This window comes from Lycium barbarum, chromosome 7, assembly GCF_019175385.1.
Source record: "Lycium barbarum isolate Lr01 chromosome 7, ASM1917538v2, whole genome shotgun sequence".
Lineage (NCBI taxonomy): Eukaryota > Viridiplantae > Streptophyta > Magnoliopsida > Solanales > Solanaceae > Lycium > Lycium barbarum.
Genome location: NC_083343.1, coordinates 95,731,191 through 95,803,279, shown reverse-complemented (window position 1 = coordinate 95,803,279; position 72,089 = coordinate 95,731,191). Strand labels below are relative to the sequence as shown.

Below are 72,089 nucleotides of genomic sequence, written 5' to 3'. Positions count from 1 at the left end.
ATTGAGACTTAACCACATATCTTATACCCACTCACAAATTTAATTGATTATCCAAATTCGGGGTAAACAAAGCTATTTTAAAGTTCTAATTATAAGTATTTAGGGTACTTACACTTATTTACAAAATATAACAATATTTTACTATTTATAGAAAAATAGCAAAATAATAGGAATAGTAAAGGATTAGGCTCGAAATCTTCTCCATTTTAGGCTCTTTTCTTTCCATTCTCTCTCTCTCTATCTATCTATCTATATATCTATCTATCTCTCTCTCTCTCTCTCACACACACACACACACCCAAAGTGGTAAATTCCATTAAAAGTTCCATTGACAGCCATTATGCAGCTTCAAAACTTTGAATTCGAAAATTATGTTTGCGAAATTGTTATTTGTTTGGATTTGGTGTTGTTGCAGACGATTTAAATTATTCATTGGAGCTTATGTATAGCAATTTTAAGGTAGATTGGCAAAGATTAGAGTTGGTTTTGATTTGAAATTCATCTCGAAACTTGACAAGGAGGAAGAATAATAAATTATACTGTGTTGTGCTGCACGACCTACTTCTATCCTAATCAATATTCGATTTTTGCGTATGGGATTACTCTATCTATTCTACGCTAGCGTTTGCAAAATAGTAAAGAACAGTAAAGTAAATGACACAACAATTTTACGTGAAAACCACCCCGCTCACAAGGGTTAAAAAAATACGACCTACACCTCTGTAGGATTTTTCCTAAACTCTACTACAACTGTGAGCTTTTGCAAATTCAAGTTACAAACTCTGTAACTTAGGAACTAACCTTTAATTCCTATCTGACTAATCTCCCTAGACTAGCAAGCACCCTTCAAGTTATTCCAACTTGAAGTTGAATTTGCCTAACTAATCTATGAAAGAGGATAAAGATACAACTCGATAAACAAACCTAATACACAAATCTAGACTCAAGAACTGTAAAACATAAATCTGTAGAAAAACTTCTTTAATCATCTTCTTAGTATCAGGTGGCACTTCTAGAATCAGAACACTCAATCTAGCATTGACTGATTTCGCTCAATATTTTGATTTCTCTCTTTGTGAATGTGTAAACATTCTTCTTGGTAAGACTCGATATATATAGCATTGAGTGCGCAGAAAGTCGGCAAAAGCTAAACCCTTCGTGAATCGGCCTATTAATTAGTTGTAATAGGGTTTGAGTTGACTTAGGATTCTTGCCTTTCCAAGCGGCTTCATTGTCCTTGTGGGAGTCTGAAGTATCTTCATAAATATGGCAAGAAATCTTGCAAGATTGACCGCCAAGTCTTTAACACAAATCCTACTCACAGAGGACTGTGATCTAGAACATGCTCTTGGACCTGGTCCAAGCGCCTAGTTCTTTTGCCTTTGAATCTTCTCACTTGTCTGAGATGAAACATGACCATAAACATGTTTCATTCCCCATTGTCCGTAAACAATCTCTTATTTAATCTCTACATGCACTCAGCTCTATGAAACAAGTGTGCAGACATGATTTACTTGCCTTGTTCATTTACTTTGTCAATCATCAAAAGTCTCATCTTATATTCTAACATACTGTGCTTTGTATATCAGGTATATGTTATTTGTATGTCCAATTGATCAGTAGTGGAGATACATATGACATACAAAACACATACAAACGACATAGAAAATACATGCAACATAATTATATGTTTTTTGTATGCCAACCGTTTTGCCCAGATTTATGTTTTTATTGAATTGTATATATTTTAGAGCAAAACTACTACATTACTTTTTCGAAAATAATTTTTTTTCGCCAGGTTGAATAATTAAGCCCCTAATTGAACCACGAGCTTAGGTCAAGGTTCAATTTCTAGCAGAGACAAACACTAGGTAATTCTTCTCATCTGTTCTAACCTTAGTGGATAGAGTTATTCAGTATCTGTTGCTGGTGGAAGGTGATAGATATACCATGAAATTAGTCGAGGAGCGCGTAAACTGATCCGGACACCACGATTTTCAAGAAAAAAAATTGTATCTCTAGGTAAAATTCTCTATTTTCATTGAATGCTTCCTCAGAGATTTAGTTGACTCAATTAGCAAGGACGAATAGAAAGCCAAACCCGGCAGCCCCATATTATTCAACCAATTAGTGCTACTGCTTAGAGAAAATAGCTTGCACCAAGCAAAACGAATATTGCATAACCACATTTTTATCTTCTTTTTGAAGTAGACAGGCAATCAGATATTTCCCAACTATATTTTTTTTCCTCTACACTCGAGTTACTTAAATATTTCAACTTAGAAGCATGTAAACCATTTCTATAGTACTTTAAAATTTTAAACTCGTTCATTCTTTGTAACTATTTGAACTACGCGAATTAGAGTAGCTTGAAATCCACTTTACCCTCCGAATTAATATGTTGTTTCAGAAGTTAACTATATCTTAACTTTTGAATCTAAAACCGCCAGATGATAGAAACTTTATCTTATTTTTCTCTAAATAATTGCGCTCAGAGAAAAGCGCGATTATATTAAAATAGAGGAAATATTTAGAACAGGAATTTCATATTGATTCTTCTTAATTTTACTATATTTAGTTAAACATTTAGTATCCTCACACTTCACAACACTTTAGAATTTGAGTTCAACGGCTAAGGCTCCTTATTCTCCCTCAGTTTTAATTGATATGCGTTAAAGTATCAAATCCACATAGCTTACTTTTACGTTCTAATTTAACTTGATTTACCGATGGTTTATTCTATTTCATTTGTTCTAATTTATGTGATGTTGCTTGACTGAGCACGAAATTTAAGAAAGAGAAATATATTTGAAAATTGTAGTCTAAATAAGTCATGGATATTTTTGAGTGGCAATAAATTTATGTCATAAGGATAAAATAAAAAAATTAGTTAAATTGATTATAAATATAGAAAGATATCATTTTTTTTAGTATAAACTAAAAAAATATCACATAAATTGAAATGAATAATTTACCATCCTCATTGAAATTTACGCATTTTATCAAGCATCGTAATTAGTCCACATTCAAAACCACGTTTTTACGAAAATTCAAACATGAGTCGGGCAGGAGGGAGATTTCGAAATCTTAAGCTTGCAATATAACTTGTCTTGTCCTGATTATGCTTAAGGTCTGTCAAATCAAAGTACAATTCGCCATATATCCACGTTTTAAAGGGGGAGCTTGAGGCGGAGCGTTTTATTTAGTACGGGGCGAGGCATAAGCCCCGAGGCATGGGGCATAAGCCCCACGGATCTTTAAATTTTTAATTTATACGGTAGTAAAATAGTATAATAACACAAAAATTGTAAAAAAAAAATATTAATAGTTTAAAAATATTTAAAACATAATTAAAGAAACTCATAGAAAACAAAACTTCTAACATGATTTTACAAAGTACAAATAATGCAATAATTTAAAAGTTAATATGAGAGCAAACCTACTCTAACATCTTAGCTTTCAAACAATAAAAGAATCACAATTTGTTAAAGCATACTACTATCAAACTATGCAATTTATCTCCCTAAAAGAAAATAATCAATAAACTTTATCATATTATAATCAAAACATCACTGCTTCATGAATTAAAAAAAAATACTTTCAAATAGCAAATTAATAAACTATGAATTTTAGACATAGGAAAAAAACGTGAAGACCAATGACAGTTAAAGATTTAAAATTCGGCTACATATTTTTTTTAAAAAAAAAAATGTTAAGTGATATTCATCCTCACAGTGTCCCCAGATACTCCCTCTGTCCCAATTTATGTGATATAATTTGACTGGGTACTTAGTTTAAGAAATAAAAGAAGACTTTTGAATCTAGTGATTTAAAATAAGCCAAAGATATATGTGTGGTTGTAGACCATCTCGTTAAGCGTAAAAGGTAAAGTTTAAATTTAAATTGTTGCCAAATAAGGAAATGTATCATTCTTTTTGGGACAGATTAAATGAAAGTGTATCACATAAATTGGGACAGAGGGAGTAGTAAATATGCAATACTACGGTTTGTTGTTCTCAATCGTCTTATTTCAATAGATGAAGAAAGCTATTAAGCATCATTCATTTAACAAAGAACTATGAGGGTCAATAATGTTAACTCAAGAATTTAACACATAATTTTGTAAGAACTCTTAGGCGGACCCGGAGCGTGGAGCGTTGGGCGTTAGGCATGTTCACGGCGTACAGTCGGGCACTTCCTTTTAATATATATATATATATATATATATATATATATAATTTTGTAAGAACTCTTAGGCGGACCCCGAGCGTTGGGCGTTAGGCATGTTCACGGCGTACAGTCGGACACTTAGAGTGTAAGCCTCACAGAACTAAGCCCCACATGTAAGCCCCGAGGCGTGTGCGAGAACTTCCTTTTAATATATATATATATATATATATATATATATATATATATATATATAATTTTGTAAGATCTCTTAGGCGGACCCCGAGCGTTGGGCGTTAGGCATGTTCACGGCGTACAGTCGGGCACTTAGAGTGTAAGCCTCACAGAACTAAGCCCCACATGTAAGCCCCGAGGCGTGTGCGAGAACTTCCTTTTAATCTATACTATATTAAAAGTACGAAGGGCTTTAGAAATATTGTTTGAACTTTTTGCCCTTCATTAAAAGACTTTACAATAGACAAAACCGTCATTAACTATTTTTCTCAAATTATTATTTAATCATCTTTATAATAGTTCACCTATTTTGTTTCTTGAAAAGTAAAAAAACTCACTTTTATTTTTGGAATCCTTTTTTGCTTTGGCATTGAAAACCCACTTATTTTTGGACTCGTTTTTCACTTTGACAATTTTTATTTTTGGAACCATAATAACGCCATATAATTTTATTTTAGTGGAGTCCAAATAAAAAAAAAACATTAACTATCATCACAATTAATACCAGTAACAATCTACTTCATCAAAATACAAAAAGAAAGAGTCCGGAGCCTAAAGGGTATAAAAATACACGGTATAAACTAAAAGGGGATGGCCAAAAATTTATATACCAAAAGGGATATAACGTGGACTGATCCACGTTATACCCCAATGTTTTTTTTCATCTGTCAGAGATTGCACCGAAAAATTAAAAGAAAAAATAAAATGTATAACATGGACTGATCCACGTTATACAATATATTTTGTATAATGTGGATCAGTCCACGTTTTACAAAATATAACGTGGAATGATCTACGTTATACAAAATATATTGTATAACGTGGATCAGTCCACGGTATACATTCATATATTTGTAAAGTGGACTGTCCACGACTCACTCACAATTTAATTGCTTGTTTATTTTGCAATTGATTGTATTTACTCAGGCTCAGCTCATAGTAGATAGATGTGATCACGTATGGCTTGGGAAAAGTAACAAACGTATTTAGCAACCACAGACTTGCAAGTGCTAACGTATTTAGGTTTACTGCTTGAAAGAAGCAGTCAATATCCCCGAGTGTAAAAGACGCAGGGTCAGGAATATGTCATCTATCCTCACACTGGAGGTACGATGTTTGTTAGACTTGTTTTTCTGAATAATTAAAGTGGACAGTCCACTTTACAAATATATTGTATAACGTGGATCAGTCCACGTTATACATTTTATTTTTTATTTTTTAATTTTTCGGTGCAATCTCTGACAGATGAAAAAAAACATTTTGGGGTATAACGTGGATCAGTCCACGTTATACCCGTATTGGTATATAAATTTTTGACCATCCCCTTTTGATTTATACCGTGTATTTTTATACCCTTTAGGCTCCGGACTCCAAAAAGAAATTTGCTTTGTACGTCCAAAGATTCATGGAGAGACTTGAATGAGTCCCTATATTCCCTAATATTTAGGACTATTAAATCAACTAAAAGTTTGGTTATTGATTTTATTTATTATTAAAAATTATTTAGTACTTTGCGATCCTTTTAGGTTTAGGAGTCTTTTTATTTGTCATTAAATTAGTTAGCCATCACTAACCCTAATCGGCCGAACGTTCACAGTATTATGTCGTATCTTGGTTATAAAATTGTTGAAGTCCTAAAGCTAGAACAATCTCACATGAATAAGAATTCCTATAACCACCTCTTTGTTGTTTTATCTTTGACTTTATATCGATTTGTAATTCGATTCATAGTCTTTTACTCTTTTTTGGCAGAAAAAAATGTTAAGAAGGATTTTTCTACGGCGATTCTAGAGTGGAAGAAAGCAACAAATAGGCTCATCGTAGACGAGTGGCTCGACAATGATAACTCCATTACGTCTTACACCCTGAAATGATGGAGAAATTCAACTTTTCCGTGCATTCAATTCTCATCAAGGTTTTCAATTTAATCTTCTAACTGAAACTCCTATATTGTACTTATTGCAGTTTTTTTTTTTTTTGCTAAATATTTACAGAATTTATGATCATTATTTAGTAATGTTTGATATGACTTTTTAGGCTTTGGATTTTGAACTATCTAATCCCGAAGCGTTTGAATTATTTAATGGTGTAGCATTAGAACTATTTAATGGCTTATTTGTTTTTTGTTTAGGGTCTCGGTAACTGTTTTATTGTTTTTAGGTGTGTAAAACCGCATAAATCTCTTGCCGAGCAAGTTTCAAACGGACAAGTAGTTTACACAATCATAATTGATTGTATACTTATCGTATATTTTACAGTTTATTGTAGCTATAAGCATGTTTAAAGCTTTTCTTCTTTGTACCTTATATAAAATCTCCTTATTTGAATTGCACAACTATTTTCCTTAAACCTAATCCTTTCACATTTTGAAGGTTTTATTCACGTTTTCTATACCCAATTCTCTCTTCAGGTTACCTAGTGATAGTTGGACTCAAACGTTACCTACAATGTTAGGTTTATTTTTAGTTCCTTTACAGTTATGTAAAACTTACTATCTTTTTATTGATAGGTATAAAATCTTGATTATCCTGTTTTACTGTGTCGCTTGCATTATTTCATTGCAATATCGTTTTAAATCTTTTAACCTTATCTGACCCCCTTTTTATGCTTCTATTGAGCCGAGGGTCTCTCGGAAACAGTCATCCTACCTTGGTAGGAGTAAGGTCTGCGTACATTATACCCTCCCCAGACCCCAAGATTTGGGATTTCACTGGGCTGTTGTTGTTTGTTGTTGTATAAAATCTTAGGTTTATATTTTTCTTGTAGGAGAGGGACGGTTTGAGGCTATCAAATTTTGCTTTGGAACAGCAAGTACATACTGCAAGGCAAGAGCTAAGTCATACTCTACATCAGGTAATATAGAGCACTTTCAAAGCATTGGGACAAGTTTAAGGAATTAAAATAGTGTGCAGTAGAAAAATAAGGTGTGATGCTATTGAAAAAAGTGACAAACATGGTGTTTTTTTTATTTTTTATTTTATTTCAATCTTTCCTTATCATCTTTTATGTATGTAATTGACATGATTTCAATTTTACTCTGTTTTAGTATTCTTCACAAATAAAAGTATTTGTAGTAGATGACTGATAAGACGGGCTCATAGTAAAGAACTTAAATTCCGTCTTAACTATGAAGATTTTTGCATTGAAGTTATTGGATTTTATTTTGTAATCTCGTGTCATAACAATTACGATATTTAGTTATACTGGGTGAGGAGGCACCGGCAATCGACAATTATGAAAAAAGTTCAATATATACATGTAAATATCTTCAACAAGAAGTCATGAATTACCAACATTTTCTTTTTTTCCTTTTTACGCCCATCTTCTGTTTTTTGCCTCTTTTAGTTGATAAATTACACAAAATATGGGAGCAAACACGTGCCTTTTGCTCTTTAAATTGAATTAATTTTGCCTAATAAAATTGTTAAAAAGGCCAACTAAATGTTCGTACAGCGGAAGTATATAGGATGTGTTTGGCAGGAACTACTTACTATATCTGGAAAGAAAGAAACGCCAGGGTCTTTCAGAAGAAGCAAAGAAGTGTTGATAGCATTGTGAAGCAAATCGTCCAGGATGTTCACTGTCGAGGAGTAGTAAGTGCAAAGTTGAAGAGGCAGCTAGATAGCATGAATTTATACCCTTAGACTATGAGGAACTTGATGTTATAGATGTGGAGTTGTGGGAAATGGGCTGAAGCTTATACTTAGCCATTCCCTGTAGCTGTTTTTTTTTTTTTTTTTTTTTTTTTAAGTGCTGAGCTGCAACTTATACTTGGTGAATAAAGTCGTCCAGTTTATTTGCCAAAAAAAATAAAAATGTTTGTACAAAATTCGTATACATTCTGTGAAGTGGTATGGCAATTGGCAAGTGACATCCTAATGGTACTCCAATTGTATTCTTGATGAATAACATTTTTGAACAACAATTTTTTCTTACGTTCATTACTATTTTATATAATTTATTCTTTTTGTATACGATTATCGAAATGCCGTTCGCTTTTTGTACCATTTGAAAATAGAGTTCACACTACACAAATAGTCATTTAATTATTTTCATAATATGTAGAACTTGAAAATCTATTGAAAATTGGTTATTAAACATTTTCTTATTTGGATTATGTACCTAAAATATAGGAGTTAAGAATCAATTAAAATTTTGCCTTAAATAAATTGTTAGAAAAGCCAATTAAACTTTAAATAAAAAAAATCATATACATTCTTCGAAGCATTATGGCAATTGGCAAGTGACATCCTAATGGGACTCCAATCGTATTCTTGATGGATAACATTTTCGAAGAACATTTTTTTCTTACGTTCATTACTATTTTACATAATTTATTCTTTTTGTATAATTTTTTTGATTTATTGAAATGGTGCAACGCACACGTACGTGTGTATATATATATGTGTGTACTAGTTACATGCGAGGTCCGTACTAAGCCCGGAACCAAACCTGAGATATAAAAATAGTTATATTTAATTAAAAAAATATAATCTGTATTGTATTTTCTTTGTCGCATAATTAATATCATTCAGTGACACACTGAATATATATTGTTGATATGTCTTCATAATTATCAAGGTTTATTAGTTGCCTAATTAGATAATCTTTAGACAAAAGTTTATTTATGAAAGAGAAAGTTTGTAGGAGAATTAGTAAATCCCGAAGATGCATAACTGACTCGACATTCTATAATGTAACATGAGTAAAATTATGTAAAATAATTACAACTCGGTGAAAATTATAAATTGAGAAATATTGATTTCTTTTATGAATTTGTGAGCATATAATATCTTTATTTAGAATGGATTTTCTTTTGGTACTTCTTAAATTTTAACTTCACTCATGATATTTCATGTGGCAAGAGTATATTAGTCCAAATAAATGTTATGGTTTAATATAATTGGATTAATTATTTAGGTCTAATAAATATGGATTTAATTAATGATCCCATTTAATTGGGCTACAAATGATGGGCCCATTTTGCCAAGCCCAAGATATCATCTTATTCTAGAGGCCCACTTTAGTGCCATGTGACAAATGATGTGGCACGCCAAGTCAAACAAAGGAGTCAATAGGATCACGCCATGTGTCAGAATGATGCAGCATGCCTAGTCAAATCAAAGGCAAATGAAGATGTGCCGCGTGTACAAGTGACATGTTCCGACCAATCAAATATCGCCATGTCAACTTAAATCCGATTGGCCGAAATGATTCTGTCCTTATCACAACTCCTCCATCCTACAACTATAAATATGGGCCTCATAATTCAGAAAAGGGACTAGAATTCATAACAAGAAGCCAGAGGGAGTTCGTGGATCAAACACTACAAGTTTTCTATAAGCTGCAAGCGTTCAAGCACTCCTGTACAAGTTTCAATTACCCGAAGATCAAGAACGAAGGAAAATCAAATAGCAAGGCATTCAAGATCAAAGTCAACGAAGGAAAATTAAATACTAAGGCGTTCAAGATCAAATTCGCCTGTTCGGCTGAGAATTATTGTTCGTGGCGGTCATCAAAGTGTTCGTGACGAATTAATTCAAGTCAAAACCAAATCCATATTCAAGATCATGCTTCAGGCCCTTGAATTCAAATACAAGTTCAAGATCAAGACTAACAAATGCAAGACCAAGCTCAAAGGCCCTTGAATTCAAGTACAAGTCAAAATCAAATCCATCAAATTCAAGATCAAGCTCAAAAGCCCTTGAATTTATATTTCTAAAGAAGAATCAGAGGAATCATAGAGATTGTAACACTCATTTTCTGAAATCAAATACAACGATTGTTGCGATATTTTCCTGTCTTGATTATTATTTTCTCAATGCAAATTTTATTGTCTATAAATTCTGACACGCTCAGTGGGACAATCTTTACCTCTCATCTCTTCCATTAGAAGTTGAAGAACAACAAAATGACTCAAACGAAGACCAACCCCAAATCTTAGTCTATTGCGACTGCTTAACCTAAAAGGGGATTGAAAGTTTCCATAGAGATCATTGGACAAATCAAAATGAATAAAACCGGAATGCAAGGACAACAAGTGCTTCAAGTACCGTCCAAGCCAACTCATGTTTCTGGTTCATCTTCTCCAAAAGGAATGATATCCTCATCCTGCATGCTAGAAGAAGGGAATAATACTGCTGAGGTGCCTGAAAGAACTTTGGCTTAACTTAATCTACCGCAAGAACACCATTGCAAGTCGAACAACCCCTTCCAGCAAGAAGATGATGATGCCCTAAACGATGGATATGCTCTAACTTCCTATCAAGTCACTCCCCAGTTTAAGCTGTATTCGAGTAGTGATCAATATCACTATTCATCCTCTATGATGGTCGTGCAAACAATGATGATTGACGCATCCACTATAGAAGAACAACTTGTAAATTTGACTAAGGCAGTTGAAGGCTTGACGAAGCACGTGCAAGAACAAGATGCTAAGCTTTCCAAGCTGACAAATAAGATGGAAAGTATGGTTGAGAGACAATCGAGTCAAACACCTATAAACCTTCCTGAAATTAAAGAGAAAGGAGAGTCTTCCATAAAGCAAACAACAACGATCAAACAGATCTAAGTTTCCGCTGAAAGTTTGATTCTTGTTGACCAATAAAATAACTTCATCCTGGGGGCCATCAAAGATAAATCTGAGTCCTCATCTAAATCACCTCTCACATATGTAAAGCCCTATACATGAATGATTGATAACTTGAAGATGCATGCTGGCTATTAACCTCCTAAGTTGCAACAATTTGATGGTAAAGGAAATCCCTAACAACATATCACACACTTCATCGAGACTTGCAATAATTGACTTATGGTGACTATCTCATCAAGAAGTTCATTCAATCTCTCAAAGAAAATGCATTTGATTGGTACACTGATCTTGAACCTAGTTCTATAGATAGTTGGGAGCAGCTGGAGTAAGAATTCCTCAATCGTTTTTATAACACAAGACGTATCGTTAGTATGATTGAACTTACAAGAGCCTGCCAACATGAAGGTGAGCCAGTTATTGACTTCATCAATCGCTGCATAAGTTTGAGCCTCAACTGCAAAGATCTCCTTAGTGAAACTTCTTGCATTGAACTGTGCATTCAAGGCATGAATTGGGGTCTTCGCTAAATCTTGCAAAGAATAAAGCCCAATACATTTGAAGAGTTGGCGACCCGTGCACATGATATGGAATTGAGCATGGCTACTAGTGGAGATCAATGTTTGGCAGTCTTTGAACCTCGCAAAGATGAAGATATAGAACAACTCCATAGTGGGGGCAAGTATGAATCTGAAGATGAAACTTAAGAGTTTTGTATGTTACCATGCTCCTCATCGCATAAGCCTAAACTGCAAGTTAAAATGATCCTCATCGCACGAGCATAAACTGCAAGTTAAAATGCTCCTCATCGCACGAGCCTAAACTGCAAGTTAAAATGCTCCTTATCGCACGAGCCTAAACTGCAAGTTGCAATGCTACTCATCTCACGAGCCTAAACTGCAAGGTACGATACTCCTCAACGCACGAGCCTAAACTGCAAGTTATAATGCTCCTTGATACACGAGTTGAAACTGCATGTCACGAAGCTCTTCAAATTTGAGCTAAATATTTAAGTCACAAAGCTCATCAAATTACGAGCTAAATCTTGAAATTGTGAAGCTCCTCAAATTCGAGCTAAATCTCAAGTGGCAAAGCTTCTCAAATTTGAGCTAAATCTTGAAATAGCGAAGCTCCTCAAATTCGAGCTAAATCTCACGTTGCAAAGCTCCTCAAGTACGAGTTAAATCTTCAAGTCACAAAGCTCATCAAATTAGGAGCCAAATTTTCAAATCACGAAGCTTATCAAATTCGAGCTAAATCTTGAAATTGCGAAGCTTCTTGAGCTAAATCTTCAAGTTGCAAAGCTTTTCAAGTCGAGCTAAACCTTCAAGTTAAAACACTCCTTGACTTATGAGTATAAACTTCATGTTACTCATGGCTGGAAAGGTTATAAACTATGCATGGCCCCAAACAGAAAAATATACGCTAGGTTGAAAATCTTGCAAGAGGCCGTCTTCACCGAGGCACATGCATATCATATATACAAGCGCTCTTTTGTTGAAATTTGAACCTTCACCAAATATTGATGGTTCAATGGGGGAAAGAATCCATGGCTAATGGATTTCTTCGATGGGATGACTGTAATCTCTTAGCAGGTTGCCAAATCAGCAAGTTGAAGTCCTCAAATCAGCAAGTTCGAGTCCTCAAATCCACCAAGTCTTCAAGTTGAAGTCCAAAGCCACTATATCTGCCAATTGAAGTCTTCAAATCTGTCCGCCTTCAAGTGGAAGTCCAAAGCCACTACATCTACAAGTTGAATTCTTCAAATCCAACAGACTTCAAGTTGAAGTTTCAAATCCACAATGTCCGCAAGTTGAAGTTTCAAATCCACCATGTCTGCAAGATGAAGTCTTTAAATATATGAAGTATTCAATTTGAAGTTTCAAATCCACCACAAGTTGAAGTATTCAAAGTTCCTCAAGTATAGTCTTCAAGCTGAGGCCTTCTGAATTTTCAGTCTTAAGGTGGATAATTATATCCCTTTGCACCTTAAGCTGGACTTTTTGTGGATTCATCAATAAAAGGAGCCAAACTTGTCAGTCTCAAGGTGTCGGAGGCAATGTTAATCTCTCGCACCCTAAGCTAATTATTTTGTGGATTTGTCTTTTGATACTCCGTTGATATGGAGATTTGGCATCGTGAATTTATCTTTTTGATATTACTTCGATATGGATATTTGGCATCGTGGATTTATCTTTTGTTGTTATGTTGATATGGATATTTGGCTCCGTGGATTTGTTCTTTATATTTCATTGATAAGGGTATTCCGTGGATACGAGCATTCCGTCGATATGGTGATCCCGTCCATAATAAATATTCTGTTGTTATAGGCTTTCTGTCAATAATGGATATTCCGCTGTTATGGATATTACATCCTGATTGTTCAATAACATGTCTTTCCGATCTACAATTTACAAAAAGAGAAAAGAAAAGCAAAGATACAAGGAAGACGCAGAAGAAAAAAATGGGAGTTACCTCGGCACCATGCTTTTTTGTGACTGCAAACTGAGCTTGATGCTAATAGATGAAAGAGTTGGGTTTATATAGATGTGAAAGGGGCAGTGACAATTTGCTTTGCTCGATGTGGGATCATGTTTAAGGGCAGTTGGAGGCTTCCGTGTCAACTCGATGCTATTTGTATTGAAGTAGGATTTGGAAATTAACAAATCCCACAACGTTCAAGTTACCTAGAATTCTAGAACTCCTGATTTATTATATCTGAGTCACATGGTAATCTATAAAGCTGATCCTATCTTTCATGTTGGATTGTTGTAAAGATATGTCATGAAAATGGAATCAAGATGCTTGGTATATGATGCTAATGTTAGATAAATCAAGCATCAAATCAAGATTACTCCATGTGTTGTAAACACCATACCAGAATAAGCTTCGAAGAGTATTCATGACCCCAAAAAAATGTTTTGCTGATACTTCAAGTCTAGTCTTCAAAAGATTAAATATCTCGACAAGTCTTGAAGTAGGGGGCATTTGTGGACGATGAAATTTTAATAAATTTAAATCCACAAGAAATTCGGATTATATTAAATTCAAGATATATTAGTCCAAATAAATATTATGGTTTAATATAATTGGATTAATTATTTAGGTCTAATAAATATGAATTTAATTAATGATCCCATTTAATTGGGCTACAAAAGATGAGCCCACTTTGTCAAGCCAAAGATATCATCTTATTCTAGAGGCCCACTTTGGTGCCACGTGACAAATGATGTGGCATGCCAAGTCAAACGAAGTAGCCAATAGGATCACGCCACGTGTCAGAATGATGAGCACGCCTAGTCAAATCAAAGGAAAATGAAGATGTGCCGCATGTACAAGTGACATGTTCGACCAATCAAATATCGCAATGTCACCTTAAATCTGATTCGCCAAATGGAGTTTGTCCTTATCACAACTCCTCCATCTTACAACTATAAATAGCGGCCTCATAATTCAAAAAAGGGACCAGAATTCAGAACAAGAAGCCAGAGGGGGCTCGTGGCTCAAACGCTACAAGTTTTCTACAAGCTGCAAGCATTCAAGCACTCCTCTAGAAGTTTCAATTACCCGAAGATCATGAACGAAGGCAAATCAAATAGCAAGGCGTTCAAGATCAAAGTCAATGAAGGCAAATTAAATATCAAGGCGTTCAAGATCAAATTCACCTGTTCGGCTGAGAATTATTGTTCGTGGCGGTCATCTAAGTGTTCGTGACAAATTAATTCAAGTCAAAGTCAAATTCATATCCAAGATCAAGCTTCAGGCCCTTGAATTCAAATACAAGTTCAAGATCAAGCTCAAAGGCCCTTGAATTTAAGTACATGTCAAAATCAAATCCAGCAAATTCAAGATCAAGCTCAAAAGCCCTTGAATTTATATTTGTAAAGAATTATCAGAGGAATTATAGAGATTGTAACACTCATATTCTGAAATCAAGTACAACGATTGTTGCGATATTTTCCTTTCTTGATTATTATTTTCTTGACGTGAATTTTATTGTCTATAGCGATAAAATTTCATAAAAAGTTACTGACAATGTCCAACGATCACCAAGCATGACTGGACTTAAGAAAAGAGTCATGCCAATGGCAATAGGAAATAACATAGCCATGTGTGTAGGAGCAACATAAGGAATATTACTTGTAGTTGTATGACCCTGCGAGGACAACAAAACACTGTCCTCCTCACTTATATATAGTACTAATATTGCTATGTAATCTTTGTGAACTAATGAATTAGTTTGCGCTCTGCATGATTATAATACTATTATTGTATTTATAATTTTTTTTAATAACTGAATATTGAAAATATTTAAATATTTTTGGTCTTCAAATTCTAATGAATTATATTATTGTCACTTATATTCTTCTTTTTCACAAGACATCTAACTGTACGAATCTGTCTATGAGCCTCTACATAGAGTGCATAGCATAATAAGGACGGGGCAGGACCCCGCCATGCCCATATATACACAAAAGGATTGTACCAAATGAATTGCAGCTCCGGAACAAGTGGAGTGCCCTTGTACAAGCGCCGAGGAAGTAGCCTAAGGGTCTGATCCGTCTCCCTATCTACCTGCGGGCATGAACGCAATATCCACAAACAAAAAAGACATCGGTACGAATAATTTACTGAGTATGTAAAGTAGGAATAACAACATAATAAAGATATGAAAGAAATATCAGATAAAGGCTTGGTGTCATCCGTACCCAACTACAGTGGTGTGCACAATAGGTGTCGTACCCGGCCGACTATAGTGCGGCTCGGTGTGAGAAAATAGCTATATATATATAAGCATGTGAGGATCCACAGTGCCATTAACCATGGCTTGACCGTGGGTTGCCCTCTATGACATGCATGCTTGACATACTTGGGCATTGTATGACTTGGGCCGCAGACGGATCGCACAACTATGCCATCTTCACTCTGCAGAGCTACGGGTATCGAACCCGCGACCTCAAGCCCTTTGTCTTCCACAGAGGGAAGCGGCTCTTACCAATTGAGATGGCATAGTTGTGCGATCCGTCTGCGACCCAAGTCATACAATGCCCAAGTATGTCAAACATGCATGTCATAGAGGGCAACCCACGGTCAAGCCATGGTTAATGGCACTGTGGATTCTCACAAAGCATGCTTGAGAGCCCAAAGAAAAGCTATGACTTTATCGGACTGATGTAAGGTCGGTAAACCTACGATTATCATTATAGAACTATCATCATCATCATATCTCATCAAGAAGTAGCAATAACCATAAGATGAGAATATCGTCAATGAGTAATATAAATAACCATAAGATAAAGATCCATAATCATGAGATAATATCAACAATATCACAAGAACATCGAGAACCATAAGCTTCTAGCATTTCTAGCAATAAGGACATTATGTGTCATTCGTATAGGTTTGTATTAAAGAGATCATGCCATAAGAAAGAAAGCGACAGCCTTAACATACCTTGTCATCTCCTTAACTACTTAGTGCCCCCGATCTCGTAAATCTACATTCAAAATGATTTATACTAAGGCTAAGTCGTTAAAACGCTTATAAGGTCAAACTAGACTAATAAATGAGCTAACGAAATTAGGGCAGCATTACCCCTATATCACTTACTTGCTCCAAATCTCAAAACACCTCCCAAACAACAACAAAAACATCAAAAATACCATAGCCAATAGATTACATTCAAATTAAACTTATATCAATCAAAAACTCCTTTTCAAAATCAACCCACAGTCATCAACTTCAATTTAATACCTCATGACTTATCTACCATCATTCTCTTGACTTTAAGACTTACTAAACCTCTAAATCAACTCAACATAAGCAATAAGATGAATAACATACCTTATACTTGAAGAACTTTAGCCACATACAACTTTCCTCAAGATCAAATTCGCCACAACTCCAAGTAGAAGCAAGAACAACCACTTTCTATCAATTAGTTTAGGGTTTTAATGATTGATCTCCTATTGAAATAGTATAAGATGTTTATGGGTGTTTAGAAGAGCTTAGAGGGTCTAAATAATATTTGGGTGAAAAGTATGAGCCCCAAGTCGTGGCCTTTAATTTATAAAAGGGGAAATTTTTTTCACTGCCCCAACTTCTACGGTCAACTCGACGGACCAACGAGCTGCTCTATGACCATCAAGTGGCGGCGTCAAACTGCACCCATTAGAACTAACTCTCTGATGGCAGTTCCACGGTGGAGATTAACGGACTGTCGACCATTCTACGGTTCGTCAAGATAGGGCGTCAAACTGCCCTGCCATTACACTCAGTTTCTTTTGATTCTTTCAACCTCCAATCTTTCCGACAGTTGTTAGAAATAACTTATACACATCGAATAAACATGTAAAATATCTTACGACCTTGACGAAAACTTCACTTTCTAAATCCACGTCATCTAACTCACGGCGAAACTCAATATATAAAGTATGGGGTATAACATCTTCCCCTCCTTAGGAACATTCGTCCTCGAATGTTAGACTCTTAGGGGTCCTACAAAAATTTCGGTAGAGTTTCTCCAGTAATTGTATCACTACCAACCTGTAACACAGTAACCCAAAATATACAATGCCACACAGGGCCACCATAAGCAATAACAGTAATGGCCTCATACTACCAGTAATCATAAGGAATGAAGCATTACATACCTGAAGGCAGTTGTGTCTCTGTCTGGACCTCTTCTAGGAGTGGAAACAAGTACGGATATCTGGATCTCATATTGTCTTCAGCCTCCTAAGTCATCTCCTCGACATTCTGGTTTCTCCAAAGACTTTTACCAAAGCTATGTCTTTAGTCCTCAATCTTCGAACCTGTCTATCTAGAATGGAAATGGGAACCTTCTCATATGATAGTTGCTCGGTAACCTGAATATCATCAATAGGAACGACTCTCGAAGGGTCTCTAATACATTTTACAGAGCATCAATACGTGGAAGGCCGGATGGGCTGATTCCAAATCTGGAGCCAAATCTAACTTATATGCCACCTGGCCCACTGTACGTACAATCCTGTAAGGCCTAATATACCGTGGAATGAGCTTACCCTTCTTGCCGAATCTTATAGCACCTTTCATAGGTGATACCTTCAGGAATACCTAATCATCAACCTGAAATTCTAAATTTCATTGGTGGTTATCGGCATAAGACTTTTAACGATTTTGAGCTGCCAATAATTGATCTTGTATAAGCTTGACCTTCTCCACTGCTTGCTGGATCAAATCTGGCCCTACTAACTTGGTTTCCCCTACTTCAAACTATCCAATTGGTGACCTACACATTCGCCAATATAGAGCCTCATACGAGGCCATCTGGATACTAGAAGGATAACTATTATTATACGCAAACTCAATAAGCGCCAAATGATCATCTCAGCTACCTCTGAAGCCTAACACACATACCCATAGCATATCCTCGAGGGTCTGAATAGTATGCTCAGTTCTGAATAGTATGGTCAGCCTATCCGCCTGTCTGAGGGTGGAATGTTGTGCTAAGACTCACCTGAGTCCCCAAACCCTTCTGGAAATACCTCCAAAAATTAGCTATAAATTGCGTACCCCTGTCGGAGATGATAGATACCAGAACACCATAAAGTCGGACTATCTCTTTAATATAAAAATTCGCATAATCCTCAGATGAGTAAGTAGTCTTGACTGACAGAAAATGGGCTGATTTAGTTAGTCTATCAACAATCACTCATACAGAATAAAATTTATGCTGAGAACGAGGCAAGCTTGTAATGCAATCCATATTAATTGCCTCCCATTTCCACAGTGGAATTTCAATAGCTTGTAATAATCCACCAAGATTCTGATGTTCAATCTTTACCTATTGACAATTAGGACACTAGGCCACGAACTCTGCTACGTGCATCTTCATCATACCCGGGTGAATAGAATTAAAAGAACAATGAGTCTCCTCTATAATATGATGACGTAATCCTGCAACATCAGGAACACACAGTCTGCCTCGATATTTGAGAACTCTGTCTGCAGAAATCTCAAATGGTGACTTTTTCTTCTGAGGAGATGTATCTCTGTAAAATTCAACTCTTTCTGCTTGAAAACATACTGGAGACTCTTATGGTCTGTACAAATATCCGAAGTCTTATACCAAATGTGAGCCACATTGTGCAACTGGTAGGCTCCAAACTCTGCAGCCTCTATCTCCGTGGCTTATGTAAAACGTGAATGCCGAAATATCATAAACTAAGCCAAAGATGGCTACACAACTTTGAGTATCTGACATAACTAACTGTTTAGTCTATGAAACCTCTATCATCAATCTGAACTGTAAAATATACATGCTGGGACAAGGCCCCCAGCATACCTTAACTTGCTAAACATGACATGGAAATAAATAAGGATAACACCTCGAATAAGATGAGGCTCACCAACAATATAATACGAGAAAATCCTACTGAGCAGATGCGTCGTCCTATAAGTCCGTACCTGCATCGTGAAATGCAGGCCCTTGGGAAACAGAAAGAGGATGTCAGCACATTGAATGTCCTGGTATATAAAGCAACTAAATAAAATAGACATGCCATATGAAATAACACGATAAGGGCTGAAACTGAAACTGAAACCTAACGTGAGCATGAACTTAAATACACATACATACATACATATATATATATATATATGTATATATATATATATGTATATATATATATATATATATATATATATATATATATATATATATATATATATATATATATATATACACACACACACACACAAATGTATATATATGTAGATATATATACACATGTATATATATGTGTGTATTTATATATACATATATATGTGTATATGTCTCTCTCTCTCTCTCTCTCTATATATATATATATATATATATAACATGAGAAAAGTATCTGTGGGAGAGCATTAGTATAACCGATATGTAACCACCATGTTAGTACGTGGCGTCTGATCTCTGCCTGACCAGGTAAGCCATCTTGTACCTTGCTGGGGTACAAGACATGAACATGAATGGATCCAAATCTATCAATGGGGAATATATGAAGGAATCTTCCTACTGCATGGAGCGATCCTTATTCTACGTTGGCATACAAAGTTTCAGGTATAAAACCATCTCAGTAATCTGTACAACTCCCAAATTACATGAACATGGATATAATTGGCATAGTAGCCCATGAATTATATAACTTTCTTGTAAACACGATTCTTGCTTTGTATTATAACATGAAAGTGATATATATAATATAACTTGTATGAAAACATGGAGACATGTAGGATTTTCATGAGATTTAAGCATAATAGTTTTTGTCTTGTATGTAGGAACCCATAGAATACAAAGTATGAGTTTTCATGGATTAAGGACAGACTCTCAAAAACCAAAAGGGACTATTAAGAACACAATAACGAAGTAATCATACAAACATAGTATATCATGGTACATGTACTTAGGGTTATCATGAACATGGCTAAAACCCTAGTTTGATATAATCTCATACTTTTATGAAAGAACATGGCGTAGGGAAGAACAAGAATATTCCCACACGTAGATAGAAACTCTACACACATGGTAATACTCCAATCTTGTAGTAAAGGTCTGTACTTGAAGAGGAACTCCTAAAGCCTTAGTCTTAAATTCCTTTAATTAATTTTTATTGAAAATCCTAGGTTAAGAATGTTGAATTTCTACTTAATAATCATGAACGTATGTTGGAATTGACTTGGAATGCATGGAATAGGCTTACCTTAATGTATCTTGAAGATTGGGAAAGAAGAGCTTCATCCTTAGGGCTTGAGAGACTTCTTTAGGTTTCTTTTCCTCAGAAAAATTGGTTTAAAACGAAGTGAGAATGAATATAACGAAGTTGGGATTTTAACATGTTGTGCTGGATGCACGGTCGTGCAGCTGATTATGCAACCAAGGCAGTAACACTACCTTTGGTGCGTGATCACGCACCTGAAGGCTATTTCGCGTAGCTGGTTACGTAGGCTGCGTAGCGTCTAGTAAAATAGGCATAACTACTAAAACAACTCCAATTGAGCCGCACTTTATATGTTTGGAAAGGTATTTTAAAGACCTACAACTTTCATGTGTTGGGTTTTCTCAAATTCCTAACGAAAATGCCCAAAAACTGGTCATAAGTGCAGACTATCTCAGACTTAGACGAATTTTGAAGCCCTTAAAAACTCCACTTTTTTGTTTGACTTCAAAATGACTATTTATCAATAAAGTTCATCTCGAATGGATTCATATATCATCTCTATACTAGTTTCATACATTAACACCTAACTCAGATTTACGGGATGTTACATTATCTTCCCCTTAGGATCATTTGTCCTCAAATGATGGGTCATGGTTAAGAATGGGACTGGACATGCCCTGAATATATGAGTGTGAAGAAAAACATGACATGAATCATGGGGACTGAGCTGGCATGACATGGTTACATGAAAACATGAATACTGAATATGTGAACGTGAACGTGAAATATGAGACATGAATACGCAAGGGACATGACATGGATATGAAGGTTAGTTACCTTGAACATTCTTTGTTGGTTCCTCAAACAAGTACGAATACTTGGATTTGATATCTTTTTCGATTTCTTATGTAGCTTCTTCAACTTTCTGACTCTTTCATAAAACTTTTACTGAGGCAACTTCCTTAGTCCTCAATTTACGAACCTGATGATCAAGTATGGCTACGAGGATATCTTCATAAGTCAAACCATCCTTAACCGTTATAGTATCAGTAGGAACAGCCAATGATGGGTCTCCCATACACTTCCTCAACATAGACACATGGAATACTGGATAAACAACAGCCAACTCTTGTGGCAATTTAAGCTTATAAGCTACTTGCCCAACCCTTCACAGGATTCTATAAGGTCCAATATACCTGGACTAAGCTTCCCTTTCTTTCCAAATCTCATGACACCCTTCATAGGTGAAACCTTAAGGAACACCCAATCATCAACTTGAAACTCTAAGTCCCTTTGCCTCATATCTATGTAAGACTTCTGGCAACTCTGAGCCGTTCTCAAACGCTCTTGAATTAACTTGACGTTCTCCATAACCTGATAGACCAAATCCGGTCCTAACAATTCTGTTTCACCAACTTCAAACCAACTAATTGGTGATCTACACCTTCACCTATACAAAGCTTTAAGCGGTGCCATCCCAATACTAGTATGATAACTATTATTATAATCAAAATCAGGTACCTTTAAAGTATAGGACACAAGCCCTCAACATGTCCTCAAGAGTCTGAATAATATGCTCTGCCTGCCCATCTGTCTGAGGATGAAAAGTTGTGCTGAGATATACCTTGGTTCCCAATCTTTTCTGAAAGGATCTCCAAAAGTTCATTATGAACTGAGCACCACGGTCTGAAATAATAGACACTGGGGTCCCATGCAATATGACAATTTCATTGATATACAACTTAGTATAATATTCTGCTGAATCTATGGTCTTAACTAGCAGGAAGTGCGCTAGCTTGGTAAGTCTGTCCACAATCACCCAAATTGAGTCATGTCTGCGAGCTGAACGAGGTAGACCTATTATAAATTCTATGCTTATTATCTCCCACATCCAAACAGGAATATCAATGTTTTGAGCCAAGCCACCAAGCCTCTGGTTCTCGGCTTTCACTGCTGGCAATTCGAACACTCAGCCACAAAATCTGCTATATTCTTTTTCATATCATTCCAGTAATAAATCTTCTTAAGATCATGGAACATTTTTGTGAAACCTAGGTAAACGGAATACATGGAATGGTGAGCTTCTGACATAATTTGCTCTCCGAGTCTATCCATATCTGGAGCACATAATCTGCCTCGGTATCTCAGAGTGCCGGCATCTCCCTCTTGTTCAAAAGATATTATTTTATGATTGTGAATCCCCTCTTTCAGCTGCAAAAAATAGGGTTCATTAAACTACTTTTCTTTATCTTCAACGACTAAGGAAGAATGAGCTCTGTTCTGAACAACAGCACCACCATTCTCGAAGTCCAATAGTCGAACTCCTAGACTGGCTAAATGGTGAATTTATTTGAAATCATAATTCTTTTATCTTCCTCAACATGAGCTAAACATCCCTGGAATGCCGACTGAGAGCATCAACTACAACATTCGCCTTCCCTAGATGATAGAGAATATCTACATTGCAGTCTTTCAATAATTCAAGTCATCTTCTCTATTTAAAGTTCAATTCACACTGCTTGAAAATATACTGTAGGCTTTTGTGTTCAGTGAAAATATCTACGTGCACTCCATATAAATAATGATGCCATATTTTAAGTGCAAAAACCACAGCTACCAACTCTAAATCATGAGTAGGATAATTCTTTTCGTGAGCCTTAAGCTGTCTAGATGCATAAGAAACAAGCTGACCATGCTGCATTAAGACACATCAAAGACCAACTCCCAAGGTACCACAATAAACTACGAATTCTTCGGTTCCTTCTGGTAGCGTCAAAACTTGAGTAGAAGTTAGCCTCTTCTTCAACTCTTCTGCATCTGACCACTAAAATTTGACCCTCTTCTGAGTCAACTTACTCAATAGGGCTGAGATAGAGGAAAATACCTCTACAAAACGTCTGTAATAGCCTGCTAGACCCAAGAAACTTCTTATATCTGATGTAGAGATGGGTCTAGGCCAATTCTCAACAGGATCAATTATTTGAAAATCAACCTTAACACCTTCACCTGAAATCACATGGCCTAAGAAAGCCACTGACTTAAACTCACACTCTGAAAATTTTGTGAAAGGCTCGCGATCCTTAACTGTCTATAACACTATTCTGAGATGTTCAGCATGATCAGCTTCACTACGAGAATACATTAAAATGTCATCAATAAAGATAATGACGAATAAATCGAGATAAGGCTTAAAAACCCTATTCATAAGGTCCATGAAAACTGGTGGTGCGTTCGCTAATCTGAAGGACATGACAAGGAATTCAAAGTGTCCATAACGAGTTCTGAAGGCGGTCTTCGGAATATCAACTTTCTTAAACTTTAAATGATGGTAGCATGATCAAAGGTCAATTTTTGAAATGACACTGGGCGCTCAGAAGTTGGTTAAATTGGTCACCTATTCTGGGGAGAGGATGCTTGTTCTTAATGGTGACTTTATTCAACTAACGGTAGTCAATACTGTTACACTTCTCGTTTTCATCGTAGGAAAACTTATGGTTTCCTAGTTGGGTATGCCTTTGGAATAAAGACCCATACCCGAGTTTTGGAGATAGCAAGTGTCTTACCCTGAGCACAAAGGTACCAACAGGTATTCCTAGTAATTTACAGGATTAGAAGTTTAATAAATCGAATCGACGCAATCCGAACTGATTTGGAAAATATGCAGACATCAGTCAACGTCGACGGGCTGCCGACATGTCGACGGACTGTCATTGCATGCCATCAATATGTATCTGTAGCTTCTATTTTGCAGGCGCAGGTCGACGGAGCAAGTCTACAGACCGTCGACACGTCGACGGGTCGTCGACCTGCTCGTCAAACCGCGCCACTGGAACTTTCTTGAACCCTCTCTCTCTCTCTCTCTCTCTCTCTGTATATATATATATATATATATATATATATATATATATATATATGTGACCTACAACTTTATTTCTCATTTTCTCAACTCCAAATCAGAGAATGCCCTAACATATTTGCTTCCAACACTTGCTACTACATTGGAGGAATTTTAGTAACGATCCGAGCCCATAAAACCCGAGCTTGTGAAGAAAAAGGTTATTCCTAGGGTTTCATTAAAGTTATAAAGCTTGAGAATTTGGGGTTGAAGTAGATTCTTGGAATTTTAGAGCCCTCAAGGTATTTAAATTATTATTACCTTTGTATTTAAGTTAATTATCAAGATTTTTAGTGGCTTTAAGTGAAGAGAATATAGTTATGGAAGTTGTAAGTGAATAAGGGTCAAGTTGGACTTGAGGGCTATTTTGAGGGATGATGTGAAGTAGAATTGATTGTATGGTGATATGTAGGAAGTGATATCGTTATTGTGGATATTGTTGTTGATGTTTGGGTTGGATTAGAATTGAGGGGTAATTAAGCTTATAAAGGAGATGCTTCCCGAATTGCAAAAGTTGTAAACTAGATTAAGGTTGGTATATGAGTATGTTCTAGTCTAATAATTAGTACTTGGTCTTGTGTGTAGATTTGTCTAGTTCGAGATAGTAGTATAGCTAGCCTAAGAAGCACATAAGTTATGTTAAGGCTACCATTTCTTTCTTTTGACATGATCCCATGATATGAACCAACAAGCGAGTAAACGAGCTTCCATATTACTCTACTCTTAGAAGCATTAGGAGTACTTTAGTCTTTGATATTCCTGTGCCCCGTTGATGATTGTTCCTTCTGTTCGTGGGTCCAGTTCTATGTATACAGTTTATTCATGCATTACATTCATTCACATTTATATGCATATTAACCCGTGACCAGAAGACATTATATACGCGAATATTAGATGTATATGGGGTATGGAAGAGGGATAGGCGTTATATACGCATTACCACCTGATCAGTTGGTGCACAGTGATGATGACGATATATGGATCGGGGAACGTTCCTCGGCATTATTATATGGGATATGGATCGGGCTGAATATTCCTCAGCACTATAACCTATATTTATATACATGAGCATGATTATTGTTGAGAGCATGCATATTATGAGCCCAGAGAGGCATTGTCAGAGATATAGACTCATGCATATACTTTCAGATACTAGTCCATACAAATGCACGCTGATAGTCAGTTTGACTTTTGAGTTTCAGATTCCATTCATGATACATATGCTGCTCTTATGCCTTACATACTCAGTACATTATCTGTACTGACTCCCCTATTGCTTGGGGGGATGCGTTCATACCCGCAGGTTCAGGTAGACCGACAGGTGGTCCAGCTCAGTCCCAATAGTGTTCAGTGCGTTTCATTTGATTCGGAGCTGTAGTCAGTTTTGGTATGCCCCTTTTGAGATGTATATGCATATGGGTATGACGGGAGGGCCCCGTCCTTTCTACAGATTGATACTCCAGTAGCGGTCTGTAGACAGTTGTATGTATGTGTTAGATGATGTATCCTTGTAGGCTTCCATTCTTTTGTGTACAGTATATGTAGCAGCTCGGTTGGCTTACACTGTTCTTTCAACTTGTTTATTTATATATGCATACAGATTGTACAGAGTTCACGGTGTCGCCCTTTTATAAGGCAATATGAGATCCGTTCAAATTACTTATGGGCCCTTGATGTTCCTTATTGTCCAGTTATGAGTACAGGGTGTTTGGTCGCTAGAGGTCAGACACTCGTCATGACTCATCGGTTTGGGTCGTGACAGAAGTAGTATCAGAGTAGTTCCGTCCTAGGGTTGTCTACAGACCGTGTCTAGTAGAGTCTTGTTTATGGGTGTGTTGTGCACCACACTTATAGACAGGAGGCTACAGGACATTTAGGAAAGTGTCATTCTCTCTCCTAGATAGTGCGATAGAGTCATGTGTTAAGAGTTCGTTTTCTAATAATTTGTTCCGATTTCAGTGATGCCTCGCAAGAAAGCTACAGCCGCCCAGAAGAGCAAGAGAGTGGCTGGTGAGGCCACTAGCCGTATGCAGCGGGCTACTAGGTCTCGAGGTGAGTCTCAGAGTGACAGCCCATCTCAGACTTCACATACCCTGCCTCCAGCACCTGCCCCAGTTCCCCCAGTTCCTCAGCTAGATGCACCAGGATAGGATGTGCAGGATGCTGTACAATTATTGACTAGATTGGTAGCCGCTCACGATCAGTGGCAGGGGGTTGGTGTTGATCAGGAAGATCGAGCGAGTAGTGCGAGGGTTAAGACTTTTCTTGGGTTAGACCCTCCAGAGTTTTCCATGTTGAAGCAAAATATGGATCCTCAGGACTTCATTGATAGCATGCAGAGGACGCTGAGGGTGTGCACACTGATGTGGTTGCGTCAGTGGAGTTGGCTTCGTATAGACTTCATGATGTTGTGGTGCAATGGTATCAGGCATGGATGCTGTCTAGGGGAGAGAATGCCTCTCCAGCCATGGGGCGAGAGTTTTTAGATGCTTTTATTCGCCATTACTTACCACCAGAGGTCCAACGGGCCCTAGCAGGTCAGTTCTTGAGTATTGAACAGGGCAGAATGAGTGTTTAGGAGTATTGTGTACACTTCGATTCTTTGTCTCGATATGCCCCAGCCAAGGCGGCTGAGATAGAGGACATAGTTCATCATTTCGTGGCTGGTCTAGGGCCACATTTGATAGATGAGTGTACAACTGCTGCATTACAGCCGGGCAGGGATATTTCCTGTATACAGGCATATGCACAGAATTTAGAGAATCGTAAGCACCAGCGGAGGACAGAGCGTGAGCGTGACTGGGGCTATGTTAAGAGGGCTAGATGTTTAGATATGGTGGGTGAGTTCAGGAGAGGACAGAGACAGCAGCATCCCCAGTATTCATTTCATTCAGCAGGGAGTGCACCTGACTTATTTGGGATTATTTTTTAATTTTGCTATGTCCATCGGGGGGTGACGTAGGAAATTAGAACTCCGTTGAGAATTCTGAGGCCATGGGTGGATTCGTATGACATTTTTATGCATATGTGCATGTTTGGTCTGTGTTTTTGAGGCCTTGGATGAAATGTTGGGTGATAAAGGGAAAAATTGGGCAAAAGTCGAGCTGACTGCCCAAATGGCACCACTGCGGCGGTGGTTAATCGCTGTGGTGGTACCGCTGTAGCGGTGTGTTCATCGCCGCCAGCGATCAACCACTTTCCATGTGGCCTCTGTGGCGGGAGATGGCCCACTACGGCGATACCTCCATAGCGGTGGATGGCTCGCTATGGTGGTGGGTGAATTCTTCTATAGCGGGCTTTTGGCCGTTATAGCGGGATCGCTGCAGCGGTGGTTTGACTACCGCAGCGGTCGACGGAAAACAGTAGCCCGATTTTTAAAGACTTAGTCCTACATTCTTTATTCACAAAACTCCAACACAGTTCCCCACAAGCACCTAGGATGAAATTTCAAGCTAGGGCAAGAATACTCTTGAGAGGTAAGTCTCATTCATTCCCTTTAATCATCCCGCATCATCTTCATGATTATCATCACTTTCATGGGTCATCAATGGTGAAATTGTAATAGAAACCCTAAAAATTAATAAACCTTCTAAAATTGATGGGTCATGATTGTTATCACTTATTTATCGTCTAATGGATTGGGTTAACTCCTCTTAATCATGAAGTGCATCCTTAGAGCCATGATCTAAGTAAATTGAGACCTAGGGTTCTATAACAATGGTAGCTTGACCATGAAAACTGCTTGTAGGTAGAATGTGATGTAATATTGTTATAAATGAATGATTAGTGATTACTAAGGCCTTTGTTAGGTTGCTTTACTCCTAGAAAATCATTCACCCATTGGAATAGGGTAAAGGGAAGGGTATTCTTGAATTGCTATTTGTGATTAGAGTATTTGTGACTCATTGAGCTTTCTATTTCTAGACTTTGAGCGTTTCGAGGCTTTAAGGAAGGGAAAATTTATAGCGGAGTGATTTACGTTATTCCAGCTCTACGTTTGAGGTAGGTTACGGTCTACTTGAGTTAGACTTTGGTTAGTTGATTGTATGTGTTGTGAATTCTTTAGGAGAAAGAATGTCTAGTCTTCATGCATAATATTGTGTGGTTGAACTCCTATGTGAATTTGATTGTGTAGGATTCGTGCCACCATTCATGTGTGTTGAATCTACAGTTGATGTGTTTGTGATGAGATGTTAATACAATCTTCTCGGCGATATTGTGAGACAAAATGATGAGGTGAGTATTGATAATAAGAGGGCAGGAAATATCGTTACGTACAGATATATGGAAAGGCACCTATGTGACCTAGATTATGGGTTCGTGGTCTAAGGTTCAATTCGAAAACATAAGATATATTGTTATGGCCCGCGTCTGAGGTTCTTTCCCGAGCAGAGATTTATGCTCGGGTTCAATGAGTATCCGAAACAAGTGGTACATGGACACCATGGGTCCTCTGCAAGTCATGACTACTGAGCAATGACATCAGTTAGCATGTGTGTACAATGAGTATGGTATTGTGGCAGACTTATTTCTGTGTTATGGTTTTCCATTGATTGATTCTGTCAATTTGGGTGATTTGATTGATGATTATCCTTGGTTGAATTGTCATAGTTTATTTATTTCATATTTGTTGGCTAGCTTGTTTATTCTATTGATTTCATGAGATATGCATGATACTAATCTTAGTCGGCCTATGATATCTACCAGTACATAGTGTTTGTACTGATACTACCTTGCTGTATTCTTTGAGTGCAAATTGTGATACAAAGATTGCTACCCGCCCTCACATCTAGCATTGAGGACATTGCTGACAGATTTAGGGTGAGCTTTAATCCATGCCAAGACGCCCGAAGATCTTTCTCATATGATGTCTATTTCCTATTTTGGATATTATGGATATCTATTAGACATATTTCATTTCTTAGACGTGTTCTAGTTTAGATTCCTCGTACGATGACTTTCGAATTTTGGGGATTTTTGTATTAGTTAAAACTTCCGCATTTACTTCAGTATTTTTATGGAATGACTTATTTTGGTAATTTTTTGCTTGAATGAGTAATAACTGACTAATTTGGTTAATATAAATTCGGACCTGAATGAATAGATGACTTGTGTGTTGGTTCGCCCACTAGAAGTTAGTATGGGTACAGGTCATGGCGGGTTGGGTCGTGACAAAATAACCATCAATGTCTGGAATGGAAATAGACATTAATAAAAAGAAGATCTTCGGGCAGCCTGGCATTGATAGAAGTTCATCCTCAATATGTTAGCAAATGGCCTTAACGCTAAATATGAGGTCGGGTAGCACTCTCTAGATCACAATCTGCACTCAAAAGAATGCAGCAAGGTAGAATCAGTACAAACACTATGTACCGGTAGCTATCATAGGCTGACTAACATTAGTATTATGCATGAGTCATAAAATCAATAAAACAGACAGACCAGTCAGCAACACATAATCAAATAGCCTAACAAGAAGTCAACCAATAATAATAACAAGCAAGTCACCCAATGCTAGTAATTCAAGTTAATGGAAGCAAAGAACGAAAATAAGTCTACCAACAACGACCAAATGCACGTTGTACACACATGCTAACTGGTGTCATTTCCTAGTAGTCATGACCTACAGGGGACCCAGAGTGTCCATGTACCGCCCGTACTAGATTCACTTCTCTGACCCGAGCTTACAACTAGACCACATCCTCACCTCCGGTCAAATATGCTTGTTCATATCTAGGTCTCATCCTTACCCCCCGGTCAAATGAGATCATTTTGTACCTCAATTTCACTAAGAAGATCGTATTAACTTCTAGCCACAACATCATTAACCTGTGGGTTCCAACATATCGAATAGTGGCACCTAAGCCCACATAATCACTCAATTAATAGCATATGGAAATTTCAATCACACACATTATGCTTAAAGACTAGACATACTTTCTCCTATAAATTTCGCAACACATACATTCAACTAAGCAAAGTCTAACTCAAGTAGACCGTAACCTACCTCAATTGTAGAGTTGGAACAATGCAGACTACTCCGCTATAGCCTTTCCCTTCCGTAAAACCTCGGAACGTTCAAAGTCTAGCAATTAAGATGCTAAATAAGTCACAATAACTCTAGCCACAAAATCAGTTTAAAAAACACCCTTCCCTTTTTCCCCATTCTAATGGGTGAATGATTTCTAGGTGGAATCAATCTAATGATTGGCCTTAACAACCACGAACTATCAATTTACAAGGCTATTTAATCAAATAATCTATTACAAGCAGTTCCCATGGTCAAGCTACCATTTTTATGAAACCCTAAGTCTCAATTCACTTAGTTCATGTATCTAATGGTTCAAGTCTTAATTAAAGAGTGATAACCCAAGCCATTAGATGATAAACACACAATAATAATCAAAACCCACCAACTATTGAAAATCTATTAAGTTTTAGGTTTACTATTCCTAATTCACCATTGTAGACCCATAAAAAGGATGATAATCATAGAGATGAAAGCGTAATGATGGAAGGAATGGTTGACTCAAGATATTCTTACCCTAGCTTAGAATTTCTCCCTATCTTAGAATTTCGCCCTAGGTGCTTGTTGCGAACTATTTTGGAGTTTTATGAATAAAGAATTCAAAACTAAGTGTTTAAAATTGAGATTCTGTCCCCGTCGATTGCCGCGGCGGCCCAACCGTCGTTGCAGCGGGCCTGCTATTGGAGGCAAGTACCCGCCGTCGCGGACCATAACAAAACTGTCCTTCTGTTGTGGCGAGCCTGGTCCCGCTACAGCGGTCCAGTGCCCGCCATAGTGGACACTCCATATCCTCAGATGACCGCGGCGACGAGAGGGCCGCAGTGATACATACCCCGCTGCAGCAGTGCCACTGAGCCAGTAAGCTCGCTAATTTCACATTTTTTTAACTCTACCACCCAACACTTCATCCGAGGCCTCACAAACACATACACAAAACATGTACATTGATATAAAAACACCATACGGACTTACCCGTGGCCTTGAAATTCCTGATGGAGTTATAATTTCCTACGTCACCCCCGTTGGACTAAACACAAACAAATAATAATCATACACAGGCCAAGCAATAATCACAAACAAGCCAAGTTTTCAATCTATAGACTTATACATTAAAGATTCTATTAGCCCGTTCTACCCTTGGGAGGGTTCTATTTCGTAGGTGATCCTATATTTTCCATAACGACTGGGAGGGTCGTTACACCAGATACCTATTAAAACACCATTCGTCCTCGAACGGACAAGGTTGAGGAATCTAGGAGAAGGTACCTGTCTCGGCGAAAAGCTGAGGGTACTTGCTACGTATATCTGACTATGTTTCCCGAGTAGCTTCCTCAACTAGGCGATTCTTCCACTGAACCTTTACGGAGGCTATTTACTTCGAACTCAACTTATGGACGTCTCTATCTAAGATCACAATAGGTTCTTCCTCATACGTCAAGTTCTGATCTATCAAAATCGAATCCCAATGGATTATGTACGAACCATAGCCATGATACCTCTTTAACATCGAAACTAGAAATACCGGATGAATGCCTGATAAGATCGGAGGTAAAGCCAACTCATAAGCTATCTCCCTCACATGCTTGAGAATCTCAAATGACCCAATGAATCTCGGGCTACTTGCCCTTCTTCCCAAGCCTCATCGCACCCTTCATTAGTGAGAATTTCAACAATACTTATTCTCCCTCTCCAAACTCAAGATCTCGGACCTTACGATCTGTGTACTCCTTCTACCTACTCCGTGTAGCCAGAAGCTTAGCTTGAATCATTTTCACCTTCTCTAATGACTCCCTCAGAATGTCCGCACTCCTAGGTCATACCTCAAAGGTATCGAATCACCCAATAGGAGACCTACACTTCCTCTCATACAACACCTTAAATGGAGCCATGTCGATGCTTGAGTGGTAGCTATTATTACATACGAACTTCGCCAATGGTAAGAATTGATCCCAATGACCGCCAAAGTCTATCACACAGCCCCGAAGCGTATCCGCAAGAACCTGAATAGTCTGCTCGGACTTCCCGTCAGTCTAAGGGTGGAAATTTGTACTAAGTTCCAACTTAGTACCTAATTCCTCATGCAGATGCTCCAAAAATTGAGATGTGACCGTTGTACCCCTGTCGGACACGATAGAGATAGGAATCCCATGTAGTCTAACCACTTCATGGATGTATATCTTAACTAATTTCTCTATGTCATAAGTTATCCGAATCTTAACGAAGTGAGCAGACTTAGTCAACCTTAAATAATAACCCAGATAGAATCAAACTCTCCCAATATCTTCGGAAGACCAACCATGAAATCCATTGCTATTCTTTCTGTCACGACCCAACAAGAGGGCCATGACGGGCACCCAGAGCTAACACGACGAGCACCTCTAAACATACATCATATAATCATTTCTGGGTGGACCATAAAGATAGCTCATGGATATCATAATTTGTATATCCAATTGCCTCATAAGGCGGATACCATGCATGCTTAGCTTTCTTTGAAAAACATTCCACATACATGTATACGTAAAATAGAATTGCTGCAGAACGTGCAGCCCAATCCAAAAGCATATCATTTTGCCGCGGAACGAACGACCCGATCCATAAATATCATATATATAGTGCCGAGGAACGAATGGCCAGATCCATTTAACCATATATCCCGGGTATGGGCATCCCGGGTCCGGGACGATATCATAATATACCAACTGATCAGGTAGCTATGCGCATATAACGCCTCACCCTTTTGCTCATAACCCCATATGTATATATATATATATATATATATATATATATATATATATATATATATATATATATATATATATATATATATATATATATATATATATATATATATATATATACATACATACATAAAAATACATAAATCAAATCAACATCATCAAATAGCATTATCATTATCACTATATCCTTCCTTAGAAGATCAACTATCTTAAGGTGAAGTCGACGATGTCATGGGAGTCTCGAGAATTATGAACTTAGATAGCATTGAAAATAAAATCATTATCTTCACTATATCTCACCTCGAAGGAACGAGTAACATGAGGTGAGACCATCAACAATAAGTAAGATCAAGGGATTCATGGAATGGCTCGATAATTTCATAATGCTTTCAAATCTTAGCTTCAGAATTTCTAGAATAGAATCATCATCATCGTCACCGTCATTATAGAACATTTTTCATTTAAAATCATAAGAGCTTTCGAAATCTTGAATTCTTACTTTTGGGAATAAGAACGGCATAGAAATATAGACGAAATCCTAGCTTAAGAATCATGCCTTTGAAAGAAAGGGACGAGCCTTAACATACCTTTCGGTCGCCGTAGTCGTTCAACGTTTATTCTTCCAAGCTCGCAACTCTACACGTAAACCATCCATATTATTATTAGGCTCAATATCACACACTTGTCTCAAGCATTCAAATGGAATCGTTTTAGAATCTACTGAAATTCGGGCAGCATCTCCCCTATATTCTTTACCTCCTCCAAGTAAAAAAACAACTCCCAGACAATACCAACAGCATCAACAACAATATCAATACCAATATATTCCATAAAACATCCCACACGATGTTTCTCCAATTTTCAAACCTACCATAACAACATCCATAATAGCATAATCAAATAATTATATTCTATTTAATCTCAAACTAATCAAAAATTCTCTTTCAAGCTCACCTCTTGACCATCTACTATAATTAAACTCTTTATAATTATTCTCTCATGATTCTTTTCTTTTTAAGAATTGCTAAACCGTTACATCAACTCAATCATGTAAATAATAATAGGAAAAACATACCTTACAGTGGAAGAACTTCACTTTATTCACCCCTTTCATCACCACCTTGAAGAGAAACAAGAACAATTATCTTGCATGAATTTTCTTTGAGATTTTGATGTAGATACTCTCTCTTGATGATATGGAAAGGTTGTGGAAGATTATGGAGGGTTATGGAGTATTATGGAGGATTAGGAAAAATTATAGAAAGTTAAGGAAGGTTATGGGCAATTATATAACTCTCAAGAGCTCTTCAAGGACTCTCTAGAAATGTAGAGGATGAGAAAATGGTGAAAATTGATGAAATTTAATGGGTTACAGCAGTATTTATAGGGTGGGTTCAGGTCATGGTGGGTTGGGTCGTGAAAAAGTAACCATCAATGTCTGGAATGGAAATAGACATTAATAAGAAGAAGATCTTCTGTCACGACCCAACCCCGTAGGCCGTGACCAGTGCCCGAGCTGGACACTCGTATACACCTGTTACTATAATCGTTCACAATTAACATAATAGAGAACTTATATATATATATATATATATATATATATATATATATACAAAAGTAGGACGTCGTCCCAATACTGTCACATATATAAGCATCATAGCAACCTGTCTCCTGAGGAGTTACAACTTTCAACAGATAATATCGCACATAAGCCGGCAAGGCTATCACAATATAGGGGAAACGCCCCAATCATACACGAGCCAACAAGGCTTACCATAGCACACGGCTTTCAAAACGCATACATATATATATCTACGCAAGCCGACAAGGCTGCCACTACACACAACAGCCCAAAACATATATATACGCAAGCCGACAAGGCTGCCACTACGAATGGGTACGCCCCAAAACATAAGTCACATCCACACAACTAAGCAGCAACTATATACAGACCCACACATGTGTCTACAGACCTCTAAGAGTAATGACAATATCATATGACGGGACAGGGCCCCGTTGTACCCTGAACAAACACATATATATAACAAAGAGGATCTGCACAACAAAGCTAGGCTCCGGAACAAGGGAGCACTCTAAGATAGCTGAATAGATATCCTATGCTGGCGGATCACCAAAGCGAGCGTCTGTACCTGCGGGCATGAAACGCAGCCCCCCGAAAAAAGGGGGTCAGTACGGAATATGTACTGAGCATGTAAAGCATGGAATGTAGTAAATAGACTCATACTGAAACAAGGAGTGTAGAAACCAGTACAATAACCAGAAAACCACAAGGCTTACCTTTGAACATAAATCATACGTGTCAACATCATACCCAGATCATTATAGGACTTAATGACATAACTAGATAATCATCCTGTACATATGCATATATAACGTGTCCCGGCCCTCTAGTGAGGGACTCGGTAGATAGAATCATCATATACATGTACATATAACGTGTCCCGGCCCTCTAGTGAGGGACTCGGTGAATAAAATCATCTTATGCCATCCTGGCTGCTGTCCCCATATCATCATATCATCATGTCATCATGTCATCATATCATCATATAAATATACATATAACGTGTCCTGGCCCTCTAGTGAGGGACTCGGTGAATAATGCAGTGGATCTGTGCATGAAAACATGTCCTGGCCCGGGACTCAGTGAAAGACATATTGAGGCACGCACGAGAAGAATAGTGAGCAACTATATGCAAATTAAAACATTTTCAAAGACTCACTGGAATAATCAACACGAGTTATCATTTGAAAATCGAGACAATAGTCGTATCAAATATCTTTCGAATGTCACTCGGTACCACATCAACATCCTTCGAATGTCATCATAAAGTATATTAAGAGCCTTAGGAATCATAGTCATATGTCAATATAGTATGATGAACCTTATAGAAATCCTAACATTAGTTATCATAGAGTTCCCCAGAATAGGAACGGATAGACATCGACTATTATCCAACGTACAGAAAACTGAAAAGGGAGGCTCAATCACTTGAGAATTGTAATTTCAAGAAGTGAATAAGAATCATAAATATCACTCAAAGCTTATGAATGGAATTACCCCAAAGTTCATATCAGTCATCACTTAAGTCTAAGACATGCCAAAAGAAAGAAGGGACAGCTTTACATACCTGTTGACGACTAATCGCAAAACCGTTCGCTTTGTCGCTCTTTTAGCCTATTTAATACAAGGGTAATGTTATCGTTAGTAATCATATTTTTTAGTTCACAAATCTATATCCCATTTCTTATAGAACCTATATTTCAACTTATATATTCTTATTTAGGGTTTCCTATTAGTTAGGGACTAAACGAAAATCGGGCAGCACTTCCCCTATATATTCGTCTATCCCGAATTTCCAATTGTCCTCCTGTCGACACAGAAATACCAAAAACAACGACATACACATAAAATTCTCACAACTCAGCCCATAATATTTCTAACAGCCCCACAACTTTTTTTTTAAATTCATTTCAGCCCACAATTTCCTATAACATCAATTTCATGCAATTTCTTCTTCCAATTTCGTCCAATCCAATTTTAATCCTTCCATTACAACACCATTAACATAAATACACCATAACATATGAGAATCTTACCAAATTTTTCTCGGACGAATTTCTACTCTTAATTGCTCCAATTTCGCAATTTCTTCTTCACTAATCCAATATCCAACGTTGCTATTACCTCCTTGAACTTGTAAATCACCTCGGAATTGATTTAAAGCAAGAAAAATCACATTTTTATTTTATAAACTGCCATGGCCGTAGCAGCCATGGCCATAAGCTCCATACACATTATTTTTCCTTTCATTAAATATGGAATAGTGGAGACGAAGTGTACATTTTATCAAGTCATCCAATTCCTTATATGTGTTGCTGCCCATGTGGACACATGGCTGACACTAACCATTGCTCAATTGGTGCCACGTGGCAGCCCCTTAATTTTTTTTTTAACCACTAACCCTTACTTAAAAATTTAATCGTAATTAATTAGTCCTTATCTCCAATAATATTTTTACACTAAATAAAATTTATAACAATTTATATGATTATTAAAGTCGAAAATCAAAAGCTCTCATTTCGTGTCCAAAAATAATTCCGCCTTTAATTCGATTCGATTTTTCTTGCGGATAATTCGACGTGTAAATAAATGGGGTATAACATCCTTCCCCCCTTTGAAACATTCGTCCTCGAATGTTAAACTGATCTTGAATTCCCAATACTTTCTGAAGTGTTCTCTTAGTTAACTATACCCTTCACATACCTCTTCCGTTTGTCGGTTCGTTCTAATTCATTATAACGCATTCCAGGCCTCTAGATAGTCATTCCTGCAATACCTCCTCTTTCTGTTGCTTTCCGAGGTAATAATTCGACGTCATTATCTTTACTATCCTCTCTACTTCGCAGTCCGTTGTCAGTTGTATTGCGATCTCCTTTGCTGAATGTTACTGCCTCTCTTATCTGCATACTGTTCAGTTGTACTGTCATCGACTGATTCGGACTTGTACTCATGGTGCATGTAGTCATGATTCGACTCTTTCTGTTCTGTTGTTATTTCCTTAAGATAACGTATCGTTCACTTCACTCCACCTCCTTATCTTTAACCAAGATCTCATAATACGCAGACGTCCCTCATCGGTTCACTATACTTTAATACTCCTGGAGCACTGCAAGCTTCTGGTAACTTGTGGACCTTTCACAGGTTCTGTGAGTAAAACGAAACTTCCCAGAGGGTAACATTTTGTACTCCATTATCCTTGCCTTATTCTGCAGTGACTGTCCGTATTCTGAAATCCTCAACATCATATGTCACTCTCTGACTTTCTTTTTAAAGGTCTTTAAGTACCATTTGCTTTTATTTCTCGATCCCGATCTTTAGGGTTGGCTATCAAATAGTGCTAGGGTCCCCTCCTATTATAATTTTACTATCACCCAGTAACCAGTAACCCACTTGTGCTGGTTGTCTTGATTAGATCATTTCGTAATTCCCTTTACCCTAGCTCGCAATACTTTAGGCATATTATCTCGTGTTATTTCTCTATTTTTTTGACTCAAACTCTGTTATTTACCCTTTACTCTAACTTGCTCTTAGTCCTCCTATCACGTATCTTATTGCAATCTTTACACGGGTATGTGTAGGTGCTCAAATCAGTCCAGAGAATACCTTAGCGTTGCCTTCTGGTCTTTATGCTGACCCTATATTCTTCTCTCATATCTTTCAATTGATATAAAGGCTCAACTACGGCTTTTGCCCTCAGTACTAATTATATCTCTGTAGTTTTGCCTCAAACCATCTTATACCTTTCTTTGAGGAATCCAAAATATCACAACCATATTGTTGTTACTGAATTCTTACTCTTCTTTCAAGTGCTCACTTGGCCTCGTTCTTAGTATACAAGTATTCGTAGGTTGCATAATTATTCTTGTACAATTTGTACAAGTGCATCCAATCTTAGTTATAGTCATTCATTCTCCCGACTTATCCTGCTCGACATACCTTATTGTACTCTCACTCACTTACTGTCTATTTCGCCATACTCTTTTCCCTTCCTGTATTTACCATTTGGTTTTCTCGTATCCTACTACAGGAGAGATTTCCTATCCTTTTTCCTTTGCTAGTTATAGGTCACAACATCATTAGCCAATAACTCCATTGCTAACATCGTAACCTCTAACCCAGTATAGCCTTGCTATCCTTTATAATATCTCGTAAGTTACTTGTTACTGTTCTCTTGTCGTATTCTTCCTTTTTATAAACATCCACCTTCTGATGTCATATTATCCAAGGTCTTTACCAATAATTCTCAGAACTGTCTCAAATACCATCTTGGCTTCTATCCGTTTATTGTTGGCTTTCAGATCTTACCAACTTGTTTCAACATGGGATCTCACTTAAAGTTTAAGTTTTCACATTAATCGTGTTGCAGTGTCAGTTGATTTCATCTTATATTTGCATTTCTTTCATCCGCTTCCCCCCTTTAGGGTGTACCCACACCATTATCTATTTATATTCTACGCTATGTCTCCATTTCGAATTTTCAAATTCATATCACCATATCCATGTCTTCCTTTATATCATCTATAATTTAGTTTACCCATGTATGAAGCTCCAACACAATCACGAGGCGACGAGAACTCTCGATATATAGTACAAAATCTTATCTGATGGTTGGTACTCGAGTAATATAATTAATGTAGCAATTTATCCAAATCCACATTCCATTTATTCTGATCAATGATTAGCTAGTGCTTATAGTTGTTTCAAATTCTCCATTCGGTAGGACTTATATTCTGGTGATAAATGTCCAAGCTTTCTTAGACACCATCTTTATCTCAACGGATATCGTCTATTTCTTCTAATATATTTACAGTACATCAGTTGCTTTGCAAATCCGCAATCCTTATCGTTTAAGGATTTCACCAATTCTGAGGTGAGGTCACATACCCGTAGTACTTCTTTATGCCTCATGCTATTTTATCCTTATCGTATACCCAATGCTAACTTCTAACTTGCTCAAAATCATGTTGAATTTGTCTTACTAGTGGTCTTGTCTTATCACCTTCTCGTCATACTACACCTTAAGTTCATAGCTATATATTTCCCTTTTGTCCTATACTCATACCCAATTAGTTACGTCTGTCTTAGGTGCTTCCTTTAGTATCCCTTCCATTTTTCCAGTCTATGTCCATCTTTTATTTGTGCATGAGCAATCTCATGGTACCCCTATATCTTTCGGAAAACACTACTTCTACATAATCCCTTTCTTGTTTTTAGAATATATTCTGCTCATCCCTATTTGTTCTTATCATACCAGTCATTTCTGGCATTCATCCTGTCTTGTTGCTCATCTTCCTTTAGGGTGGTCTTTCACAGTTCTGTCACTTGTATTACTCATTTTTCCAAGCCATACATGTCATAACGCATCGCTCTACTATAATCCCACTCGCTTTCTGCTTATCTTCCTCTTGCTATTAACTCCTTCTCTTCCTGTGCTCGATTTCACTTTCGTTACCACTTGACTTTTATTCTGGACTTTCCCTAATGAACTTTGCAAGTCTTTCTTGTTCGTTCTACATTTGCTTTTCCGTTTCACACTAATCACATCGTATTCTTTAGCTACTTCCTTGCTAGGCTTAACTCATTTCTATGGCAATCCTTATGGTGTTCACATTACATCCTGTTCGTAATCCATCCTATAACGTATCACTTTTTAATCCTATTCACGATGCTTACTATATTTTAATTACACTCTGTAGATTAGGCGTACTTTAACCCTTCACCCCTTCTGATCAATCTTATCCTTTAACATCTCACCAGCTGTCTTATCAATACTTTCATGACTTGTCATAACTCTTCCTCCTCCGTACTTTTATCTTAATCATACTACTATTCCTTTTAATTGTAAACTCACCGTGACTTATCCCTGCTTATCAGCTCAGTCGATATTTCAATATAACCTTTTCTGACCATCCTCTTTGCCTTGAGGTATGAAATAAACCTACCCCTCGGCGATGTTATATTTCTTATCCACTCTATAAGTGACTCTCTTGGAAACTGAAATCGGACTATCTTACCTCTACCATCAACGTTAGTATAACAAGAAGCTAACCAATCCATATCCATAATAACATCAAATTCAGTCATACCTAGCTCTATCAGATCTGCCTTGGTGCAACGACTGTGTATGATCACCGAACAATCTCTATACACTTGCCTTGCTATAACAGAATCTCCTACTTCTCAGTTCACCCGATACTTCAATAAAATGTCTTGTTGAAATTTGCCACCTTTTTTCAAAATCACCCCTTAGTATTACAAGCCCTTCCAAATTGTCCTAGCGTTTCATCAACCACACGTGGAACACATGATCCATAACAGCTCACAAGTTTAAGTTTTCCTTCCACAAATTCTATCTTCAATTAGTTGATTAAAAACTAATAAAAGGTTACTATGAAACATCCTCCAACCACCAGCAGAAGAAAACTAGAACCATAGGACTCCTTAGTGCTTGATTCGCATAGTTTACCTCCATATTTGTCCTGGGGTCGTGAGCGAACCATTTAGTTCACCAACTACTTGTTGTATGCTTGTACTCTTCCAATAAAAGGAAACTTAATTGCTGGACATTTTCGCCCTTCAACGTGAGCCTTTTCATAAGGCAAAAATATGGCTGAAAGGTATTCTGGTCCATTCAAATGAATTCCAAACTCTGCTGCTCGTATACGCTTCTTCAAAACAAGGTCCCCCAAATAAGAATGATGCCTCTTATGGATGACGTGGGGGTATTTCTTAAAGCTTTAGTCCAACATAATAAATTTACCTTGTCGGTATCAACCCTCCAAACATATTATGAATTTATCTCATTCCCTTATTTTTCCTATTTCTGGGAAAATTTGGGCAGAGTTTCCTCTGTACTTCTTACTATCCCAGAACCTGCACGCAGGAAATACCAACAATGCCTCACAGGGCCAACATATATACACATATATCATATCGTACAGGGCTCCCAATTTCAAATGAGGGTGTAAAGGTGTCGAGACTTACCTGTCATATCGCATCTCGAGACGTACCTGATTCCTTAATGATCCATCCTGCTATACCTTCCTATCTACCTTCTCTTTCATTTTTCCAACTTTACATCTCAATCATATTTCAATATTCTTACCTGTATACTGTGTAACCTCCAATATCTTCAGTCGCTTTCTTCTGTCAATGTCGTTCTTCAGCTGAAATCAAATGTTAGTATAAGGAATTTCATTTTCTATGTCTGGGCTCTATTGCACGATCTTAGATATGAAAGAAAGGTAACATCCTAAATGTTCGGTAGCTTCCTGTTTATAGATGTGGTGCACAACACACCGATAAACAAGACTCTACTAGACACGGTCTGTAGACACTCCAAGGACGAACTGCTCTGATACCACTTTTGTCACGACCCAACCCCGTAGGCCGTGACTAGTGCCCGAGCTGGACACTCGTATACACCTGTTACTATAATCGTTCGCAATTAACATAATAGAGAACTTATATATATATATATATATATATATATATATATATACAAAAGCAGGACGTCGTCCCAATACTGTCACATATATACGCATCATAGCAACCTGTCTCTTGAGGAGTTACAACTTTAAACAGATAATATCGCATATAAGCCGGCAAGGCTATCACAATATAGGGGAAACGCCCCTATCATACACGAACCAACAAGGCTTACCATAGCACACGGCTTTCAAAACGCATACATATATATATCTACGCAAGCCGACAAGGCTGCCACTACACACAACAGCCCAAAACATATATATACGCAAGCCGACAAGGCTGCCACTACGAATGGGTACGCCCCAAAACATAAGTCACATCCACACAACTAAGCAGCAACTATATACAGACCCACACATGTGTCTACAGACCTCTAAGAGTAATGACAATATCATATGACGGGACAGGGCCCCGTTGTACCCTGAACAAACACATATATATAACAAAGAGGATCTGCACCACAAAGCTAGGCTCCGGAACAAGGGAGCACTCCAAGATAGCTGAATAGATATCCTATGCTGGCGGATCACCAAAGTGAGCGTCTGTACCTGCGGGCATGAAACGCAGCCCCCCGAAGAAAGGGGGTCAGTACGGAATATGTACTGAGCATGTAAAGCATAGAATGTAGTAAATAGACTCATACTGAAACAAGGAGTGTAGAAACCAGTACAATAACCAGAAAACCACAAGGCTTACCTTTGAACATAATCATACGTGTCAACATCATACCCAGATCATTATAGGACTTAATGACATAACTAGATAATCATCCTATACATATGCATATATAACGTGTCCCGGCCCTCTAGTGAGGGACTCGGTAGATAGAATCATCATATACATGTACATATAACGTGTCCCGGCCCTCTAGTGAGGGACTCGGTGAATAAAATCATCATATGCCATCCTGGCCGCTGTCCCCATATCATCATATCATCATGTCATCATATCATCATATACATATACATATAACGTGTCCCGGCCCTCTAGTGAGGAACTCGGTGAATAATGCAGTGGATCTGTGCACGAAAACATGTCCTGGCCCGGGACTCAGTGAAAGACATATTGAGGCACGCACGAGCAGAGTAGTGAGCAACTATATGCAAATTAAAACATTTTCAGAGACTCACTGGAATAATCAACACGAGTTATCATTTGAAAATCGAGACAATAGTCGTATCAAATATCTTTCGAATGTCACTCGGTACCACATCAACATCCTTCGAATGTCATCATAAAGTATATTAAGAGCCTTAGGAATCATAGTCATATGTCAATATAGTATGATGAACCTTATAGAAATCCTAACATTAGTTATCATAGAGTTCCCCAGAATAGGAACGGATAGACATCGACTATTATCCAACGTACAGAAAACTGAAAAGGGAGGCTCAATCACTTGAGAATTGTAATTTCAAGAAGTGAATAAGAATCATAAATATCACTCAAAGCTTATGAATGGAATTACCCCAAAGTTCATATCAGTCATCACTTAAGTCTAAGACATGCCAAAAGAAAGAAGGGACAACTTTACATACCTGTTGACGACTAATCGCAAAACCGTTCGCTTTGTCGCTCTTTTAGCCTATTTAATACAAGGGTAATGTTATCGTTAGTAATCATATTTTTTAGTTCACAAATCTATATCCCATTTCTTATAGAACCTATATTTCAACTTATATATTCTTATTTAGGGTTTCCTATTAGTTAGGAACTTAACGAAAATTGGGCAGAACTTCCCCTACATATTCGCCTATCCCGAATTTCCAATTGTCCTCCTGTCGACACAGAAATACCAACAACAACGACATACACATAAAATTCTCACAACTCAGCCCATAATATTCTTAACAGCCCCACAACTTTTTTTTAAAATTCATTTCAGCCCACAATTTGCTATAACATCAATTTCATGCAATTTTCTTCTTCCAATTTCGTCCAATCCAATTTTAATCCTTCCAAAACAACACCATTAACATAAATACACCATAAAATATGAAAATCTTACCAAATTTTTCTCGGAGGAATTTCTACTCTTAATTGCTCCAATTTCGCAATTTCTTCTTCACTGATCCAATATCCAACGTTGCTATTACCTCCTTGAACTTGTAAATCACCTCGGAATTGATTTAAATCAAGAAAACTCACATTTTTATTTTATAAACTGCCATGGCCGTAGCAGCCATGGCCATAAGCTCCATACACATTTTTTTTTCCTTTCATTAAATATGGAATAGTGGAGACGAAGTGTACATTTTATCAAGTCATCCAATTCCTTATATGTGTTGCTGCCCATGTGGACACATGGCTGCCACTAACCATTGCTCAATTGGTGCCACGTGGCAGCCCCTTAATTTGTTTTTTAACCACTAACCCCTTACTTAAAAATTTAATCGTAATTAATTAGTCCTTATCTCCAATAATATTTTTACACTAAATAAAATTTATAACAATTTATATGATAATTAAAGTCGAAAATCAAAAGCTCTCATTTCGTGTCCAAAAATAATTCCGCCTTTAACTCGATTCGATTTTTCTTGCGGATAATTCGACGTGTAAATATATGGGGTATAACATCTTTGGGCAGCGTGGCATTGATAAAAGTTCACCCTCAATATGTTAGCAAATGGCCTTAACGCTAAATATGAGGTTGGGTAGTAGTCTCTGGATCATAATCTGCACTCAAAAGAATGCAGCAAGGTAGTATCAGTACAAACACTATGTACCAGTAGATATCATAGGCCGACTAAAATTAGTATTATGCATGAATCATAAAATCAATAAAATAGACAGACCTGTCAGCAACACATAATCAAATAGCCTAACAACAAGTCAACCAATAATAATAACAAGCAAGTCACCCAATGATACCAATTCAAGTTAGTGGAAGCAAACAAAGAAAATAAGTCTACCAACAACGACCAAATGCACGCTATACACACATGCTAACTGGTGTCATTGTCCAGTAGTCATGACCTGCAGGGGACCCACGGCGTCCATGTACCGCTCGTACTGGATTCACTTCTCTGACCCGAGCTTACAACTAGACCACATACTCACCTCTGGTCAAATATACTTGTTCATATCTAGGTCTCATCCTTACCCCCCCCCCCCCCCCCCGGTCAAATGAGATCATTTTGTACCTCAATTTCACTAAGAAGATCGTATTAACTTCTAGCCACAACATCATTAACCTGTGGGTTCAAACATATCCAATAGTGGCACCTAAGCCCACATAATCACTCAATTAATAGCATAGGGAAATTTCAATCACACACATTATGCTTAAAGACTAGACATACTTTCTCTTATCAATTTCACAACACATAAATTCAACTAAGCAAAGTCTAACTCAAGTAGATCGTAACCTACCTCAATTGTAGAGCTGGAACAATGTAGACTACTCCACTATAGCTTTTCTCTTCCATAAAGCCTCGGAACGTTCAAAATCTAGCAATTAAGATGCTAAATAAGTCACAATAACTCTAGCCACAAAATCAGTTTAAAGAACACCCTTCTCTTTTCCCCCATTCTAATGGGTGAATGATTTCTAGGTGGAATCAATCTAATGATTGGCCTTAACAACCACGAACTATCAATTTACAGGGCTATTTAATCAAATCATCTATTACAAGCAGTTCCCATGGTCAAGCTACGATTTTTATGAAACCCTAAGTCTCAATTCACTTAGTTCATGTATCTAATGGTTCAAGTCTTGATTAAAGAGTGATAACCCAAGCCATTAGATGATAAACACACAATAATAATCAAAACCCACCAACTATTGAATGTGTATTATGTTCTAGGTTTACTATTCCTAATTCACCATTGTAGACCCATAAAAAGGATGATAATCATAGAGATGAAAGCGTAATGATGGAAGGAATGGTTGACTCAAGATATTCTTTCCCTAGCTTAGAATTTCGCCCTAGGTGCTTGTTGGGAACTATTTTGGAGTTTTATGAGTAAAGAATTCAAAACTAAGTGTTTAAAATTGAGATTCTGTCCCCGTCGACTGTTGCGGCGGTACAACCATCGTTGCAGCGGTCCCGCTATAGCAGGCAAGTACCCGCCGTCGCGGACCATAACAAAACTGTCCCTTTGTTGTGGCAAGCCTGGTCCCGCTACAGCGGTCCAGTGCCCGCCATAGCGGACATTCTATATCCTCAGATATCCGCGGCGGCGAGAGGGCCGTAACGATACATACCTCGCTGCAGCAGTGCCACTGAGCCAGTAAGCTCACTAATTTCACATTTTTTTAACTCTACCACCTAACACTTCATCCGAGGCCTCACAAACACATACACAAAACATGTACATTGATATAAAAACACCATATAGACTTACCCGTGGCCTTGAAATTCCCGATGGAGTTCTAATTTCCTACATCACCCCTAATGGACTAAACACAAACAAATAATAATCATACACAGGCCAAGCAATAATCACAAAAAATCCAAGTTTTCAATCCTTAGACTTATATATTCAAGTTTCTGTTAGCCCGTTCTACCCTTGGGAGGGTTCTATTTCGTAGGTGATCCTATATTTTCCATAACGACCGGGAGGGTCGTTACACCAGATACCAATTAAAACACCGTTCGTCCTCGAACAGACAAGGTTGAGGAATCTAGGAGAAGGTACCTGTCTCGGCGAAAAGCTAAGGGCACTTCCTACGTATATCTGACTATGTTTCCCGAGTAGCTTCCTCAACTAGGCGATTCTTCCACTAAACCTTTACAGAGGCTATTTACTTCAAACTCAACTTAGGGACGTCTATATCTAAGATCGCAATAGGCACTTCCTCATACGTCAAGTTCTCATCTATCAAAATCGAATCCCAACGGATTATGTACGAACCATGGCCATGATACCTCTTCAACATCGAAATGAGAAATACCGGATGAATTCCTAATAAGCTCGGAGGTAAAGCCAACTCATAAGCTACCTCCCTCACACACTTGAGAATCTCAAATGGCCCAATGAATCTGGAGCTACTTGCCCTACTTCCCAAGCCTCATCGCACCCTTCTGTCACGACCCGGCTAGGGGGCCGCGATGAGCACCCGGAGCTACCCCACCCGGGCACCCCTTATCGTACATAACATAACATCTAAGAGAACTGTAAATAAATTCATGCATTTTAATCATATTAATCCCATTAGACGACCATCATCATTTAACACATCATAGGCATCTATGCCACATCATAAGTACATACTTGCTTTTCCATAGGCCGACATGGCCAAATATCTCTACCCACATACACATGACTACGAGCCTCTAAGAGTATGACACATCATATGAGCGGGACAGGACCCTGCTATGCCCATAATTATGTACACAAAAGAGTGAGTACCCAAAAGCTCTGGCTCCGAAGAAATGGAGCTCTGCTATGCAATCTCTGAATAAGCAGCTATGGATCAAGTCTGTCTCCCGGTGCACCTGCGGGCATGACGCAGCGTCCACAAACAAAAGGACGTCAGTACGAAGAATGTACTGAGTACGTAAAGCGTGAGCAACATCGATATAGAGGCATAATAAGCAACATATGAAATAGCATAGAAAGAGAGACATTATTATCATCATCATGGTACATACTTGCTTTTCCATAGGGACTTCTCATTTCTAATACGTATCATGTGTACATAGTCTTATCACATTCATATTCATATTTTATACATAGACATATCATATATATAGTATTTTCATAACATACCCGACCTCGTAGGATCGGTGTTTCATACATACTTGGCCAACCAAGGCTCAAGATCATACATACCTGGCCCTACCAAGGCATCAGGGTTATCCGTACCTTCTGTAGAAGTGCGCGCGCGTTACGTAATCATATACATACTTTATACATATTCATATACATATATTCTTACCCGGCATCATAAGCTCGGAGTCTTATCATAGCCCTTAGTAGGCACACATATATACATATAATAGCTCGTAAGCATTTCTAGTCCCAATTACTCTCATCGTCATTACTATCGTCACATCTACCTTATAGGCTTACTCGTCATACGAGGAACATAGTATAATCATAGTACATATCAAGGATCGTGAGCTTGTGAGCTCGGAATATTGATCATTTAGAGACAACATACTCATGTAGAGGACTTAGGAATTTGGCCAAGAACCATGCCTTATGAAAGAAGGGTTAGCCTCACATACCTCTTCGTCGAACTATTCTACACTTGCGCATACTCCTTCGATGCTCAAGTTTCTACCTTCATTAATATTATAACAATAGCCATTAGTCATTCACATTATCCACATTCCTCATTTTACCTTCCATTGACCATTTTAGTATATACTTCTATCATCCAAGTATTTCAACTCCCCAATACGTTAACCAACATATAAATATCATGAATCTTACCTTAGATGATGTAGGAACAAGCTTTGGTTGATAATACTTCACTTTGAGCAAAACCCTAGTTTTTCTCCATTTGCATTTCTTGACTTGAATGGTATTTAATGGCTTGCTTACACTTGATTCACTTGTTTATGTTGTTGGTGACTTATAATCCTTGAAAACTTATGAAATTAATGTAGAGAGATGATTCTAGAGAGAAGTGGTGTAATGTAGAAATGAAATAAAACAAGTCTTGGTCCCCATATTTAATGAATTGAAAATCTGTGCTGAGGTGAACAGTGGTCGTCCATGGAGGTTTACCGTCCATATTCCACTTTACGGACCGTCCCTCGTGGTCGTCTTTAACCTTAAGCAGAGCCAGAAACTTTGGGCTGCATGCATGGTGGTTTACGACCATGGTTTACGGGCCGTAAATCACTTTACGGTCCGTCCTCCTGGTCATATTTTACCATTTCTCGACTGGCAGAAAGTTGAAGCCTTGCATGGCAGTTTACCACTGCCAATTTACGGACCGTGTTCCATTTTACGGTCCGTATTTTGCACTTTACGACCACTGGGCTGTTTTGCCAACTTTCAACTTTTCACATTTCTCGACTTTTCATTCTAATCATTCTCATCCATATACGCACATTGCTCATGAAACATTATACCCTCGCACACATCACTAGTTCGTTTACTTGCGTACCAACGGGAAATTTTCCGAGGTGTAACATTCTACCCCCCTTAGGAACATTCGTCCTCGAATGTTAAGGGCTTGGGAATTCTATAAAGTTTTGCCAGGGTTTCCTTTGTAATGTGGCACTACCACCCTGTCACAGCAACCCACAATAACAATGCCTCACAGGGCAACAATACAACAGCAATAGAAATTTGGCCACACACACGACCCAAAAGCATAAAAAGAATCATACATACCTCATGATCTCGACGTCTCATTTAGGACTTCTTCCAAAGGCTGAAATAGATGCGGGTACTTGGATCACATATTTTCTTCCGCTTCCCATGTCATTTCCTCTCGATTGTTATTTCTCCACAAAACTTTAACTAAGGCCACTTCTTTGTTTCTAAGCCTCCGTACTTGCCTATCTAATATGGCAATGGGTGTTTCGTCATAGGATGGCCTTTCTGTCACTTGGACATCATTTACTGGGACGATCCTCGTAGGATCTCCAACACATTTACGAAGCATCGAGACATGAAAAACTAGATGAACTGACTCCAAGTCTGGAGGTAAGTCTAATTCATAGGCCACTTTGCCTACCTTCCGCACAATCTCATAAGGCCCTATATACCGGGGACTAAGCTTCCCCTTTTTGCCAAATCTCATAACGCCCTTCATCGGCGATACTTTCAAGAACACCCAATCCTTAACTTGGAACTCTAAGTCCCTTCGACGATTATCCGCATAGGACTTCTGATGACTTTGAGCCACTAACAACCGATCTTGTATGAGCTTGAATTTTTCTATGGCTTGCTGGACCAAATCTGGTCCTATCAATTTAGTCTCGCCTACCTCAAACCACCCAATCGGGGATCTACACTTTCGCCCATATAAAGCCTCATACGGTGCCATTTGAATGCTACAATGATCACTGTTATTGTAGGCAAACTCAATGAGTGGCAAATGGCATCCCAACTACCTCCAAAATCTATCATACATGCCCGTAACATATCTTCAAGAGTATGAATGGTACGTTCAGCTTGCCCATCGGTCTGTGGGTGAAATGTCGTGCTGAGGCTCACTCGGGTCCCTAAACCCTCTTGAAAAGACTCCCAAAATTTGGCCGTAAACTGAGTCCCTCTGTCGGAGATAATAGATACTGGGACGCCATGGAGTCTCACTATCTCTTTAAGATAAAGCTTTGCATAATCTTCTGCCACATAGGTCGTCCTGACTAGTAAGAAATGAGCTGACTTTGTGAGTCTATCAACAATCACCCATATAGAATAACACTTACGTCGAGAACGGGGTAAACCTATAATGAAGTCCATGTTAATCACTTCCCACTTCCAAGTTTGGATCTCTATAGCTTGTAGCAATCCGCCCGACTTTTGGTGTTCAATTTTCACTTGCTGGCAATTGGGACATTGAGCTACGAATTCTGCCATATCCTTCTTCATCCCACTCCACCAATATATAGACTTAAGATCATGATACATCTTCGTCGATCCGGGGTAGACAGAATAACGGGAACAATGAGCTTCCCTCAATATTTGGTGTCGTAAGTCTGCCATATCGGGAACACATAATCTGCCTCGACATCGGAGAACTCCGTCTCCTGAAATATCAAACGATGACTCCTCTTTCTGAGGGAGTGTATCTCTGTGCTGCATCAGCATGTGATCCTCATATTGTCGCTCTTTTACTTCCGCTACTAGCGATGAAACTGCTGAATTCTGAATAGTTACTTTGCTGCTACCTGAGCCCACTACTCAGACTCCTAGGCTAGCTAACTGTTGAAGCTCACGGGTCATTTCCCTCTTTCCTTGTCGTATTCCACATAGACTTCCCATGGATCTGCGGCTAACAACATTAGCCACAACGTTAGCCTTTCCGGGGTGATACAAGATATCAACGTCATAATCTTTCAGCAGCTCCAACCATCGTCGTTGCCGCAAATTTAACTCTTTCTGCTTGAAGATGTACTGGAGACTCTTATGATCTGTACAAATATCCACATGCACACCGTATAAATAATGTCTCCATATCTTTAGAGCATGAACCACCGCAGCCAATTCTAAATCATGGGTTGGATAGTTCTGTTCATGTTTCCGTAATTGCCTAGAAGAATACGCAATCACCTTGCCGTGTTGCATCAATAAACAACCTAGCCCGACGCCTGAAGCATCGCAATAAACAACATATCCTTTCAATTCCTCTAGAAGTGTCAAGACTGGGGCTGAAGTCAATCGGTCTTTCAACTCTTGGAAACTACGTTCGCAAGCATCTGTCCATTGAAACTTAGCTGACTTCTGAGTCATCTTTGTGAGTGGTGCAGAAATAGAAGAAAAACCCTCAACGAATCTCCTGTAATAGCCTGCTAAGCCCAGAAAGCTACGAACCTCCGTAGGAGTCGTGGGCCTTGGCCAAGTCTTCACGGCCTCGATCTTTTGGCTATCCACCCGAATACCATCAGCTGCAACAATATGGCCCAGAAATGATACTGAGTTCAACCAAACTCACACTTGGAGAATTTTGCAAACAACTCTCGAGCTCGAAGAACTCCAAGGACAATTCGCAAATGATCCGCATGCTCGGCCTCGGATCTAGAATACACTAAGATGCCATCGATGAATACAATTACAAATAGATCCAGAAAAGGTCTGAATACATTATTCATTTGGTCCATAGACACTGTCGGCACATTAGTTAGCCCAAACTACATTACTCGGAACTCGAAATGGCCATACCTTGTTCTGAAAGCTGTCTTAGGGATATCTTTCTCTTTAACTCTCACTTGGTGATACCCGGACCTCAAATCAATCTTTGAAAACCATTTGGCACCTTGCAATTGATCAAATAAATCATCAATCCTCGGGAGAGGATACTTGTTCTTAATCGTCACTTTCTTCAATTGCCGATAATCAATGCACATTCTCAAGGAGCCATCTTTCTTTCGGACAAACAGTACGGGTGCTCCCCACGGGGATGAACTAGGCCTAATGAAGCCCTTTTCAAGCAAGTCTTTCAATTGCTCTTTCAACTCTTTCAATTCTGCAGATGCCATCCTATAGGGAGGAATAGATATGGGTTTAGTGTCTGGCAACACATCAATCGCAAAATCAATCTCACGCTCAGGAGGAAGGCCTGGAAGCTCTTCCGGGAACACATCCGGAAATTCATTCACTACCGGAACTGACTGAAGAGTTGGCGATTCAGCCTCTACATCTTGAACTCGCACTAGGTCATAAATACACCCTTTCGTGATCATTTTCCTTGCCTTTAGATAGGAAATAAACCTACCTTTTGGTGATGCCATATTTCCCTTCCATTTTAAAGCTGGTTCTCCCGGAAATTGGAAATGAGCCATTTTCATCCTACAATCGACATTGGCGTAACAAGAAGCTAACCAATCCATGCCCATAATGACATCAAAATCTACCATCTTTAGTTCATGCAAGTCATCTATAGTACGGTGGTCACATATCACGACTACACAATTTCTATTCACTCGGCTAGCTATTACCGATTCGCCAACGGGCGTAGACACCTCAAAAGGTTTGATCGACTCCGGCTCGACTATTAACCGACCCGCAATGTATGGAGTAACATAAGACAATGTGGAGCCCGGATCAATCAAAGAATATACATCATGAGAGAATACCGATAATATACCTGTGACTACGTCAGGAGAAGACTCAAGATCTTGGCGTCTAGACAAAGCATAAATACGGTGCTGAGGACCGCTAGAAGTGGGAGCTCTCCCTCTGCCTCTACCATGGCCAGCTGGCGCATGTGAACCTGGCCCCGTAGGGCGTACCGATGCTGAAGATCCGGCTGCTGACCCTGAAGGCTGGGTACTACCTCTGCCATGAACTGAGGGGCAATCACGCATAATATGGCCTGGCCGGCCACATGAATAGCAAGCGTCTGAACCTGATCAACACTGACCCCAATGCATCTTCCTACACTGGGAACACTGTGGTACGGGTGGCCTTGACGGGCCTAAATCATCTCTGAACTGAGGTCCTGAATAACTCGGACTCGACCCTGAACGAGCAGATCTATCAAGGCCCTGGCCTAAAAACCGTGGAAGGGGATTGGTCATAGAATAGCCTGAATGGCTGGGAAACTGCTGTCTGTGTCCGCCTCTGGACTCGCTCCTCGAACCCGAAGATCTGGCCCTCTTGCTATGGCCCCTATCCTGCTCACATTCATTTCTCCGCTGTTGTAGGTGTTCCTCTAATTCCTGAGCATATGCCTGAATGCGTGCAATATCCATGCCATCCTGAAGGGACGCAGTCAAGCATTTATCCATCAAGTGTGGCCCTAGGCCTTTCACGAACCGGTGTACCCAATCGCCCATATCCGCTACCATGGCCGAAGCATACCTGGCCAAGGAGTTGAAGCGGAGACTATACTCTGTGGCACTCATGCTACCTTGCCACAAATTCAATAATTTATCGGCCCTAGCTCGCCGAACTTCCGGAGGCATGTAATGACGGAGAAAAGCATCAACGAACTCTTGCTATACCGGTGGGGGTGCATTGGCTCCCCGTGAAGCCATCCAAACTGTATACCACTGGATTGAGACATCCCTCAATCTATACGACGCTAGCTCCACCAACTCAGTGTCTGAAGCATGTATCAATCGGAGCGTCCCCAACATACCGTCTATGAAGTCCTGAGGATCCTCCTCCAGGCTTGACCCAAAGAATTCCGGGGGTTTCAAAGTAATAAAGTCATGGGCCCTTGCACTAACAGCCCTGTCTCCATGCCCTGAGCTTTGCCTCTGAGTCTGGGCCGCAACCAATTGAGTCAATAAATTAATGGCCTCTTTCACATCCTGGCCCGAAGCATCTGGTGGAGGAGCCGGAGCTGGGGCTGAGGCTCTCTCACGCTCCTCAGTAATAGGCACTGTCTGGGAGGATTGAGATTGAGCCGCACTCTGGGACTCACTTTCCTCTACTACCGGTGGCGGTGCTCTTTTAGCTCACTTTTCTGTCACCATCTTTCCCTTCTGGGTTGCCGTAGCCTTTTTCTTTATAGGCATCCTCTGAAATACATAACGCACAATTAAGGAACAAGATTTTCTTACATCATAGCTCTATCGCACGATTCTTATGAAGAAAGAAGGTCATTTATTCCTAAAATGTCTGCAGCTTCCTGTTTATAAGCGTGGCGCGCAACACACCCATAACCAAGACTCTACTAGACATGGCTCGTAGACACATCCTAGGACTGAACTGCTCTGATACAACTTTTGTCACGACCCGGCTAGGGGGCCGCGACGAGCACCCGGAGCTACCCCACCCGGGCACCCCTTATCGTACATAACATAACATCTAAGCGAACCGTAAATCAATTCATGCATTTTAATCATATTAATACCATTAGACGACCATCATCATTTAACACATCATAGTAATCCATGCCACATCATAAGTACAAGACCGACGAGGCCAACAAAAGATATACAAAACATAGGCCGACATGGCCAAACATCTCTACCCACATACACATGACTACGAGCCTCTAAGAGTATGACACATCATATGAGCGGGACAGGACCCCGCTATGCCCATAATTATGTAAACAAAAGAGTGAGTACCCAAAAGCTCTAGCTCCGAAGAAATGGAGCTCTGCTATGCAATCTCTGAATAAGCAGCTATGGATCAAGTCTGTCTCCCGGTGCACCTGCGGGCATGACGCAGCGTCCACAAACAAAAGGACGTCAGTACGAAGAATGTACTGAGTACGTAAAGCGTGAGCAACATCGATATAGAGGCATAATAAGCAACATATGAAATAGCATAGAAAGAGAGACATTATTATCATCATCATGGTACATACTTGCTTTTCCATAGGGACTTCTCATTTCTAATACGTATCATGTGTACATAGTCTTCTCACATTCATATTCATATTTTATACATATACATATCATATATATAGTATTTTCATAACATACCCGACCTCGTAGGATCGGTGTTTCATACATACTTGGCCAACCAAGGCTCAAGATCATACATACCTGGCCCTACCAAGGCATCAGGGTTATCCGTACCTTCTGTAGAAGTGCGCGCGCGTTACGTAATCATATACATACTTTATACATATTCATATACATATATTCTTACCCGGCATCATAAGCTCGGAGTCTTATCATAGCCCTTAGTAGGCACACATATATACATATAATAGCTCGTAAGCATTTCTAGTCCCAATTACTCTCATCGTCATTACTATCGTCACATCTACCTTATAGGCTTACTCGTCATACGAGGAACATAGTATAATCATAGTACATATCAAGGATCGTGAGCTTGTGAGCTCGGAATATTGATCATTTAGAGACAACATACTCATGTAGAGGACTTAGGAATTTGGCCAAGAACCATGCCTTATGAAAGAAGGGTTAGCCTCACATACCTCTTCGTCGAACTATTCTACACTTGCGCATACTCCTTCGATGCTCAAGTTTCTACCTTCATTAATATTATAACAATAGCCATTAGTCATTCACATTATCCACATTCCTCATTTTACCTTCCATTGACCATTTTAGTATATACTTCTATCATCCAAGTATTTCAACTCCCCAATACGTTAACCAACATATAAATATCATGAATCTTACCTTAGATGATGTAGGAACAAGCTTTGGTTGATAATACTTCACTTTGAGCAAAACCCTAGTTTTTCTCCATTTGCATTTCTTGACTTGAATGGTATTTAATGGCTTGCTTACACTTGATTCACTTGTTTATGTTGTTGGTGACTTATAATCCTTGAAAACTTATGAAATTAATGTAGAGAGATCATTCTAGAGAGAAGTGGTGTAATGTAGAAATGAAATAAAACAAGTCTTGGTCCCCATATTTAATGAATTAAAAATCTGTGCTGAGGTGAACAGTGGTCGTCCATGGAGGTTTACCGTCCATATTCCACTTTACGGACCGTCCCTCGTGGTCGTCTTTAACCTTAAGCAGAGCCAGAAACTTTGGGCTGCATGCATGGTGGTTTACGACCATGGTTTACGGGCCGTAAATCACTTTACGGTCCGTCCTCCTGGTCATATTTTACCATTTCTCGACTAGCAGAAAGTTGAAGCCTTGCATGGCAGTTTACGACTGCCAATTTACGGACCGTGTTCCATTTTACGGTCCGTATTTTGCACTTTACGACCACTGGGCTGTTTTGCCAACTTTCAACTTTTCACATTTCTCGACTTTTCATTCTAATCATTCTCATCCATATACGCACATTGCTCATGAAACATTATACCCTCGCACTCCTCGCACACATCACTAGTTCGTTTACTTGCGTACCAACGGGAAATTTTCCGAGGTGTAACATTCTACCCCCCTTAGGAACATTCGTCCTCGAATGTTAAGGGCTTGGGAATTCTATAAATTTTTGCCAGGGTTTCCTTTGTAATGTGGCACTACCACCCTGTCACAGCAACCCACAATAACAATGCCTCACAGGGCAACAATACAACAGCAATAGAAATTTGGCCACACACACGACCCAAAAGCATAAAAAGAATCATACATACCTCATGATCTCGACGTCTCATTTAGGACTTCTTCCAAAGGTTGAAATAGATGCGGGTACTTGGATCACATATTTTCTTCCGCTTCCCATGTCATTTCCTCTCGATTGTTATTTCTCCACAAAACTTTAACTAAGGCCACTTCTTTGTTTCTAAGCCTCCGTACTTGCCTATCTAATATGGCAATGGGTGTTTCGTCATAGGATGGCCTTTCTGTCACTTGGACATCATTTACTGGGACGATCCTCGTAGGATCTCCAACACATTTACGAAGCATCGAGACATGAAAAACTAGATGAACTGACTCCAAGTCTGGAGGTAAGTCTAATTCATAGGCCACTTTGCCTACCTTCCGCACAATCTCATAAGGCCCTATATACCGGGGACTAAGCTTCCCCTTTTTGCCAAATCTCATAACGCCCTTCATCGGCGATACTTTCAAGAACACCCAATCCTTAACTTGGAACTCTAAGTCCCTTCGACGATTATCCGCATAGGACTTCTGATGACTTTGAGCCGCTAACAACCGATCTTGTATGAGCTTGAATTTTTCTATGGCTTGCTGGACCAAATCTGGTCCTATCAATTTAGTCTCGCCTACCTCAAACCACCCAATCGGGGATCTACACTTTCGCCCATATAAAGCCTCATACGGTGCCATTTGAATGCTACAATGATAACTGTTGTTGTAGGCAAACTCAATGAGTGGTAAATGGTCATCCCAACTACCTCCAAAATCTATCATACATGCCCGTAACATATCTTCAAGAGTATGAATGGTACGTTCAGCTTGCCCATCGGTCTGTGGGTGAAATGTCGTGCTGAGGCTCACTCGGGTCCCTAAACCCTCTTGAAAAGACTCCCAAAATTTGGCCGTAAACTGAGTCCCTCTGTCGGAGATAATAGATACTTGGACGCCATGGAGTCTCACTATCTCTTTAAGATAAAGCTTTGCATAATCTTCTGCCACATAGGTCGTCCTGACTAGTAAGAAATGAGCTGACTTTGTGAGTCTATCAACAATCACCCATATAGAATAACACTTACGTCGAGAACGGGGTAAACCTATAATGAAGTCCATGTTAATCACTTCCCACTTCCAAGTTTGGATCTCTATAGCTTGTAGCAATCCGCCCGACTTTTGGTGTTCAATTTTCACTTGCTGGCAATTGGGACATTGAGCTACGAATTCTGCCATATCCTTCTTCATCCCACTCCACCAATATATAGACTTAAGATCATGATACATCTTCGTCGCTCCGGGGTGGACAGAATAACGGGAACAATGAGCTTCCCTCAATATTTGGTGTCGTAAGTCTGCCATATCGGGAACACATAATCTGCCTCGACATCGGAGAACTCCGTCTCCTGAAATATCAAACGATGACTCCTCTTTCTGAGGGAGTGTATCTCTGTACTGCATCAGCATGTGATCCTCATATTGTCGCTCTTTTACTTCCGCTACTAGCGATGAAACTGCTGAATTCTGAATAGTTACTTCGCTGCTACCTGAGCCCACTACTCAGACTCCTAGGCTAGCTAACTGTTGAAGCTCACGGGTCATTTCCCTCTTTCCTTGTCGTATTCCACATAGACTTCCCATGGATCTGCGGCTAACAGCATTAGCCACAACGTTAGCCTTTCCGGGGTGATACAAGATATCAACGTCATAATCTTTCAGCAGCTCCAACCATCGTCGTTGCCGCAAATTTAACTCTTTCTGCTTGAAGATGTACTGGAGACTCTTATGATCTGTATAAATATCCACATGCACACCGTATAAATAATGTCTCCATATCTTTAGAGCATGAACCACCGCAGCCAATTCTAAATCATGGGTTGGATAGTTCTGTTCATGTTTCCGTAATTGCCTAGAAGAATACGCAATCACCTTGCTATGTTGCATCAATAAACAACCTAGCCCGACGCCTGAAGCATCGCAATAAACAACATATCCTTTCAATCCCTCTGGAAGTGTCAAGACTGGGGCTTAAGTCAATCGGTCTTTCAACTCTTGGAAACTACGTTCGCAAGCATCTGTCCATTGAAACTTAGCTGACTTCTGAGTCATCTTTGTGAGTGGTGCAGAAATAGAAGAAAAACCCTCAACGAATCTCCTGTAATAGCCTGCTAAGCCCAGAAAGTTACGAACCTCCGTAGGAGTCGTGGGCCTTGGCCAAGTCTTCAATGGACAGATGCTATTTACTTCAAACTCAACTTAGGGACCTCTCTATCTAAGATCGCAATAGGCTCTTCCTCATACGTCAAGTTCTCATCTATCAAAATTGAATCCCAACGGATTATGTACGAACCATGGCCATGATACCTCTTCAACATCGAAATGAGAAATACCGGATGAATTCCTAATAAGCTCGGAGGTAAAGCCAACTCATAAGCTACCTCCCTCACACACTTGAGAATCTCAAATGGCCCAATGAATCTGGAGCTACTTGCCCTACTTCCCAAGCCTCATCGCACCCTTCTGTCATAACATAACATCTAAGAGAACTGTAAATCAATTCATGCATTTTAATCATATTAATCCCATTAGACGACCATCATCATTTAACACATCATAGGCATCTATGCCACATCATAAGTACAAGGCCGACGAGGCTAACAAAAGATATACAAAACATAGGCCGACATGGCCAAATATCTCTACCCACATACACATGACTACGAGCCTCTAAGAGTATGACACATCATATGAGCGGGACAGGACCCTGCTATGCCCATAATTATGTACACAAAAGAGTGAGTACCCAAAAGCTCTGGCTCCGAAGAAATGGAGCTCTGCTATGCAATCTCTGAATAAGCAGCTATGGATCAAGTCTGTCTCCCGGGGCACCTGCGGGCATGACGCAGCGTCCACAAACAATAGGACGTCAGTACGAAGAATGTACTGAGTACGTAAAGTGTGAGCAACATCGATATAGAGGCATAATAAGCAACATATGAAATAGCATAGAAAGGGAGACATTATTATCATCATCATGGTACATACTTGCTTTTCCATAGGGACTTCTCATTTCTAATACGTATCATGTGTACATAGTCTTATCACATTCATATTCGTATTTTATACATAGACATATCATATATATAGTATTTTCATAACATACCCGACCTCGTAGGATCGGTGTTTCATACATACTTGGCCAACCAAGGCTCAAGATCATACATACCTGGCCCTACCAAGGCATCAGGGTTATCCGTACCTTCTGTAGAAGTGCGCGCGCGTTACGTAATCATATACATACTTTATACATATTCATATAAATATATTCTTACCCGGCATCATAAGCTCGGAGTCTTATCATAGCCCTTAGTAGGCACACATATATACATATAATAGCTCGTAAGCATTTCTAGTCCCAATTACTCTCATCGTCATTACTATCGTCACATCTACCTTATAGGCTTACTCGTCATACGAGGAACATAGTATAATCATAGTACATATCAAGGATCGTGAGCTTGTGAGCTCGGAATATTGATCATTTAGAGACAACATACTCATGTAGAGGACTTAGGAATTTGGCCAAGAACCATGCCTTATGAAAGAAGGGTTAGCCTCACATACCTCTTCGTCGAACTATTCTACACTTGCGCATACTCCTTCGATGCTCAAGTTTCTACCTTCATTAATATTATAACAATAGCCATTAGTCATTCACATTATCCACATTCCTCATTTTACCTTCCATTGACCATTTTAGTATATACTTCTATCATCCAAGTATTTCAACTCCCCAATACGTTAACCAACATATAAATATCATGAATCTTACCTTAGATGATGTAGGAACAAGCTTTGGTTGATAATACTTCACTTTGAGCAAAACCCTAGTTTTTCTCCATTTGCATTTCTTGACTTGAATGGTATTTAATGGCTTGCTTACACTTGATTCACTTGTTTATGTTGTTGGTGACTTATAATCCTTGAAAACTTATGAAATTAATGTAGAGAGATGATTCTAGAGAGAAGTGGTGTAATGTAGAAATGAAAAAAAACAAGTCTTGGTCCCCATATTTAATGAATTGAAAATCTGTGCTGAGGTGAACAGTGGTCGTCCATGGAGGTTTACCGTCCATATTCCACTTTACGGACCGTCCCTCGTGGTCGTCTTTAACCTTAAGCAGAGCTAGAAACTTTGGGCTGCATGCATGGTGGTTTACGACCATGGTTTACGGGTCGTAAATCACTTTACGGTCCGTCCTCCTGGTCATATTTTACCATTTCTCGACTGGCAGAAAGTTGAAGCCTTGCATGGCAGTTTACGACTGCCAATTTACGGACCGTGTTCCATTTTACGGTCCGTATTTTGCACTTTACGACCACTGGGCTGTTTTGCCAACTTTCAACTTTTCACATTTCTCGACTTTTCATTCTAATCATTCTCATCCATATACGCACATTGCTCATGAAACATTATACCCTCGCACTCCTCGCACACATCACTAGTTCGTTTACTTGCGTACCAATGGGAAATTTTCCGAGGTGTAACACCTTCATAGGTGAGACTTTCAACAATACTTATTCTCCCTCTCCAAACTCAAGATCTCGAACCTTACGGTCTGTGTACTCCTTCTACCTACTCCGTGCTGCCAGAAGCTTTGCTTGAATCATCTTCACTTTCTCTAATGACTCCTTCAGAAGGTCCGTACTCCAGGGTCTTACTTGAAACGCATCGAATCACCCAATAGGAGACCTACACCTCCTCTCATACAACGCCTTAAATGGAGCCATGTCGATGCTTGAGTGGTAGCTATTATTACAGGAGAACTTGGCCAATGGTAAGAACTGATCCCAATGATCGCCAAAGTCTATCACATAGGCCCGAAGCATATCCGCAAGAACCTGATTAGTCTGCTCGGACTTCCCGTCAGTCTAAGGGTGGAAATCTGTACTAAGGTCCTACTTAGTACCTAATTCCTCATGCAGATGCTCCAAAAATTGAGATGTGACCGTTGTACCCCTGTCGGACACGATGGAGATAGGAATCCCATGTAGTCTAACAACTTCACGGATGTATATCTTAACTAATTTCTCTACGTCATAAGTTATCCGAATCTGAATGAAGTGAGCAGACTTAGTCAACTTGTAAACAATAACCCAGATAGAATCAAACTCTCCCAACATCTTCGGAAGACCAACCATGAAATCCATTGCTATTCTTTCTGTCATGACCCAACAAGAGGGCCGTGACGGGCACCCGTAGCTACCACGCCGAACACCTCTAAACATACATCATATAATCATTTCTGGGTGGACCATAAAGATAGCTCACGGATATCATAATCTGTACATCCAATTGCCTCATAAGGCAGATACCATGCATGCTTAGCTTTCTTTGAAAAACATTCCTCATACATGTATACGTAAAATAGAATTGCTGCAGAACGTGCAGCCCAATCCAAAAGCATATCATTTTGCCGCGGAACGAACAGACCGATCCATATAATATATATATAACGAATGGCCCGATCCATTTAACCATATATCCCGGGTCCGGGCATCCCGCGTCCGGGACGATATTATAATATACCAACTGATCAGGTGACTATGCGTACATAACGCCTCGCCCTTTTTCCCATAACCCTATATATATATATATATATATATATATATATATATATATATATATATATATATATATACATATACATACATAAATGAAATCAACATCATCATTAGCATTATCATTATCACTATATCCTTCCTTAGAAGATCAACTATCTTAAGGTGAAGTCGACGATGTCATGGGAGTCTCGAGAATTATGAACTTAGATGGCATTGAAAATAAAATCATTATCTTTACTATATCTCACCTTGAAGGAACGAGTAACATGAGTTGAGACCATCAACAATAAGTAAGATCAAGGGATTCATGGAATGGTTCGATAATTTCATAATGCTCTCAAATCATAGCTTCGAAATTTCCAGAATAGAATCATCATCATCGTCACAATCATTATAGAACATTTTTCATTTAAAATCATAAAAGCCTTCGAAATCTTGAATTCTTACTTTTGGGAATAAGAACGGCATAGAAATATAGACGGAATCTTAGCTTAAGAATCATGCCTTTGAAAGAAAGGGACGAGCCTTAACATACCTTTCGGTTTCCTTAGTCGTTCAAAGTTTATTCTTCCAAGCTTGCAACTCTAAACGTAAACCATCCATATTATCATTAGGCTCAATATCGTACATTTATCTCAAGCATTCAAATGGAATCTTTTTAGAATCTACTGAAATTCGGGCAGCATCTCCCCTATATTCTTTACCTCCTCCAAATACAAAAACAACTCCCAGACAATACCAACAACATCAACAACAATATCAATACCAATATATTCAATAAAACATCCCACACGATGTTTCTCCAATTTTCAAACCTACCATAACAACATCCATAATACAATAATCAAATAATTTTATTCAATTTAATCTCAAATTAATCAAAAATTCTCTTTCAAGCTCACCTCATGACCATCTACTTTAATTCCTCTCTTTATAATTTTTCTCTCATGATTCTTTTCTTTTTAAGAATTGCTAAACCGTTACATCATCTCAATCATGTAAATAATAATAGGAAAAACATACCTTATAGTGGAAGAACTTCACTGTATTCACCCCTTTTCAAGATTAAGTTCATCACCACCTTGAAGAGAAACAAGAACAATTATCTTCCATGAATGTTCTTTGATATTTTGATGTTGATACTCTCTCTTGATGCTATGGAAAGGTTGTGGAAGATTATGGAGGGTTATGGAGTATTATGGAGGATTAGAAAAAATTATAGAAAGTTATGGAAGGTTATGGGCAATTATAAAACTCTCAAGAGCTCTTCAAGGACTCTCTAGAGATGTAGAGGATGAGAAAATGGTGAAAATTGATGAAAATTAATGGGTTATAGGAGTATTTATAGGTGCGTGTTGGGTCGGGGTTACTGTAGCATCCGGTTACTGTAGCAGCGTTTTTCTGCTCCGTCCTCCTAACTTGTAACGTCCATAACTCCCTTCTCCGATGTTACAGTGATGAACGGTTTGTTGCGTTGGAAACTAGACTCGAAGAAATTCATTTTAGGCTTTTGATACCCCTTAAAACTTCTTATATACCCGGAGATATACCTCTCCAAAGTTGACCCAAAATTCTGTCCAGAATTCTGTCAACTTTTTTACAAACTTATTTTCTTCACTTTGCTTGATCCTGGAATCTTCTGAAACTCTCCATACATGATATTTATCATTGACCATACTTGATAATGCTTCGTTCCTCATAATCCAAAGTTGTTTTGCCTAGCCATAGCTCGACATGCTTAAGTTCAAATTTAATAAGTGCTTCTCCAAAAGTATGGGGTGTAACATCCTTCCCCCCTTTAGAATCATTCGTCCTCGAATGTTGTAGCTTGTGGGCTTGCGACGCTATCATTAATTTTTTGAAAAAATTTTCCTCCTTTAGTTCCTTATCCCATAATGTTATACTATGGGCTCATTAGTCTTCTTTCATATTCTCCCAATTCTTTGTCGAACTCATTCATTAGTTCCATATCCCCAAGTTCTTATATATGTACCCAGTGGTCATTCTGATATCTAGCTACCATCCTGGGACCTGTTGCCATTAAGATGGTCTTAACTCATGATTGTTATGGCTCCATCCGATCCGTGAGCACTATTAATTGTTGTACTCTCTTGCCTTGCTCCTTATTTCTCTACTAGTAGACAAATTCTCTTGTTCAGATATGGCACCTTTCCTTGCTAGCTTCTCTGGTGCTATTTTAGATCATCCCTTTTTGTACTAGTCGACCTTATATCTATACACCGTATCACCTCTTTTTTATTCCTTGGTCAGACTCTTTAGTCTTTACAATACCATCATAGTTCCACCTATGGTTGCGCCCGGATGATTTGCAATAGCATTCCCTTTCTAGTGACTTAGTATTCTTAGTGATTACCGTTTCTTGGGTTCTTCGTCTCATACACACTTAGTCACGACTTCTTTTTAATGCGAGTATACTTCCCTCCTTAAGTCCCTGGCTCTCTTATACCGATGACTAATTTAGACTTAAACTAACCTCTATTCTTCTTCGGCTCCTTATCGTTGTCCTTGCACCATTCTGTTAGCCATCTCATCATTGCGATTGTTTATATGGTTCTATGCCATATACTCTCACAATCGATATGACTAGCGGCTTGAAATTTCACGACATACAAGGTACTCCCTCATCTCAGGTAGTACTGCTGCCTTGCTATCCATAAGCACTCTATCGTCCTTTCCTTTGAAGATTATTGAACTTCTTATAAATATTCCTCTTTATAAAGCTTTCATCTCTTCTAGTGCTACAAGTTCTTTTTAGTAATCTCGATTGTCCTTTATACTTATCCCTAGTCACATGCGGCCTTCCACACTCCTTCTGCTCACCCTGGGAGTGCTTTACTGCATATCTAAATATACCTAAAATTTCTTCGGCGCGAGTGATTCGAGTCATAGTCTGAAATACAACGTGTCGCATCGGCGAAACTTATTCTCCTTGATTGGCTAAACTTTCATCATCTTGTCATGCTTTCTTTTTCACATTTGTCTCATAATATACTTGCATTTAGTCCATTTTCACTTTTCTTTAGCACATTCTTGACATATCAGTTTGTCTCGAAATTTGACTCATTCAATCCAATATATTTCCCTCTTTTGAGCTTCGGAATATTGTAGCTCATCTTAGAACTAAATCTGTTCTTCCCCCTTTTTAAAGGATGTTCTCATGTAACCATAACCTTTGAGTGTTAACCACCTTTGATAGCCACCTGGCCGACCTTAGCGATCCTTCAACTCCTCTATTCCATATAATACCGGAGTTCTTTTCATCGTATGGTTTAACTTATTTTCCTTTTTGCTAATTGAGTTCTTGTATTGTATCAAATCAAAATGCTTATACATATCCGGTACAATTCAAATAACTTCTTTATTGTCTTTTCACTTTTACCTCTCATAACTAGTAGTCCCCTCGGCTAATGAATTAATGAGGACATCGGAATTCATTACGCCCTTTACGGAGTGTCCGACTATCCCATGCTCCTTTAATCCTAGTCTCTTCCCATGACTGTCTTCTTAATATCCTTGAAATTCTTCTTGCTCTGGCTTCCCAATTCCGATTTATATCTATACTATGCCATTAGAAGTTAATATTCCACACCATCCATTCCCACAACTCGTCCTTTCATTAGCTTCGCTCATTTTGTCCCGTAATTCTTCTTAACTACTTGTTTGCATCACAGCTGTGCATCATAGTCCTTCTAGTGGCCTATCGGTTCTTGTTCTTTTCATTAAATCCTCACAAAGTACACTCTTTCCTTTCTTCTTTCGTCGAGTCCTCATCTTCCTTTATGATACTTCAACTTGCACACACACACACACACACACACACACACACACACACACACACACACATATATATATATATATATATATATATATATATATATACAGAGAGAGAGAGAGAGAGAGAGAGAGAGAGAGAGAGAGAATTTTCTCTATTTTCTTCATGGTCGCATTTTACGCATCTTTCACACAACCATTATCTTATAATTTCAACTTTGTTTTCCCTTGGGCAAGCCACTAAATTTCTCCTTGTTGTCGGTGGCCACATAATTCCCTTTAACCATTTCATTGACACCTTTTCCTCCCTTTAGTCCTCATAGTTTCTTTTACTTGTAAAATGTCTGTTTTCATTAGTCATCCTTTAATGTTAGGTTAGAAAACTTTGGAGTGTTTCACTGCGAGTGCGAATCCCTTTTAACACTGAAAATCTCTTCTTAGGGTACTTTCTTCCCTTAAATAGGTGTACCAATCACGGGTTCATATCCATCCTCCTGGTCAAGTCTCAAGAGTTTAAAATTTTCTCGTCGCTCTTATAAGACCTGTTTATTTCTTCTCAAGGATGCACCTTTGTTCATTATTTACAACCTTCTTGGTTACGGTTATGGTTCCGGGGTCCTCACATTCATCCTTTGTCACGTACAATATTACTCTACCTCCTGTTGATCTATTTAAATTTGATCCTATCGTATGCTTTTCCTGCTTTCGTCCTAACCTTTTCCTCAAATATATATTACCTGACCCTCAAAAGGTATGCGTTTTCCTTGTCCAAGTTTCTCTCCCCTTCATTTCATGATATCATAACCTTCTTTTCCTAATACTCGTGCTTACATATTTGGTTTCGCTATCCCTATCCGATTTTAATTTCCAGGAAAACCCAATCCTGATTCTCTTCTGTAGGGCTTGCTATCTCAACTTTGACATACAACACAATTAATACTTTTAACATGTCGCAACATAAATCATAAAGGTATACATAATACTTGATGTAGTCACTCGTGACTTATATTTTTATCGCTTTTCAACACCTTTTCTTACGAGATATCCCATTACCATTTGATCTTATCCTGAATATATGGCTTTAATACATCTCCCTTCTTTTTTCCCCTGCTAGCCAGAGAATTCCAATTGTAAAGCTCATATGCTTCTAATTTCACTCGGGCTATTCTGGTGTCCCATATTCTTTTTTTTCCGTATGTCTAAATTTGTAGGTCCTCCTAACATATCTTTCTATGTCCTAACTGTGAATCCCAGCAATATAACTTTACTTAAAAATCTTTAATTGTACTTGTACCCTGTCTCTTTGTCGAAAATTATCAACCTCACATCCTTTACTTTCCTGTAGCAACTGAATTGATCCTTGCGATATTCTACCTTCACTTGTACCCTTACTCTCTTCTCTCCATACCCATAAACTAACATCGCACCTAATTTCTCTAGTGTCAATAACCTTCACAACACCCGTCTAAAAAAAATTAAGGTAAAGCCTTCTCATAAGGATCACCTAGAAATGCACCACATATTCCTAAGACTGATACAATCTCTACTTCCTTCGTCGGCCAAGCAACATCACATTTTGAAGTTATATAAACAACCTAGAAAACGATTATAATTACAATCCAACCTATCTAACCATTTCTCATTATTGAGTTCAAGGTCATCATTAATACCCGAAGTAACTTAGCAATAATAATTCTCATAATTAAATATTCAGAATTCCTTTGAATTCGAATGACTGGCGACTTCTAAATCACAATGTTACCCACATCATATGGGAAAGTTTGATAAAATGAGCCTGTGTGCCTATTATCAACCCGTCTTGATCTTATGTATATGTATAAACTTCTAGAGTAAAACTTTCCCCTACTCGTTAACTTCCTTTCCCATATCAATATCTTATTTTTATCTCTTACTCACCAATCTATAAATCGTAATACTGCACTTGAATTCTTAGTTTCAACTTTCCCTATATCTTCAATAAATCCCAATTCTCCAAAATCTCAAATGCGCTCATTACAAATCCTTTAATTACTAATCATTTTTCCCCTCCAGGGTTCTTCCCTTAAATTAAAATAAGATTATTCTAAAACTTCTCTTGGAAAGCATCTCACAATGGCTCATTCAATCATAACTTACCAAACGTCTGATTGTCACGTTGTCCCTTCATTCGTTCTCTATAGCATGGATATCCAAACAATCCAATTTGTAGAAATTTCGGCAGAGTTTCCTCTATACTTCTTACTGCCTCATTCCTGCACACAGTCCAGAAAACACATCCAATGCCTCACAAGGCTATCACAAATGCTCGTAATATCTAGTTCAAGTTCTTATATCCAATTCTATCAATATCAATAAGGCAGGAAACATACCTTTCAGAGTAACAACTTCAATTCTCATCAATTACCTCGTAGCGGCATAATCAACTGCTCATCCATAATCAAAACACTTAGGATTAGAATCAGGGACATCACATCCTATAGTTTAGCTCTACGGCACGATCTAAGATGAGAAAGAAAGGTCAATGGTTCCTAAATGCCCTGCAGCCTCTTGTTTATATGTGTGGCGCGCTTCACAAACATAAACGAGACTCTACTGGACATGGCTCGTAGACACTCCCCAGGACAAACTGCTCTGATACACTTTTGTCATGACCCAACTAGAGGGCCATGATCGGCACCCGGAGCTAACACGCCGAGCACTTCTAAACATACATCTTATAATCATTTCTGGGTGGACCGTAAAGATAGCTCATGGATATCATAATATGTACATCCAATTGCCTCATAAGGCAGATACCATGCATGCTTAGCTTTCTTTGAAAAACATTTCTCATACATGCATACGTAAAATAGAATTGCTGCGGAGCGTGCGGCCCGATCCAAAAGCATATCATTTTGCCGCGGAACGAACGGCCCGATCCAGAAATATATATATATATATATAATAGTGCCGAGGAACGAACGACTCGATCCATTTAACCATATATCCCGGGTCCGGGCATCTCGTTGATGAATGGTTATACAACGGTGGTCCTTATGAACTAATTGTTCTGCACTTCTTACTTGGCGTAGCTTGTTACAAAGGGCGATGCTACCGCATCGAGCCTGTTGTTGGAGAAAAAGATCAATGTATTGCTTATGTAGCTTACCCTTTAGACCTTTTTGAAGAAGGTTCTGTTACCAACATGTTTACTTCCATTGTAGGTACTGTATTTGGGTTCAAAGCCCTGCGCGCTCTACGTCTGGAAGATCTGCGAATCCCTACTGCTTATGTTAAAAAATTTCCAAGGTTCGCCTCATGGGATCCAAGTTGAAAGAGACAAATTGAACAAGTATGGTCGTCCTCTGTTGGGATGTACTATTAAACCTAAATTGGGGTTATCCACTAGAAACTATGATAGAGCTGTTTATGAATGTCTTTGCGGTGGACTTGATTTTACCAAAGATGATGAGAACGTGAACTCACAAGCATTTATGCTTTGGAGAGATCGTTTCTTATTTTGTACCAAAGCACTTTATAAAGCACAGGCTAAAATAGGTGAAATCAAAGGGCATTACTTGAATGCTACCGCAGGTACATGCGAAGAAATGATGAAAAGAGCTATATTTGCTAGAGAATTGGGTGTTTCGATCGTAATGCATGACTACTTAACGGGGGGATTCACCGCAAATACTAGTTTGGCTCATTATTGCCGACATAATAGTCTACTTCTTCATATCCACCGTGCAATGCATGCAGTTATTGATAGACAGAAGAATCATGGTATCCACTTCTGGGTATTAGCAAAAGCGTTACGTATGTCTGGTGGAGGTCATATTCACTCTGGTACCGTAGTAGGTAAACTTGAAAGTGAAAGAGACATAACTCTGGGCTTTGTTGATTTACGGCGTGATGATTTTATTGAACAAGATTGAAGTCGCGGTATTTATTTCACTCAAGATTAGGTCTCTTTACCAGGTGTTCTACCCGTGGCTTCAGGAGGTATTCACGTTTGGCATATGCCTGCTCTGACCGAGAACTTTGGGGATGATTTCGTACTACAGTTCGGTGGAGGAACTTTAGGACATCCTTGGGGCAATGCGTTAGGTGCCGTAGCTAATCGAGTAGCTCGAGAAGCATGTATAAAAGCTCGTAATGAAGGCCGAGCTGGATTTGAACCAGTGTAGACATATTGCCAATGAATTTACAGTCCGTCCCCATTAACCGCTCGGGCATCGACCTAAGAAGAATCAATTTTGGACTTATTGGTAATCCATGATCAACTTCCTTTCATAGTAACCTACCCCCAGGGGAATTCGAATCCCCGCTGCCTCCTTGAAAGAGAGATGTCCTAAAATGGGTCCTATAGAAAGTCCATCTATTCCTAATCTCCAATGGAAATCAAAAAAAAATCGATCCATTTATAATCCTCCACTAGTTGGATTAATGGATCATCCGATTGGAAATGATAACAAAATACATAAGTCATTAGAAGAAGTTCTAAAATACATATACATGTGGTATACCACTGAATTACCCTATTTCCGTTATGGGTAAGAAATAAAATTAAGGAACCCGCAAATATCGGAAAAACGACAATTATTGTTAACCAAGGAAAATAATTCGTAGTAAAGACAAGATACACTTGGACCAAAAAGAGATCAAAGATTGTTGATGTTGGATCATGGAATATTTATCTTGACAAGAATTTATCTACATGGTAAAATATGTATCACCAAGCACTAAGGGCTATAGCTCAGTTGGTAGAGAAACTCGTTTACACGCGCGCCACGATATCATAATATACTAACTGATCAGGTGGCTATGCGTATATAACGCCTCGCCCTTTTTCCCATAACCCATATATATATATATATATACATAAAAATACATAAATGAAATCAACATCATCATTAGCATTATCATTATCACTATATCCTTCCTTAGAAGATCAACTATCTTAAGGTGAAGTCGACGATACCATGGGAGTCTCGAGAATTATGAACTTAGATAGAATTGAAAATAGAATCATTATTTTCACTATATCTCACCTCGAAGGAACGAGTAACATGAGGTGAGACCATCAGCAATAAGTAAGACCAAGGGATTCATGGAATGGCTCGATGATTCATAATGCTCTCAAATCATAGCTTCGAAATTTCTAGAATAGAATCATCATCATTGCCACAATCATTATAGAACATTTTTCATTTAAAATCATAAGAGCTTTCGAAATCTTGAATTCTTACTTTTGGGAATAAGAACGGCATAGAAATATAGACGGATTCCTAGCGTAAGAATCATGCCTTTGAAAGAAAAGGACTAGCCTTAACATACCTTTCAGTCGCCTTAGTCATTCAATGTTTTGTTCTTCCAAGCTCGCAACTCTACACGTAAACCATCCATATTATCATTAGGCTCAATATCATACACTTATCTCAAGCATTCAAATGGAATATTTTTAGAATCTGCTAAAATTCTGGCAGCATCTCCCCTATATTCTTTACCTCCTCCAAATACCAAAACAACTCCCAGACAATACCAACAACATCAATAATAATATCAATACCAATATATTCCATAAAACATCCCACACGATGTTTCTCCAATTTTCAAACCAACCATAACAACATCCATAATACCATAATCAAAGAATTATATTCAATTTAATCTCAAATTAATCAAAAATTCTCTTTCAAGCTCACCTCATGACCATCA

General features: G+C 38.6%; 1 pseudogene; it reads left to right on the top strand.

The window, feature by feature from the left end:
• The first annotated feature begins 24,032 nt into the window (after nucleotides 1–24,032).
• On the top strand, nucleotides 24,033–70,558 carry LOC132601623 (ribulose bisphosphate carboxylase large chain-like; annotated as a pseudogene).
• The last annotated feature ends 1,531 nt before the right edge of the window (nucleotides 70,559–72,089 follow it).